This window comes from Castanea sativa, chromosome 9 (assembly GCF_040712315.1).
Source record: "Castanea sativa cultivar Marrone di Chiusa Pesio chromosome 9, ASM4071231v1".
In the NCBI taxonomy this organism is placed as follows: Eukaryota; Viridiplantae; Streptophyta; class Magnoliopsida; order Fagales; family Fagaceae; genus Castanea; species Castanea sativa.
In genome coordinates this window covers 2,971,460-3,039,797 of record NC_134021.1, presented here as the reverse complement: position 1 = coordinate 3,039,797, position 68,338 = coordinate 2,971,460, and the positions used below count along the sequence as shown (strand labels likewise).

Below are 68,338 nucleotides of genomic sequence, written 5' to 3'. Positions count from 1 at the left end.
GTAAGGTTGTAGTATAAGGCTACAATCAATTTTGTAGCTAAACTTTGTCCATAATTTTATATCTAATTAACTCAAATAATATTTCAATTATTGATTATTAATTAATAGTATAAATTTGTGAATGGTTATTGATGGGGATAAACTCCAATAATCGTCCATGAAGGTCGTCCAGGGCAAGACCAAGCAATCGAAGGCTGTAAGAACCTCGTCCATGAAGCTCGTCCATGTAGGAGGATGTTTGGGTGAGGTTTTGCGTGGTCAAGTTTCACAAGAACCCCACCATGTCGTCCAAGGTCGTCATGAACCTCGTCCTTGGAAAGGGTCATCCATAAAGGAAGGACCTCCCTTAGATGCGAGGTACGCTCGGCTGGAAGTCCTCAGGACGAGGACCCCTGGACGAACCCTAGACACTTAGGAAAATTCCTGAGCATAGTACAACTCCTTATTACATGCATAACTTCCAATAACAGTTAGGGGAGAAATATGTAACTCCCAAGCAGTTGTGGAAGTTATCTTTGAACTCTCACACCTCCTCAAATCTAGGAGAGGTTACAAATTGGATAATTGTTCTTAGGACACTATATAAACATTCATTCAGACAAAACAAAGGTATGTTTTTTACTTCTCCCAAAAAGTTGGAACTCCAAAAATATAGAGAGAAAACTAACTTTGCCATAAGAGGGTTCTTGGCCGGCGACCCCGATCACCTTTGATCGCTTTTTTTTTTTTTTTAGGTTATCGAGAGAGCAAGTAGTCCTTTCAAGCCCGAAGCATCCAGCCTACTGATTTTCTTCGCATCATCAGTTATAATCTTAGTCATAGTGATTATTATATATGGAAGATGAATAACTTAATGGCGTAAATGCACTTTTGGTCCCTACATTTTGGCTTTTTTCATTTTAGTCCTTACATTTTCATTTTACCATTTTTAGTCCCTAAACCAATTAACGCGTGATATTTAAGTTCTAACCGTCACCCAACTAACTGAAAAGGCTGACGCGGCAAACAGAATTTACTATTGGTACACTAAAGGCTGACATGGCCAATAAAATAATATTTAAAAATGCAACATCAGCATAAAATAGTAATTAAAAAAGACACATTAGCTTCCACGCAACCTTTTATTTTTTTAAATTAATTGATCAATTTAAACAAAATGAAAAAAAAAAACAATATTAGAACCCAAAATTAGGCATAAATGCATCTAATTTTTTTTTAAAAAAAATTAATCAATCAAATTCAACAAATTAAAAAAGAAAACAGCAGAATTAAAATTCAATACATAAATTTAGATTTGGGCTCATCTTCAACAAGAACACAATGAATACAAACCCAGTTTTAAATATAAGAATCACACACCCAAATTTTCTAGGATTTTCTTGCTCTTTCTTGTCAACCAAAAACAAAAACACAAACCTGGCAATTGATCTTTCTTGTCAACCAAACACAAGAAAATAAACACAAACCCAAACTCCAACAAGAATTTAGTTTTGAAGATAAGCTTCCAAATCCATTCGATCAAATAACAATCACTTGATGGAATACAATTTCTTCTCAGCGATGTCTTTGGACCTTGTAGTGGCAGTGGCAGATTGGACCCACCACCACTTCCACTGGTAAAAACCCATTACTCTCTTTTGCTCTATCACTCATTTCACTCCTCACTTTCTTCACATTCCACCTCTCACGGCTCCTCTTCTCTACTTCTCTCTGACTCATCTCCTCGCCCTATCCCCATTCCCCTGCTTGCCCTTTTAAGCTCTTTCTCGGCCTTGTCCGATTCTTTCTCGTTTCGTACTCTTCGACTTTGATATCGCCGGATTTTTGGACCCAGCCTAAGGTTTCTCTGAGCTTTGTGTTGTTTGTGGTGACTTGTGCTGTGTCTAGGTTTATGGGGTTAGTGTCTGTATTATGGTTCTAATTTTTTTTTTCATTTTGTTTAAATTGATAAATTAATTTTAAAAAATCAAAGGTTGTGTGGATGCTAATGTGACTTTTTTAATTACTATTTTATACTGACGTGGCATTTTTAAATATTATTTTATTAGCCATGTCAACTTTTAGTGTACCAACAGTAAACTCTGTTTGCCATGTCAGCTTTTTTAGTTAATTGGGTGACGATAAGGTCTTAAATGTCATGCATTAATTGGTTTAGGGACTAAAAGTGGTAAAATGAAAATGTAGGGACCAAAAGTGTATTTACGCCTAACTTAATTAAGTAGCTCGCAAACAAGCTTAAATTTGTACAACAAGAAAATAAACCAAACTTGAAAATATATCATAGTTTCGTGATGAGATTAAACTCGGCTCATGTTTAAAATAAAATTAAATGAACAATTTTGAATTTTTAATATTTTGTTTGGTCATTTATAGCCTACCAATCATATTATAATTTTTAGGCCAAAATGCAAAATTCAACCTCTAAATTTCACCACGTTTCATTTCATTCTTCTAAGTTTACATTCGATTATTTCAATCCTCTAAGTTTACATTTGGCCTGATTTTAAAATTTAATTAATTATTTTAATTTTAAAAAAGGTTAATTAAAACTAAAAACCAGAAAGCATACCTGTCTTATAGCCTCTCATTTCTCCCCCACTCCTTCCAATATCACAACTTTTTGCTTCTCAATCTCCCCTTCAAGTTCCTTTGCTCTTGATCTCAGCTCCTCCACCAATTTATGTGCCCCATCCATTCCAATCATAAGCTACACTTGTTCTACTAGGGTTATTTTTTGGTTTTTTTTAATTAACATTTTTTTTAATTGAAAAATAAATAATCAAATAAAAAATAAATTTTAAAATTGTTAGGACATATGTGTTTCACAGGTTAAGAACATATATCACTATTTTATGTAATTGACTAATCATTTGACAAAATGCACTTTACTTGTATTTTGGTAGATCTAGGATGCGTTTAATGCTTCAAGAAACCTTGTTTCAAGACCAAGTGTTAAAACCATGCAAGTCTGTCCAAGATTCAAGTGTGAAAAGTGTTGTTCATTAAAGTTCGACAGCTAGCATCTATCGAGCCTTGAAGAGTTGTTCTAGCCTGTGGCTCGATAGCAACTCGACAAATAGGGTATCTGTCGAGGTTTTGAAACTCAGTTTTTCTGGACTTTTTTCATCCAATCTGTGAGTATGTGTTTGAATTTTCTTTTCTCACAACCCTAAACATATATAAAGATTATTGTAAGGGTCGTAACAGGTTACACAGCAGAGAGCACAATTGCACCAGAGCATAATTCATAAAGTGTGACCGGAAACCAAGTTTGCCATAGTTCTTGAGAAGCTGCTGTGTTTTTACACCATAGGGTTTTATGACCAGGCAACTTTGTGATCTTCATGTGTTGAAGAATAGAAGAACTTTGCAGCCAACCTCCTTCTCTAGTTGGTGATTGAAGTCACGTACTAGGATCCACGCAATTGGTTAGTCACGTACTAGGTGCTGTGCATTCAAATGAGAGATTGTCACTATAGAACAAGTCCAATTGGATATTGGGGTAAGGGTTCAATTATAGTTTGATATAAGGTACCGGAATTCCTTATAATTAAAGTGCAGAATATAAAAAACACAAAGATATGATGACCCAGGAAAACCAAACTGGTAAAAAATCTGGGGAGGATTTAACCTAACTATCCTCAAGGTAAATCTGAATCCACTATGAAAGAATCGAAGTTTGTACAATAGCGACTTAGACCACTAACATCCTATTGCTACCGACCAGTAGAAAACTTACTGACACGACCATGTGCAAGCTCCGAGACCACAGACTCCTTCTTTCTTGGATTCTCCAGCAAGTACAAGCACTTCCGCTTGTGTATCTTTAAACTCTTATGGCAGCAACTGAATGATTATCAAGCTATTGAAGCAATCTTCTTCTTGATAATCATAAGCTTGTGTGAAGGCAAGCACCTCTCAGATCTCACAAGAGATTCACACAAACAGCAATATAAGCAGCCTCCAAAACGTGACTAGGGTTTACCTTTTATACCTAAGGCAAAACATAAAACCCTACACGTCATATGGGCTTAGAGCTAAGTTGAAAATTCTGCAGAAAAAAACAATATGCACGACTTTCAATCGGTCAAGTCTAATTCTCGATCGATCGAGTTAGGCATAAATGCACAGTAACTTCTGCAATTAACTCGATTCCAACTTTACATGAATGACATATATTGAGCAAGTCTAAAACACGACTAAACACCTGTTTTGATCATAGTTTGCCAACAATACATATTAGAGTTCTAATACATTAGTTCTTAAGTACTTAGAACCTAACACTTTGTACAAAAGAGGAAGCAACTATTAGTATATATAGTTTTGGGTAAACTACGTATTCAGTCTCTGTCCTTTATATCATATTTTAATTGAGATCCTAATCTTTCAATTGTGTCAATTTGGTCTCTAACCTTTTAGTGTCGTGTTAATTTAGTCTTTAAATGATTTTTTATTTTGGTCGTTTGTCACATTAGCAATTTCAATCCAAGAGATAGCAGTGACTGAATTGACACGGCACTGAAAGGTTAAGAACTAAATTGAAATATAGTATAAATTATAGAAACCAAATACGTAGTTTACCCTATAGTTTTTAATAAATACATATTATAACAATTCTTTTTTGGTAAAAAGAAAATGTATAGGGGGAACGGGCAATCCCTCGCACCCAGGGCAACTAGAAAATGATAAACACCTACACATTCACTACTGAGGGGACACTTAAATTCAAGACCAAAGTCTTGTTAACCCAAATCCCTTACCACTAGGCCACCTACCACGTTGGCCATAGCATAACATTTGTAATCTAGCTTGTATTTCCACTTCCTCTGTTTCTGACTTACCAAAATAAAAACCTCCTCTGTATTCGTGTGTTTTGTGCTGAATGATAGTAACGCCTCCTTATAAGTAAAAGATTTTATTTATTTATTTTTGTTGTCAATAGTAAAAGAATATTTATATGGAACAAATCTAAATAGTCATTACTAAACTGCATGGTGATTCTTTTGTGGTTGCCTGTCAGTTTATGTAAGTTATACTGTAGGGTGATTCTTTTTACGGGATTTTATTTTATATATGATTTTAGTTTAGTTTTATGGCCTCGAAGAAATTATTATACCTTTAAAAAAGTGATAGCTTTAAAACTTTGTATTTCAAATAATTAAATAAAACATTGTATTTCAAATTTTTAGATGGAAAAGAAAAACTTGAGGCGCAAACGGACTTAAATGTGGGCAAAATATGGTTCACACTTCACAGCTCTTTTAGCTTTAGGAATCTCTTACCAAATACTGTACCCTTATTTTAATTTTTTTATGAAGTTATTAACTTATTTATTTATGTACAAATTTTTATTTATTATTGTACTTTTACTCATTAGAATGAGATTTCATCTCAACACACTTTTTGAGATTTTGAGAAGAATTGCTCTTTGGAAAGCATACTACGGTGCAAGTTGTGAGATATATCTTATAAATGGAATTCTTATTCATGAGTCAACACACACACACACACACACAAAAGGTCTTAAAAGCACCTTTATATAAAGAAAACTCATCCTTTGAACACTCCAATAGTAGTTTAGTTAATTGATGTAAGTGACCATTTTTGTCCTCAAGAAGGTGATAAAGAAACTCTTAGTTCTAATTCTAAAGTACCATATTTTAATAAAATCAGTGGTTTGATGTATCTTGTGAATTGCATAAGATCTGACATTACCTTCTTGATCAAATTACTAGCAATGTATTGTTAATTATCAACGGTGGGATTTTCAAATATTAACTCAATAAAAATTATTAGGTGGTGTAATATACTTGAAGTTACATTCATTGAGTGTGAGAATATTTGTAGTGTTGGAAAAATTTAGTATCAAGAAGTTTCTATCATAATTGTGAATTTCCATGTATTTTAATTTCATTTCAATTGTAATTTCATCAAATCATTGAGGCTCAAGTCCAAAAGAAAGACTTCAAGTGCTACAAAAGGAATCTTAATTAATTGAGATACAATGTGTCACGAGAAATTTCGAGCAAGACAATTAGATTTGAAAATTAGTTACACAAAACAATTCACCTAAAATTCACCCGAAACTTGGTTGAGAGAGTTTGCCTAGGAATTTCAATTTTGATTTTCCCGATTTTTTTTAGCCAACCAACCCTTATTTGTGACTTGTATAAGAGTGAATAATAATCTCTAAATTGACTTGCAATTGAGAGGAGATTCCATCCAAACACCTTGATAATTCATGAGTGCATTTGATTGTTGCTAGAAACCATAAAGGCAAATCATCAAATCTTCAAGTAGCCTTGAAATATCTAAGAGATTGGGATTTGATGTTGGCAATTGACTTGCATAACCTAGATGTCAAGACCAGAGCGCTTGAATACAAATATCTTACTCATTTAGGAGATCTTGTAAGTTGTATTTTATCACAACTATTTTCGTAGTGGATTCAATTTTAGAACATGGTCTATAAGGGTTTTTTCTTTTCGTCAATATATTGCTTGATAGTGTGCATTTTTTGAGGGTGATTGCGGGTTTATGGTTGTGTTCATATATCCATGAAATCGGTTAATCAACTACTCGAACCATAGTTAAAGAATTTGATAAAATTAGTAATAAGTTGTGATGGGATCTGCATAAGCCTTCTTCAAGGTGTAAGCACACACACAAATGCATAATTTAAACAAGAGGGTTTTGATTCTCACACATTAATTTCCTATTTCACATATCTTTTTTCACATACACTTTTATGTGTTAAAATGTAGATGTTTGAGCATTTTAATATTAAATAATTAAAATGAATAAATGTTACAACATAAATGTAAAGATATGGGAGTAAATATGGAAGATAAAGAGTTAGTGAAAATGTTTAATCCCACATTGAAAATGAGCGAGACTATTTTATTCTTTTTAATTGTGGTGATGAATGGGCTAACATAAATTGTCTCAGATATTGGCTAGATACGTGTGTAGGGGGGAGGTGAAGGGTGGAGGTATCAAAAATGGAAATGAATCAGCCTCTTGGATCCTCCTACTTGACAGCCCATTCAGAGTAATTACCATATCTGTTGGTGAGTAAATTGCCTGAATTAAGACTCCATTTTTATTATGGAAAATGAAGAGCCATTAACCCACTTAATGGACTATCCGTTTGGACCTTTTCATTCTTCAGAAACTCCTTATCTCCATTAATTGTGTAACTCCAGCCCATCAGATTAATATCCGACCATTAACCTTGTAACACCCACTACATCATCATAATGAACCTAATTAATCAAATTAATTTGGGTAGTAATTTCGTGAGGCCCATTGAGCCTATAAATAGACTCATTCAGACCGAATCCAAATTACTGCAAAATACAAAAAATAAAATAAAAATAGAGAGGTTCTTGGCAAGGAAGAGTGTTCTTTCTGGTTTTGGGCTTGAACACTTTGTGCAAAAGTTGTTCTAGCCATATAACACTTGTTAGGTTGTTGTATCTTGGGAGAGACAAGTTAGAGACGGTCTGCACTGGTTACAAAGTTTAGCCAACCAAGAGCTTGAATCTCCTTAAAGAGAGCGAGTGCCGCGCCTCAATCCACATAGAGTTGTGTAATTTCTCTCTTCAAATTAATAAAATTCAGAAGTATTATTCAATTTCTCTTTGTGTTATTTCCATTATCATTGTGTTTGCACCAACAATAAATGTTTAAATTTAATGTTGAGAATAATAAAGTATCTACCAATTTAATTTATATGCTTTCTTCTATTAATTTTTGGCATGCCGCGCCTCAGTCCAAATAGCGTTGTGTAATTTCTCTCTTCAAATTAATAAAATTCAGAAGTATCATTTAATTTCTCTTTGTGTTATTTCCATTATCATTGTGTTTGCACCAACAATAAATGTAAATTTAATGTTGAGAACAATAAAGTATCTATCAATTTAGTTTATATGCTTTCTTCTATTAATTTTTGGCATGCTCGTTTGTGTCATATAAATAGTAGATATGTGGGAATCATGAGTAGTTTAGGATTAATTCCAAGATTGTCAAAAGATTTTGAAAAATGTGAAACTTGTAGTCAAGCTAAGATTACAAAAAGGCCTTATAAAAGTGTTATAAGAAATACCGAATTACATGAGTTAATTCACTGCGATTTATGTGAATTTGAGAGAATTTTAACTCATGGAAGAAATAGATATATTATCAATTTCATTGATAATTTCTCAAAAATATACAACTATTTATTTGTTAAAAAATAAAAGTGATGTTATTGTAAAATTTCAAGATTTTTTAAAAAAAGTTGAAAATCAATTCAGTAGAAAAATAAAAAGAATAAGAAGTGATAGAGGCCGTGAGTATGAATCAAGTACATTCAACTCATTTGTTCAATCTTTGAGAATTATCCATGAAACTACTACACCATATTCACCTGCTTTTAATGGTATGGCTAAAAGAAAAAATAGAACTTTAATTGAGTTAACAAATGTCATGTTAATTGAATCTGGTGCACCTTTACATTTTTGGGGTGAAACTATTTTAACTGCATGTCATGTTTTGAATAAGGTGCCACATAAAAAGTCACACACCACACGTTTTAAGATGTGGAAAGGACATAAGCAAAATTTGGGATATTTGAGAGTCTGGGTTGTCTTGCTTACGTAAGACTCACTGACCCTAAAATGCCTAAATTAAGTATAAGAGCTACTACCTGTGCTTTTCTTGGTTATGTGATTAATAGTGCAGCCTATAGATTTTTTGATCTTGAAAACAAAATAATTTTTGAATCTAGTGATGCAATTTTTCATGAAGAAAAATTTTCTTTTAAATTGAAAAATAGTAGGGGTAAAAAAAATATTTTGTCACAACCTAATTCTTCTACTTCACATCTACAAAATCAAGAAAATTTTGAAATGAAACCTAGAAGAAGTAAAAAAGCTAGAGTTGAAAAGGATTTTGGTCTTGATTATTATGCTTTTAACATTGAGGAAAATCCCCAAAATTTAAAAGAGACTTTAACATTACCTGATGCTATATTAGAAAGAGGCTGTAAATGATGAGATGGAATCTCTAAGTTCTAATAGAACTTGGAAATTAATAGGTCATAGGTTGTAAATGGGCCCTTAGAAAAAAGTTGAAACTGGATGGATCAATAGATAAGTTTAAAGCTTGACTTGTTGCAAAACAAAAGGCTTTAAACAAAAAGTTGATCTTGATTTCTTTGATACATTTTCTTTGGTAACAAGAATTATATCTATTAGATTGTTAATTGCTATTGCTTCAATTTTTGATTTGAAAATTCATCAAATGTATGTAAAAATCTGTTTTTCTAAATGGGGACCTAGAGGAAGAGATTTATATGAATCAACCTGAAGGCTTTGTAGAGTCTGGACAAGAAAGCAAGGTATGTAAGCTAACTAAATCCCTATATGGCTTAAAACAAGCACCTAAGTAATGGCATAAAAAGTTTGATTCTTGCATGATTGAGAATGGTTATAAATCAAATGAATTTGATAAATGTATTTATTCTAAATCATGGAATAATTTACATGTTATTATTAGTCTCTATGTGGATAATATGTTGATTTTTGGCTCAAATATGCATGTTATAAATGAGACAAAAAATATGCTTAAAAGCCATTTTGACATGAAAGATCTTGGTGATGCTAATTTTATTTTGGGCATGAAAATTACAAAAGCATGTGATGGAATATATCTTGATCAATCACATTATGTTGAGAAAATATTGAGAATATATAATTTCCATGATCACAAAAGTGTAGCTACTCCTTTTGATTCTAGTGTTCATTTATTTCCTGTGAATAATGATGATGAGATTTTTAATCAAAAGGATTATGCTAGTATCATTGGTAGTTTGCGTTATGTTGCTGATTGTACTAGACCTGACATTGCATATGTAGTAGGAGTGCTAAGTAGATTTACTAGCAAGCCTAATAAAGATCATTGACTAGCTATTGAGCGAGTCATAAGATATTTAATTGGTACAAAAAACTATGGCTTATTATATAAAAATTACCCTGCTGTGATTAAAGCTTTTAGTGATGCCGATTAAAATACTTTGTCAGGTGATTCTCTCTCTACCACTGGTTATATTTTTACCTTAGGTAGTGGTGCTATTTGTTGAAAATCTAAAAAGCAAACAATAATTGCTAATTCAACAATGAAAGCTGAATTAATAGCATTAGCTTCAGGTAGTGAAGAGATAAATTGGCTTGGAGATTTGTTATATGAAATTTCACTTTGGAAAAAACCAATTCCACCTATATTAATTCATTGTGATAGCACTGCCATAATTGGTAAAAAACCGTTACTACAACGGTAAATCCAGACCTATAAGAAGAAAGCACAATACCATGCGATCTTATTTGAGTAGTGGCATCATAACTGTGGATTATATTAAATTTAATTATAATCTTGTGATCCATTTACCAAGACCTTGGCAAAAGATAGAGTCTGGAATACATCGAGGGGGATGGGACTAAAGTTTATAGAATCATGAGCCATGTATGAGGATACCCAACCTAAGGACCAAAGATCTTGAGAATTGGGTTCAATGGAAAAAACAGATCATACGATGGTTGTAAGAAATACACAATTTTTTTTTAAGTATTTATTTTGTAAATAATTTTTCAATTGTTCATCCCTATGATGTAAGTGCATTTATCCTGTAATGTGAAGAAGTTGAGTAAAAAAGACTCTTAATGAAATTTGTAACTCGTATGAGTGGGGTGTCAGAATTACAGGAGCACCCTTGACAAAATTTCACCTATGTGAGTGTGGGGATGGGGCTGCTCCCTACAAGATTTGGACTTGATCTCAAGTACACTCATGAAATTGGGATTAGCACACGGCTGTAAAGTGCTAGCTATAAAAGCTTATGTCAACACTTGGGTTGTTATGTGTAAGCAGTGATACTTAATTTCCTTAAAGCAGTCCTAATTCAAGTCGGAAACCACTACGACTCTAGAGCTGAGATCGTTGTTTTACTAAGTGAAGGTTCAATGCAAAGCACACATTCATGATGCATAGCAACCCATCTTTGCCTGGTAATCTCTCCTTAACTAAAATTTAATATTAAAATAAGTGGAGGATTGTTTGAGCATTTTAATAAATAATTAAAATGAATAAATGTTACAACATAAATGTAAAGATATGGGAGTGAATATGAAAAATAAGGAGTTAGTGAAAGTATTTAATCTCACGTAAAAAATGAGAGAAACTATTTTATTCTTTTTAATTGCGGTGATTAATGAGCTAACATGAATTGTCTCAGATATTAGGCGAGATACGTGCGCAATGGAGAGCTGAAGGGTAAAGGTATCAAAAATGGAAATGAATAAGCCAATTCAGAAGTATTGTTTAGTTAAACGAATATGTTCCGTAAACATAAACAATATATTTTTTAAAGATTTTTCTGGACCGAATGACTAGTATTTATTTAAGCAATTCATACATGCTGATCAGACGCTGTCTATATCTTCAACTAGTACGTACATACGTAAGACATGATATACTAAGAAACATTACAATAAGGCAGAAAGCCATTTATTTCTTCAACAAAAGAATAAAATAAAATAAAATAAAATAAAAGACAGCCACTTATTTCACTAATGAACGTCCAATGGAACTGTGCTGGTATGTTCAGTGCTTAGCCTGAGGAAGAAAATTAGATTAAAGAGTGGTTAGCAGAAAACACACTTGCAGAAAGTAAGTATAAAAAAGCTTCAACGAAATCAAATTCATAATTCCATGACTAAATGATTAGTACCAAAAAGCGGGCACTGAATAATTCAACGATCACTTTGGGGTCCGTCTTTGTTGGCTTATAAGCATCAATCTTGTTCACCTCCTGTACAAGGGTTAAAAAGAACAATTACCATTCAAGAACCAAGAGCTCTGATACATTAGGAACTCATGCCTCCATCAGAGCCATGTTTAAATTCAAAAGAATATATAAATATATAGCATTTGCATGTGTGCTACACCGTAAAGATTAATGACTAAAATGAATTAGCTAGTAACAAAATGGGGGAGATAATTAATGTACAACTTGTAAATCTTACTAGAACTCGCAATTGCCACGAAACATCATATGTGTTTTAATTTACCTCAATCCACTTAGTAAGTTTAGGCCTTCCTGCAGTGATGTCATAATTCCACACTCCTGAAAGGAAGGCTTGGAATTTTTCAACAAACGGGATGTAAGCTATGTCCACCTGAAGATCACAAAGTTTCACCCAAAAATCAGAGGAATTGTAGAAAATATCCTTTAATAATCATATTACTGGTTTCCACTTCCCATATTTATATATAACTATACATAATCATTGTCTAGAGCATAGGTAAAATAAAATTTGAATCTTTAATATGTTTAAAGAGAATGTACCAAGGTCAATTTATACACGAAAGGCACACAACACAGCACCAACGAAAGATCAAAATCATAGTTGAGAATTCGACTTACCAAACTGAGCTCATGGCCAAGGAAGAAAGGCCCATCATTAAATTTATGAAGAGCATTCTCTAGGTGGTCAAAAGCAGGGCCTGATGCAAGTTTAAGGTTTTAGTGAGCCTGGCTTCTATACAAAATGGTGTAAAGACTCAAGAGGCAGCAAGTTTTAAGTCTTACCAGCTTCTTTGACAGTGTCTCCTTTGAATGATGTGAACACTATCTTGTTGAAGGTATCACTGTAGGTTATCAGTTCTTCAGCAAACTCCTTTTTAGCAGGATCCTACAGTCATGTCATAACTTTAGAGTCAAATTTCAAGAGAGGTACAGAGCTTTTATGAAGGGCCCAATGAATTATGCAAATCTTACTTTGGGTTGAAGAGAAGGTCCTTCAAAGTTGCTGTCTACATATTGAATCAAATCAAGGCTCTCCCCAATGATTTTGCCATTGTGTTCCAATGCGGGTACCTGATAATATATATAAAAAAAATGATAATCAATCAAGAAATTCAAGCTGCTCAATGAAGTAGCATAAGATAGGCATTTAAAAGCATCACCTTGTTTTCATGGTAGACTTTCTCTTTGTACCAAGCAGGCCTGTTCTGAAGGTCAATTGGAACTAATTTAATCTTGTCATGTAATCCCTGTAACTCAAATATACATCAACTTAGTAAGTAACAAAAAAATCCCAAGAAAGGAGAAGGACAGATGATCCCAGAAGGGCTAAAGGGTCTGTCTCTTAATTGAAATTATAAGCTAGAAAATCAGTATTGAACAACTTAAGTTGAAGTCTATAAACAAATTAATTAAGAAATGAGAACAAGGAGGACAAAAAGTGATGAAAATAACCTTATAGTTCCTGAGGATCCACACACGCTGTGCAAACGGGCATATATAAGAGACGTACAACCTTCAAAAAATGGTCCAAGTTCATTTTGGCATACAAGGTAAAGGTATAAAAATAAAATCCTAAACAAAGGACATAATAAAACTAAAGAAGGTGATTTCGGACAAAAACAAAAACACTAATGATAGTGAATATCCGACAAATAAAATATTATAAAAATAAAAATAATAAATAAAAAGCATTGGTGTGTACTATATGTGTCACGTCAGCTGAAATCATGATTTTAATTGTTAAATTGTGAAATCACGATTTCACTTTTTCATAATTATGACTAAAATAATGTTTGAAAACAAGATTATTAAAGTTGTGTACAGATTTGTGCAAAGATGTGTATAACAAATAAGAAAATATTTAGGTAGTCTCGGAGTATGGATAAATGGTACTCTCTCTTCTCACATTCATGGTAGACCCTAACATGAGTTTAACAAGTGAATCTCATCATGAATAAGAGAGAATAGATCATCATTCTTCGTGCTGTGAGAGTGCCTAAGAATTATTCAAACAAATTGTGCACAGATTATTAAAGTTGTGTACAGATTTGTGCAAAGATGTGTATAACAAATAAGAAAATATTTAGGTAGTCTCGGAGTATGGATAAATGGTACTCTCTCTTTTTACATTCATGGTAGATCCTAACATGAATTTAACAAGTGAACCTCATCATGAATAAGAGAGAATGAAGCATCATTCTTCGTGTTGTGAGTGTCTAAGAATTATTCAAACAAATGTTAACAGCAACAAAAAAGGGAAAGAAGAGTGAACCTTGTGGTTCCATCAAAGAGAGGAGGTTGTTCAGAAGTGGCATCCAAAGGTGTGGGAAGATGCTCGTTCACGATCCTGCACAACCCACATAACAACGTAAGTAAAAACAATCTCACTATTTACCACAAAATTCAGAGAACCCCAAGTGAACAACAACAAAACAGTAGAAAAAATGGAAAATTCTTGGTGATTTCGAAGTCCAAGACACTTACGCAGCTGCCATTGATGATGTTTTTGTTGTTGTTGTTGTTGTTCGGAGAGTTCTGAGGTTTAGTTTATAGTCTTTCTAATCTGATGCTGAATGTGATTTATGGTTCACCGATCTACCATATTTATAGGAGTTTTCTCACGTGATTCTTTGAAGTCGCGAGCAGTGACGAACTCCAAATGTGACTGCCACGTGGGAACGAAGACAGAGTTAATCATATAGATGCTGGAATTGTGGGCAGGTTCATGGTAAGGTTCAAATTTGATTCTTCTCTTTGGTCTTTACCCATTTGATCTGATTACTTTTTAACGGTTTGACTTTTTATGTACGTTGTTTGTAAGACTAAAACTATATTATATACTAGTCTCATCCCACATATTCTGCATTCTTTTTTTAATTTGAGTTTCTATTATTTAAGGAACTTGCCCAATTTGGATCGAAAATTTATTGGTTCAAAAATACCTCCAACACTTCTAAGTTTAAATAGATGCAAAACTAATGGATAGTCAGGTAAAAATACCTGTCTAACTTACATCTATACTATTATTTAAGGGACTTCTCTAATTTGAACAGAATATTTTGTTGGTTCAAAAATACCTCCAACACTCCTAAATTTAAGTAGAGACAAAACTAAAGGATGGTAAAGTAAAAATACATGTCCAACTTGCACTAAAACATTACCTACAAAATATAAACACTCTCTATTCAAGTATTTTAAATGCTCCAACTACCTAAACTTAGGTTTAAAAAAAATTCACTTTTTTTTTTCTTTAATAAGTCTTAACTGTTTCACATCAACAAAAAATTATTAACATTTAAAAAAATTAGAAGAGGCTAGTCTATTGTTAGTGAGACTAGTCTATTGCTAGTCTAAATTTTAAGAAACTAAAATTTAGGATTTGAAATGGAATAAACTGCTGAATTTGGTGTGTGATAGTTTTTATAAATTTAAAAAAAAAAAGTATTAAACGTGCATGAAATATATTTAAATAGGGAGCTAATTTTTAAGGAAAAAGTTTCCCTAGTAGTTTTTTTTTTAATTTTTTTTGAATTTTTTTTTAACTTTATTGAATTGCAATTTTAATCCCTTTTTTTTTTAAGAATAAAGATTATCTAATTAGATTAAGGGTATATTTGACATTTTTTGAAACCATAACTTTTTTTTTTTTTACTGCAACTATAACTAATTTTCTAAATCTTCTTAATATATAGAGATTATTTATAAGTAACCTATGTTCTTTTTTTTTTTAAATCATGTTAGGAAATTTACATATGCATAATTTCTTGATTTCTTCAATCGATAATATAATGAGTTTGAGGAAAATAACTCCAAACCAATTTAGAATTATTTTTTCCCATAAATTTCTTCTCCTTTCAATTATTATTATTTAAAATAAATAAATATTTACAATAATGTTCAAAGATTTGATTTTTTTTCATCTTCTTCGTGTATGTTTGTTATAATTTAAAATGTCACTTTTATATTTACCATGGTTTTGAAATTCAGAACGTTCAAAGAACTAAAAAATTGAGACGTTTAAGGTTTTTTTTTAGATCAAGCAAGGGTTCAAACGAGGATAAATCATGACCTGTTATTTTTTTTGCTAGATTTGATACTTAAATTGTGTGTGTGTGTATTAAATTTTTCATTCCTTAGCAACAAAATATGTGTGCCCAATGATTTGGGATTCGGACATGGCTAAGACACCAATTGGTTTTTTGGTGTAAGTAAGGATACAATCTCAAATTTCTTATTTGTAGATAATAGACTTTACCAATTGAGTTAACCGAAACCCACAACACTTAACTTATTTACAATTGTTGGTTGAAAGCTTTTGTTGTTTTGTTTGGCTTTATTTTATAATATCTACTTTATTATCCAAATTAGTATGTAAGTTATCTGAAAAATTAATTTTAAACTAAATGTTAATTATAGAATTATTTTTCTGTTTCTTACACACACCGTAAATATCCTCATAATTTAAAGGTTAGTCACCCACTAATTTGTTAATTTTGATGCTAATTTAGATGGTATGATACATATTAACATATCCTTAGAAAATATAAGATAAATAGTTATAATTAACTCTATATTTTGACTATTTTATTGCTACAATATCCATATTTTTATACATACATAATACATTACAATATTCTATTATATTGTTAATCTTTTATGCATGTCTCATTCACAAGATTGGTAATCTAATATTTGTAAGTTCATAAACAAAAATAATTTTATATCTAATTACTATAAATAATATAATTTCAACTATTAGCTATTTATTGTTAGTATAGATTTGTGTATGGGTAAAAAATTTTAGTCATAGTGTGTATTATATAAGGAAGATTAATATATTAATTAAGTAGCTTGTGAATGAGCTTGAGAATAAAATAAACTAAACTTGAAAATGTACTATAGTTTAGTATGAGCTTAAACTTGACTCATGTTCAAAATAAAATTTAATGATCAATTTTTAATATTTAATATTTTGCTCTACTCTGATCATTTATAGCTTACCCATTGCATTATAATATTTTTTTATTATTTTATTTTAAATGGAGTTTATGTTATTTGTTTATGTGCAACTTTTCACAACTTTAATTTTCTTATTATATAATCATACTTTTTTTTTCAGTAAAAATAACGCTACAAACACCCCAGAAAAAAAAAAAAAAAAAAACTTTTACCATAAATTTCACAACTTTAGCAGATGCAAAAGGCTACTTTATTTTCTTCTATTAATTTTTTTGAGGGTTTATCTTTCTCTTTTGTTAGAAGAAAGGGTAGCCCCAATGCACATAGACGCCATGGTGCATTACATTAAACTAGTTTAATGGAATGCACCATTAATGTAATGCACCATGACGTCTATGTGCATTGGGGCTACCTGATGACTAATGTCAGTTAGTCATATAAGACTATTTTCCACCTTGACCGCTTGACGTGATGTAGCGAGCAGTGACGAACTTGACCGGTAAAAATATAAATTACGAGTTAGTTGAGTCTTTGTTGAGGATTTTTTTTTTTTTCTCTAATTATTCAAAGCAATATTAGATACACAAAATTTTATTTTTATTTTTTTTAAGCAATATTAGAAAATCTTCTTCCACACTTTTCCATTCTCTTCCCCCACTTCACTGCACTTATCTATATAAAACCGAAACCTCTTAAACTTCCACAATTTTCCACGTCACCACCATTTTTTTTTTCTTTTTATTTTAGGTTTTATATCTTATATATTTATTATTTTCTTCAACGTGTAATTATCTTATCAAATGTTACAATAGTTTAGTTTAAGTAAAACTTTATTAGATATATGTTTTAATATTTAATTTATATATCTATGTTGATAAAAGAAAAGGCTTAATTAATGTTATTTTTATCTTCAACGTTGAGGTTGAGGCTGATTTGTGCTTGAACTCTGCATTGTAATTGTATAAAACATCAATACTTATCCGCCACTTTCATCCCTATATAAAACCTAACTCCTCTTCTCCAAGTTAGTAAGAAGAATACCCTAGCCATCAGGGATGGAGCCAGAATTCAGACTTAGGAGGGGCAAAAAATACGTTAAAAAAATTTCTTGACTTGTAACTAAATGAGATTATCTTATAAAATTAATGTTTCCATTACTTCGTTCTGTTATATATTTAATTGATTTTCAAATGTTTCTTCAATTTCAAACCTTACAGCTCTACTGATTGAGAAATTTTTTATTTTTTTTTTAAATGTAAACAAAGAGAAGATAAGAAAAGCTCATACCTAAAACGTTTTCCAATTTTTTTTTTTTTTTTTTAAAAAAAAACCCTCAAAGGTTTCAACTTTCAAGTTAAACCAATTTAATTAGTTAAATATTAGAAGTATTTCCTTAAAATTTAATAGCCACACTCGTAGCCCACTAACTTAGCAAGTCAAATAGTTGTATTCCCTTAAAAATTAATAGCCACACATAGTACTCTTAGTAACAAACTCAATATTTTTGAGTGAGCGGGAGTAGTCTAAGTACAAATCCTTCATCTCTCTCAAATAAACATTCTAAACAAAGTAGAGTGAGTGACTTTCCAGATAATATTTTTGAGTTGCCTCCTCATTTCTCAAGAACAACACAGAACGGATGTCAAAGAGGTTTTTATTTTTATTTTTAATTTTTATATATATCTTATAGTTCAAGGATTTGTTACTTGTTTTTGAGGAATTTGTTAGTTTGTCTGTGGAGAGGCTTTTTTTTTTTTTTTGGGTAAAACAAAGAAAAGACTTAGTGCCAGGTAATGTGCAGAAAGGACTAGGTTGCCATCTTTGCTAGCTGCTGAACTTCTTGAAATATAGGTGCTGGGGCTACTTTGATATATAGGCTTTGAAATATTCTCTTTTGTATTCGGATGTCTTCTAGGAGGATCTCCGCTTCCTTGTTGTTTGTATTTGTAGTTTCTACCTCCTTTGCTAATTTTACTGAGCTCACAAGTAAGATGGCTTTTCTATATCCTTCCTTCCACGTGGTGTAGAGAGCTTCTCGAATAGTTAAAAGATTGCTGGTCTTCTTGTTCCTCACGTACCATGAGAAACATCCTTTCTTGACGGACTGTCCTAAGCGATCTTTAATCACAAAGGCTCCTCCATCCCGATTTACTTTACCACAATGGTTTATGTTTCCTATGATGATTAGAGTCTGCCATTCCATACAATTTGAAAAGGATTTGTAATGTCTTTCTTCAAGAGGTGTGAAGTGACGTTGCTCTTGAGCTATCGTTGCTTGCATCCATTCATACTTTAATCTTTGGACTGAATGCACAGCTTGATGGATGTTTGGCTCTTGGTTTTCAAAAATGGCTCTGTTTCTAGTCTTCCATATTGTCCAAAGAATCGCCCCTTGTTCAATCAGGATCTCTAATTCCTCATAATTTTTTATATCACAGTTTACAATTTGAGATTCCAACCGGCTGACCAAATCTGTTGTGTTAGTTAAGTGAGTTCTAAGCCCTTGCGCAGCTCCGAACCATACAACTCTAGCAAACTGTCATGACATAAACAGGTGGTCTAGAGTTTCCTGGTGATCATCACAGACCACAAAAGATTCATCCATGATGATCTGTTTCTTGAATAGTTCAGTTCTTGTTGGAAGCCCTCGATGGAGAATTTTCCACATGAATGTAGACACCCTAGAAGGAATCCCTAGTTTCCATAAATTAAGCCAGCACTTTTTGCTTGGATGATCATTACGATTAGCATTTTCTTGGTTTATGACCGCTAACATTTTGTAGCCTTGCTTCACTTGATACTCACCTCTGCCAGAGAAGGGCCAAATTACCTAATCATTGTGTCCAAATTTGGAGAAGGTCGTGCTTAGGATGGCTTCAGCTTCAGGCCTATTGTAAACAATGTTTATTAGTTCTCTATTCCAATTCCCTGATGTTGGATCCATAAGATCTTTGATTGTACCATGTTGAATTTTTGGTTGATTTAGGCTGTCTTCATGTCTTGGCTTGTACCAGAGTGGGTCTCGAAGTCTAATGTTGTCCCCACTCCTCACTTTCCACTTTGCTTGGCCTAGAGAGGAATTCTTTGCTTGCCATATATTTTTCCATATCTTGCTGGAATTTCTAGGGCCTTGCTCAATATCCCATATATGGTTGGTCTTAGGATAATACTTGCTTTTTAAAAATTTGGATCGTAGCGATTGTGGATTTTGTCCTACCCCTCCAGAATTGTTTTGCTACTAATGCTTTATTGAAAGTCTCTGTTTTTCTGATGCCAAGGCCTCCATTGCTTCTTGTTTGACAAATTTTTTCCCAAGCAACTGTATGAATCTTTCTCCTTTCAATGTTGTCACCCCACCAAAAATCCCTCATTAATTTATCAATTCAGTTGCATGTTTCTTTTGGAAGGAGATGTATGGACATTGTATATATGGGCATAGCTTGCATGACTGATTTGATTAAAGTGAGTTTACCTGCTTGAGATAGTAATTTGCCTTTCCAACTCTGCAGTTTGCTTTGAATCCGGTCGATGATTTGATTTCCTAGGTCTTTCATTTTGGTACATGGGTCAATGGGAATCCCCAGATATTTTCCAATCTTATTTTTTATCTAAATCTTGACCTTATTTTGCAGGTCTTCCTTTTCTTCAGATTTGCAATTTGGATTAACAGTCATGGTATATTTATCATCATTTATTTTTTGTCTAGACATTTGACAAAAGCTTTCAAAACTTCTTTTAATCGGTCTGGAGTTTGTTTGTTTAGTTTCAAGAATAAGAGGATATCATCAGCGAAAAACAAATGTGATATAGACATTTCTCCTTTTCTTAGAGCAATTCCCTGTATATATCCTTTTTCCTCTATATCCAAAAGCATGCAAGAAAGGATATTTGCACAAAGAATAAATAGATAAGTGGATAGCAGATCACCTTGTCTGATGCCTCTTGTAGGCTTGAAGTTTTCCGTTGGTGCTCCATTGATTAGGATACTGTAAGTTACTGTGCTTACACATTGCACGATTGAATTTATCCATAGTTGGCTGAATCCCATCTTTTGGAGCACAGCTTCCAAGAAATTCCAACTCAGGCGATCGTAAGCTTTATTTAAGTCGACTTTTATAGCTGCAAATCGAGCTCGACCTTTTTTCTTGGCTTTTATTGTATGAAGTAATTCATGAGCTATGATGAGATTGTCTGAAATAAGTCGCCCTTTGATGAAAGCATTTTGTTATGGAGTGATGAGATCTTCCATGATGGGCTTTAATCTATTTGCTAGGACTTTGGAAGCTACTTTGTAGGCAACGTTGCACAAACTAATTGGTCTAAAGTCCCCAACCATTTCTGGACCTTGGCACTTTGGGATCAGGGTAATGAAAGTGTTATTTATTTCCTTAACTAAAGTGGAGAGGCCATTAACTAAAGTGGTGGACTTTATTTTTCTTTTTTCTTTTTTTTTAAATAATTTTGATTGGGTTGTAGGGCCAATTTGTAAATTGTTTGGCAGAGGGGGGCCAAGAGTAATTATCTTGGACCTAAATGTTTAAAAAATTCAGAATATATATCCTATTATGATTTTTTTTTTTTTTAAATTTAGGGGGGGGCCACGGCCCCCCTAGTCAATGAACAACTCTGTCCCTACTAGCCATGCAGCCGCAGCCACAGCCACATGTCGTGAGAATTCTCAATCCACAGCCATGGCCATGGCCAACACTTCAGCCATATCTTGGTGGAATATCATTGCGGGCCGCATTGTGAATTACTGCCTTAAACAGAAAAGACAGCAGCAACGTCAGATGCTCTGCTTCCACATATTCATTATGGTATTTTTTTTTTTTTTTTTTAAAAGATGCTTAACCTTGAGCCATCATCACCTTTCTCTAAAATTTTGTCTTTGGAAAGTTTTGTTCTTTTTTGTCTATTGAAATTTCTTTCACGTACTTTTTTCTTTTTCTTATATTTCTCTTTTGAATAGTCATATTTTTTTTTGAATTGTTTCAATAACTTATTCTTTAAATATATATATATATATATATATCTTTTTTGGCATTTTTGAAGTTTTAATATCTGAATTTGTGTTAGTTTTTGCATGTTTAGCAAATTTCAATGGCTATACCATGTATTATTCTTTTGAAGGTAATCAATTTTTCTTTTATATTTCTCTATTGTGTAATCATATGTATTTTGTTTTGTTTCAAAAATTTATAGGAAACAAATTTTATGATTCTTTTGATGGTAATATATCTTTCTCTTATATTTCTCTATTGTGTAGTCATATATATATATATATATATTTTTTGTTTTGTTTCAATAATTTCTAAGCAGTGAATTATCTGATTCTTTAACATTTTTTGTAAGTCATTGCACGTTCAATCAATAGCTTCTTCATCAAACTGTAACACAAATTAAAGTCATATAAGAACAAATCATGCAATGATGTAGTTTCTTAATCAATTTAAGATTTTATAAAATTATTTTAGTCTACCTCACATATAGGTAGGTTCTTATGCATAGCACGAATTATCGACTAGTTATAAATAAAGCCCTTCTCAAGAAAGGCAAAGAGCTGTTATTGAGAAGAATACTTGGCCCCAAAAAAAAATTTGGCCATGAACAACTGATCAAACTCTCTCCCTCCATCACACTCATGATTGCGATTTTAAATCTAAGAACATCATGAATGAACTTGTATTGGTGTACAATTTTACTATGACTAGATTAATCATTTTTGCTTGTACTATTTATTATCCGAACTTTATCTTTTTGAATTTGATTTCTTTGATAGGCCTAAAAGTGTCATCAATCACAACAGACATGAGACCCACATGTCAGTGAGAGAGATGTTGTATAGGACGGGCTCACATGAAAACTTTTCAAGTTATAGAAAGTCTGTTGTGATTAATGACACTTTTAAAACATGTCAATGAGAGAGCTGTTGTATAGAACAGAAGCAGGAGATACTTTCTCCTATAACTCAAACTTACAAATGTGGCCAATTCCTTCTCTCTCTCTCTCTCTCTCTCTCTCTCTCTCTCTCTCTCTCTCTCTCTCTCTCTCTCTCTCTCTCTCTCTCTCTCTCTCTCTCCCTAAAATTCGGCAATCAGCCTCAAAATCAACCAGCCACCCTATCTAAGAAATGTCAAGACTTCTTTTAAGTAGTATAGTATGGTGGTAGCGCGTAGATCTCCATATTATTAAGCCAGAAATTAAAATTTGCTTCTTAATTTGGGTCATTGTTTGCCATTATTCTAATAATTTAAACCTCAAAATCAACCAGCCACCCTATCTAAGAAATGTCAAGACTTCTTTTAAGTAGTATAGTATGGTGGTAGCGCGTAGATCTCCATATTATTAAGCCAGAAATTAAAATTTGCTTCTTAATTTGGGTCATTGTTTGCCATTATTCTAATAATTTAAACTGAAGGAGTGAAGGTAACAATGTAATTTCTTGGTGGACTACTTAAAATAAATAAATAATTATAATACAAAATTTTCACATGCTACTTGATCAATTAGTTACGAGCAGGATAGTTAGATTTAAAAATTAGTTACATAAAACAATTTGCCTAAAATTCACCCAAAACTTGGTTGAGGGAGTTTGCCCATGAATTTCAGTTTTTTTTTTTTTTTCCCAATTATTCTTGTACCCAACCAATCCACAATTGAGAGTTGTATAAGAACAAAAAAATAATCTCTAATAATCTAATCTCAGAGAACAAAGGAGGTCTAGACTACCCATTACCATAGAGAGAACTTCTTGTAGCCACCATACTTTCATCCTCTCCAAATTGACTTACATATGAGAGGAGATCTTATCTAAACACCTTGATTGTTCCTAAGTGCATTGGATTGTTTCTGGAAATCAAATAGGTAATCATCAAATCTTCAACTGGCCTTGAAATATCCAAGAGATCAGATTTGCAGTAGTTGGCAATTGACTTGTATAACCAAGAAGCTAGGAATGGGAGGAGCTCAAATACAAATACCTTACTCGTATTGGAGGTTTTGTAAGTAGTATTTGTATCACAAATATATTCATAGTGGATTGAATTTTTGAGTGTGGTCTAAAAGAGTTTTTCCCGTTACAGGTTTTGTCTTCGTCAATATATCTCTTGTTAGCATGCATGTGTTGTGGGTGATTGTTGGTTCATTTTTCCCAAACATAAACAATAATTTTTTAGGACTATACCGAACCAAATTGACTTCTATTTATTTAAGCAATATCTTCAACTAGCAGGGCGGTTCTACATTGGATTCAAGGTGGTCATAGTGATAAGTCAAAAATGTATTGACTCCTTGTGATAAATTAATTTATTAATTACCCAAGTTTATTAATTAATCAAATTAACATGCAATGTACATAGCAGCACAAACAAATCACCAACTAAAGTATAATGCCATGGAAAATAAAGTTGACACAGTAATTTGTTTACAAATGGGGAAAACCTTCGAGGCAAAAACTCCCACCGGGTGATTTTAAGGTCACCACTCCTGAGAATTCACTATTATCACAACAAGTGGTTACAAGTAAAAGAATCGTACTTTATACCAACCAACAGTTGAACCCTTACCCCAATACCTAATCAGACTTGTTCTGTAGTGACAATCTCTCCTTGTATTGCACGGCTCCCAGTACGTGACTAACCAATAGATGCGTGGATTCTAGTACGCGACTTGATCACTAATTTGAGAAGGATGTTGGTTGCAAAGTTCTTCAGTTCATCACACAATGAAGATCACGAAGTTGCTTAGTCACAAAATCCTACGGTATACAAACACAACAGCTTCTTCAAGATAAACTAGGGCAAACTAGGTTTCCAGTCACAATTTGCATGAACAACACTATGCTTCACACTTGTGCAATTGTGCTCTTTTTGACGACCCTTAAAATAATCTTTATATATTTTTAGGGTTGTGAGAAAAGAAAGCCCAAATACATACTCACGGATTGGATGAAAATCAGAACTAAAAATTTGTTTTTCATAAACCTCGACAGATACCCTATCTGTCGAGCAGCTGTCAAGCTTTGTGCTTAGACAGCTTTTAAACCTCGATAGACACTAGCCATTGAGCTAGCTGTCGAACTTTAATGAACAACAATTCTTCACTTGATTTTTGGACAGACTTGCATGACTTTAACACTTGAACCTGAAACCTTGTTTCTTGATCTACCCAAATATAAGTAAAGTGCGTTTTGTCAAAGGATTAGCCAATTACATAAAATATTGACATATGTTCCTAACATGAATCGCATATTTCCTAACACATAGGACCACCTCGACCTGGAAAAAATTATTTTTATTATATCTAAATTTTGAAATTTTTATTTTTTATCATTAAAAAAATTTGTGACCACCCTAAATTTTTTTAGGCCCAACATAATTACATTTTGGACAAAGTTTGGAAACAAATTTAATCATAGACTAAGGCTACAACTCCATTCAATATATTTTTTTATTGGTTATGAATTTTGACAAATCCACCATTGGATTTCATTTTCTTCTTAATCCTCTATACTTGCAAAATTTTAAGAAAATCAAATATGAATATCTACGTCATCAATCAAATTTTTAAATTCATGTTTTTGTAGTCTAAAATTATATATAAAAAATGAGTTTATAGATTGAATAATAAATAACATCCAATTGACATAAAATTTAACATATGTTTTAAGAACATAAAGAACATGCAATTCAACAATTAGATTTTCAAAATATGTAGCTATGTTAATTTATTTAGTGAGAGTTATAGCCTTAGACTACAACTAAGTTTGTAACTAAGCTTTGATCCTTTTAACAATATATTAGGTCCTAACAAACAAAAAAAAGAACATTACAAAAAATGCTAGCTATAGCTGCGTTTTTTTTTTCAGCCGTGTTTAGGGAAAACGCGGCTATAGAGTGACTTTCAGCTGCATTCTTCAAAAACACAGCTATAGGACTCACCTATAGCCGTGTTTAATACCCGCGGCTATAGGTGAGATTTGTAGCTGCGTTTATATGGGTAGGGCTTAGGCCGCGTTTTAAAAACTCGGCTATAGCCCCACCAGAATTTTGTTTTATTTTTTAAAAGAAAAGATGTCCTATAGCCGCATTTAGAAAATGCGGCCATAGGCACATCTAAAGTCGCCTCTCAGAGAAAGGCGGCTAGAGTGTTGTATGTTGCCACGTGTTCCAATCACAACTATAGCCTGAACCTTTTTTTTTTTTTAAAGGGCCTATAGCCACGTTTTGTCAAACGCGGCTACAGGTTGGGCATAAATTGAAAAAAAAAAAAAAAAAAAAAAACCCAAATTCCACACAATTGAAAAAAATCCAAAAAAAAAAAAAAAAAAAAAACGGACTTGAAAAATTCAACGGACACTTTGGGATCCGTCTTTGTTGACTTATAAGCATCAATCTTGTTTACCTCTCCTGCACAAGGATTAAAAAGAAGAATTACCATTCAAGAACCAAGAACTCTGATACATTAGGCACTCATGCCTCCTTAAGAGCAATGTTTAATGCGAAGAGAATATAAAAATATATACCATTTGCATGTTCATTGTAAAAATTTAGCTATTTACTAAAGGACAAAGTTTGGCTACAACTACAACTCCTACTAAAAAAATTAATATGACTATATATTCTAAATTTTAATAGTGAATTGCATGTTTTTTATGTTCTTTAACGTTAAATTTCTCAAAATTCACATCCAATAAAAAAAATTTTAATTTACCTTGATCCACCTAGCAAGTTTAGGCCTAAGTGCAGTGATGTCAAAATTCCACACTGCTGAAAGGAAGGCTTTGGAATTTTCAACAAACCGGATGTAAATTATGTCCACCTAAAGATCACATAGTTTCACTCATAAATCAAAGGAGGAATTGTAGAAAATATCATTTAATAATCATGCATATTACATGTGGGGAGAATGGGCTTTTGCCCTTATTTTAAAACATATCTTGCACAATGTTCCTGTTTTGAAACTATTAAGTGCCGTGTCCCTGTTTTGAAAACAATTTTTAGAAAATCGAGTTTCCCATAGAACTCAATTTTATGATTATCAAGTTCTAGGTAAGTTTTTGCTACACTGGAGCAACACCCATGGCTTTTCACAATTTAAAAAATTCAGCTGAAACTCGATTTTACTGAAATCAAGTTCCAGGGAAAAACTTACCTAAAACTCGATAATCGTAAAATCGAGTTACATTGAAACTAAATTTTTAGAAAATTGAGTTACATTGGAACTCGATTTTTAGAAAATCGAGTTTCAAAACAAGGACAATTTGCTGGATATTTAAAAAAATAAGGGCAAAAGCCCATTTTCACCTAACTATTTTGGGCTATGTGAAGCCTAGTTGAATTTGATTCGGATTATGATCCAACCCGATATATAAGTGCTACAGTCTTTAATAGGATTTTTTCTGAGACTTAGTCCATGGAGCGGATGTTGGGAAAAAAAAAAATTGGCGCATTTTAGCCCATTATGAATCCGGTGCACATGATAGAAATATTGTTGTTTTCAAATTAGGGTTCATTATGTTGTTTTGACTTTTGAGAGAGAAAAAAAGGGTACTGCCGCATCTTGTAATTTTTCCTATGAATAGTGAAATCAATGCAACTCTGTGAACGTAAGCAAATCGTCAAACCACGTAAATATTGTCTTGTGTGATTGTTTTTTTGGGCAGATATTTTTTTTCTTTATTCTACATCTCACATATCTGGGAATTCGTATATATTCCCTATAAACTATATAATCATTGTCCAGACTCCAGAGAATAGGAAAAATAAAATTTGAATCTTTAATATGTTTAAGAAGAATGTACCACGGTCAATAAATACACAAACACAGCACCAACGAAAGATAAAAATGACATAGTTGAGAAGTCAACTTACCAAATTGAACTCACGGCCAAGTAAGAAAGGCCCATCATTAAATTTATGAAGAGCATTCTCTAGGTAGTCAAAAGCAGGACCTGATGCAAGTTTAAGGTTTTAGTGAGCCTGGCTTCAATACAAAATGGTGTCAAAACTCAAGAGGCAGCAAGTTTTAAGTCCTACTAGCTTCATTGACTGTGTCTCCCTTGAATGCTGTGAACACTGTCTTGACGAAGCTATCACTGTATGTTGTCAATTCTTAAGCAAACTCTTTTTTAGCTGGATCCTACAGTCATATCATAACTTTAGTCAAATTCCAAGAGAGGAAGAGAGCTTTTCTGAAGGGCACTAGGAATTATGCAAATCTTACATTGAGGTGAAAGGTAGGCCATTCAAAGTTAATTGCTGTCTACATATTTAATCAAATCAAGGCTCCCCCCCCCCCCCCCCACAATGACTTTGCCATTGTGTTCCAATGAGGGTACCTGATAATATGAAAAAAAATTGATGATCAATCAAGAAATTCAAACAGCTCAAGACATATTCGTTTAAGAATATCACCTTGTTTACATGGTATACTTTCTCTTTGTACCAGGCTAGCCTGTTCTGAATGTTAATTGGAACTAATTTAATCTTGTCTTGTAATCCCTTTAACTCAAAATATTCATCAACTTAAATATAAAATCATAAAAAAAAAAAAAAATTTTAAAAACCAGGAAAATGAAAAGGACAGAAGATCCAAAAAGGGCTAAATGGTCTGTCTTTTAATTGAAACTAGCCATAGGCCCACACGATACATGCGAATATATAAATATTATGTAATGCGGTATAATATATAAAAAGTAACAATTACTTCAAGTTTTATCTATTTCTAAATAATATATATTTCTACAAGTATTTTCTATCTTTTTTATCACTACAAGTAACATATTCTTCTATCTTCTGTTGTAGTTTGTTATACTTGCCTAATATACAAATAAACTTTATTCGTTTCAAATTTATTATTCAAATTTCTCATCTCTTAAGGAATAAGGAGATTATCGTAATAATAAAAACTCATCACAAAATTACAATTTTAACTTATCCAAAATTAAAATGACACCAAAGGAATAAAAGACAGACTTTATAATAATTTATTACTCAAACAATTAATTTGTTGGCATATTCAAATTCATAGTCATGTAAATTATGTTTTGATAGAATCTCAAATTCCTATTTTCAAAAAAAAACTAAGTATTAACCCAAAACTAAAAAAGGGAGAGAGAAGACTTTGTGATGGGAAATTTTAAATAAATAAATAAAAACACACACACACACACAATACCAAAAAACTTTATATAAAAAAAAATCTATCAACCTTAATTAGAGTTATAAGAAAAATAAAAAATCCAAATAAAGTAGAGAGAGAGTAATCACAGTTTTTTGTAGGAAAATTATGGATTGAATAAGAGAAATAATATCAAATTTATAAAAAATAAAATGGGGAGAAGAATAGTCAAAATATAAGAAAGAGAAAAAGATTAAGAAAGTGTAATAGTAAAGTAGAGAGTAGTGGGGAGATAAAGAGGCAAAGAAGCAGATGAAAGATTGGAGGAAGTGTAACAGTAAATGTGGACTAATAGGAAGAAGAAGAGTTTTTTTTTTTTTTTTTTTTTTTTTTTTTTTGAGAATTGAGAGAATAAACTATGTAATTAGCTAATCCTTTGACAAAACACACTTTACTTATAATTGAGTAGATCTAAGTTGAGTTTAATGTATCAAGAAGTATGTTGTTCAAACATATCAAGTGGTATCATTAAAATCATGAAGGTTGGTTCAAAAAACAAGTGAAGAAAAGTTGTTTCATTAAGTCTCGACACAAGCTTGACAGATGTTGCTATCGAAGATTGATGGAGAAGCTCGACACAAGCTCGATCTATCGAGATCTACGATTTCAAAAATTTTAGATCTAAAATTCGGTCTATGATGACTTGAAAGATTAGGGTTTCTCTTTTTACAACGCTAGACATATATAAGACTTATTTTAAAAGTCATCATATACGAAAATAGAGACTTAAAACTTATACACTTTGTAAGAAGCTACTGCATTTTGTGCGCCTTAGGGTTTTGTAACCAAGTGCATCATGATCTTCATCATTATGAAGTAAAAAACTTTGCAACCAAGAATAATCATTCAAGTTGCTGGAGTTAGTAACGTACTGAGATCCGTTCAAATGAGCAAATTACAGATTGCAGATTTGTGCAACAAAGAAAAGAAGGCTACTACAATATCAAGTTCAATTGGGTATTAAAGTGAAGGTTTAGCTATAAGTTGGTATACTGGGATAGGCCAGGGTAGTGGTAAGATTCTTCATACTTGTAACCGCTTGATTATTGATTAGTGGATTCTTGAGAGTGGTAACCTTAAATTCACCCGGTGGGGTTTTTACCTTGCGAAAGGTTTTTCCCATTTGTCAATAAATCACCGTGTCAATTTAATTTCCAATGTATTTAGTTTATTTGGTGATTTGTTGGTGTCTCCACGATTTGCACGTAATTTGACCTAATTAATCAACTTGGGTAATTGAATTAATTAACCGGGGTCAATCAATCTTAACACAACAAAAGGTTTAAAAAGATAAAATAAGAGGTAAACAAATAAATGGATAATGTGACTGATGATGTGGCTCAACAAAAATATAGCAACTGTAAGGTCACAATTTAAGCCCAAACCCAATAGTGAGAAGAGAATAGACCCAAAAGCCCAATACAATGAAATTTGTAGAGAGTGGGCTTGAAAACTAGGTTCTAGGGATATTGAATAACAAAAATAATGAGCTCGACTCAAACACTACACACAAGGAAAAGTTTATATGACATATTTCGTCCTCGGACATAAGCCGAGGATGAATTTGGTTATCTCCCTCGATTTCTTCCAAAGATAGATTACAATTATAGATTTTGATGTATACCGTGTCTATTTTTCTCCTCCCTCCTCCTAAAGGTCCCTTCTTCCTTTTATATCATCCTTCTTCTGCTTCTCCTCATCCTCCACGTAAGGGTTCAATTGCTTTTTTAGATACTTGTCCCATCCACCTCCCCTGAAGTCTTTAGAGGCAGGTATCAGGCTAAACTCTAATGCTCAGGTATCACTTCTCCATTAATGCGGCCAGAGAAGCAGTTGCAGAGCATTCAATGCAGGGCGGTGGTAACAGCATTATCTTAGATATTTCACCGTCCTTCTTCTTATCTTCCACATTTACCATGATTACCCTTACCTATAGGGTCTTCTAGAATATTGCATATGGATGTTAACCAGTCCTTCTCCTACCTCGGCTATGTATAGCCGATGACATAATCTTCCTCGAACTATCTTCTTGGATATACTTGTTCGGGTATCACCTTTTTACCTATTAGTATTGCTTTATGAGTTGACATTCTTACATCGTCAGACCATTCAGTGTCCTCGGATTGGGCCTTTAGCCCTACAAATACTCTTGGGCCAACCCCACACATATTCCTGAGCTCATTGACCCTACAGCAACAATAAATGCTACGCTTCAACTTTTAGATATAATATAGATTGGAAGCTAAAAAAGCAATATTGAACAACTTAAGTTGAAGACTAGAAGCAAATTAAGAAATGAAACAAAGAGGATAAAAAGTGATGAAAATAACCTTATAGTTCCTAAGTAGGGTTGTACACGGTGAAGTGCGGCCAATTTTTGGGGGCTATTTTGCACCACACCTATAGGGGCAGTTTCCCTACATGTCTAACCGCACCTTAACTGTGGAGGGAGGGAACCGGCCTGCACAAGGTGCTATGCACCATGCCGGTTCGGTGCAGTTCGTTCAGTTATTCTTCAATATTCTCAGGAACCAAACACAATAAAGTTAACATCCCAAACCACATCTTAATCATTAAAATACCCCAAATATTCCCAAAATAAAAATCAAACAAACAAAAAATTCACTATCTTTCTGTCAACTATCCCATTTCAAATCACAAAAACTCATATAAAAACAACAAAAAACAAAACACAACTCATAACAGATTTAAAATTTAAAAAAAAGAAAAGAAAAAAAAGAACAAAATGCAGTTACAAATTCGGTTGAAAGCATAGTAGGAATTAAGCATCAAAACCTTCTTTAAAATCTTTGAGAGATCTACATGGTGGCCTTGGAGAATAATGGCTTCAAGGGGTGAAGGCGGAGGCAGAGGTGGAGGAAGAGGCAAAGCCAGAGGCAGAGAGGGAGAGGGAGAGAGGGGACAAGTTCTCACGCAAGACCTAAGAGAAAGGAAGGGGGAGAAGCCGATGTGAGAAAAAGTGTGAGATCTAAAAATTTTAACCTAAACTTATAGTCTTAAACGAATTAAAACGACATTGTTTCAATTTTTTTTTTTAAATATCTAATACTTAAAACGATATAGTTTTGGACCTTATATTAATTTTAATATTGGGTTCAAAATGGTGTCATTTAATATCAATTTTTTAAACTCATAAAGTTGCTATATACGAATCGTTTTAACACATATTATTATTAACTTAGACCTAGCTTCTTCTTCCTTCAAGTTTCACGCCTTCACCCGCCTCACTCTCCAACTAGTATGCTAATTCGCCGGTATTGGGTGGTGGCTGAACAGGCCTATTCCTGAGGATCTTCACACTCTGTGAATGTGGGCATGTATAAGTGATGTACAACCTTCAAAAAAAAATAGTCCAAGTTCATTTAGGCCCAAAAAATAATAAGAAGAAAAGAACATATCATTGTTAATTCAAAACCTGTACATGTGCTCAGTGTGACATTGGCACATCAGCTGATTTTAGTTAAATTGTAAAATATTGTTTTGAATACACGAGGACTGTGTGCGACTGCGACAGACATTAACAACAACAACAACAAAAATTTAGGGACTGAAGACTGAAGAGTGGACCCTGTGGTTCCATCAAAGAGAGGAGGTGGTTCAGAAGTGGCATCCAAAGGTGTGGGAAGATGCTCATTCACGATCCTGCACAACGCATAACAATGTTTGTAAACAATCTTATTCATACCACAAAATTCAGAGAACGCCAAATGAAAAACAACCAAAAAAGGACAGTTGAAAAAATGGAGAATTCTTGGTGATTTCAAATTCCAATCACTTACAAAGCTGCCATTGATGATGTGTTTTTTGTTGTTCAGAGATTTCCGAGGAGGCTTCACTTTTATAGCAGTTCGTCTTTCTAATCTGATGCTGCCGTTTTCTATGTTCACCGAGCTACCCTTTCTATAGGAGTATAGGTTTATAAGACTAAAATTATATGAATTATTTAAACTAACTTGTAACCTATGCATATACATGAATGTACTTAAAATATATACATTAAAATGCATAATATAATTTTTACCTATATAATTTAAATATTATAGATAGTCATTCTTATATATTTTTTTTAACTCTTTAAAAAGTTTTGTAAGAATATTATTAGGTAGAAAATGTAAATTGTCCATATTTTTAAAAAAAAAATTATGTTCTTTAATTCTAAACTTTTTTATTTTTATATGGTACTTTACTTTCGAGAAATCAAGTACTAAGTAATTTTTTTTTTCCACTTTTTTTTCTTTTGTAAATTTTATATTATTAAGTAGATTATAAATATTTAAGATAATAATTAGTATTTAGAGTGTAGATTATGGACTGTGCAGTGATTTATCTTTATCTTTTTCATTTTCTTTTTCTTTTTGTATGGTACTTTACTTTCAAGAAATCAAGTACTAAGTAAATTTTTTTTTTCTTTTGTAAATTCTTTTCATTTATTCATTTCTAGCAACTATATTTTTCAAATTCTCAACCACTATATTTTTTAAATCTCCCAAGATTATCATTTTTGGTAACATTTTAATTTGAAATTTATCAAATCTATATAATTTGGAATGAAATTATTCGTTCCTTTTTCCCTACAAAACTCATTAATTTTTTTTCCTAGATTATTTTTTAGGTTATGATTATTATTCATTAGCTTATCATTGTCCCTTTCTAATTTTTCTTTTAAAAACCTCTCAAATTTTAATTTAAGGGATTATTATTATTTTGATTGTTAAGTTTGGATTAAACAAAATTTTTTTTTTTTTTAAATGATAATGATGAGATTGAGTTTAAGTTGGACTTATTAGAAAGATAGAGTTTCACTTCTTATTAAGTTTGGACTAAAAAAAATATTTTATTTTAATAAAATAATAATTTTATTTAAATATTGTGCTGACATAGAAAATTGTAAGAGTTTCAGAGGCATCGGTTATATATATAACATAATTAACATTAACATAATTCATTTAAAATTATGTGATTAAAACTACATATGATTGATTTTTTTCATTAGCTACCTAGTAAGCTTTCTTGTGCCACATGATTTCCACTATACAAAAAAGGAAGCAACTATTAGTATATATAGTTTTGGGCAAACTACGTATTTGGTTTCTGTCCATTATATCATATTTTAATTTAGTCCCTAACTGATTTTTTATTTTTGTCGTTTGTCACGTTAGCAATTTCAATCCAAGAGATAACTACAGTGACTAAATTGACACGGCACTGAAACGTTAAGTACTAAATTGAAATATGGTGTAAATTATAGGAACTAAATACATAGTTTACCCTATAGTTTTTAATAAATACATATTATAACAATTCTTTTTTAGTAAAAAGAAAATGCATAGGGGAAAGGGCAATCCATCGCACCCAAGGCAACTAGAAGAAGATAAACACCTACACATTCACTAGTGAGGGGACACTTAAATTCAAGACCAAAGTCTTGTTAACCCAAATCCCTTACCACTAGGCCACCCACCACGTTGGCCATAGCATAACATTTGTAATCTAGCTGGTATTTCCACTTCCTCTGTGTCTGACTTACCAAAATAAAAACCTCCTCTGTATTCGTGTGTTTTGTATTGAATGATAGTAACGCCTCCTTATAAGTAAAAGAGTTTATTTATTTATTTTTGCTGTCAATAGTAAAAGAATACTTATATGGAACAAATCTAAATAGTCATTACTAAACTGCATGGTGATTCTTTTGTGGTTGCCTGTCAGTTTATGTAAGTTATACTGCAGGGTGATTCTTTTTACGGGATTTTATTTTATATATGATTTTAGCTTAGTTTTATGGCCTCGAAGAAATTATTATACCTTTAAAAAAGTGATAGCTTTAAAACTTTTTATTTCAAATAAATAAATAAAACATTGTATTTCAAATTTTTAGATGGAAAAGAAAAACTTGAGGCGCAAACGGACTTAAATGTGGGCAAAATATGGTTCACACTTCACAGCTCTTTTAGCTTTAGGAATTTCTTACCAAATACTGTTCCCTTATTTTTTTTTATGAAGTTATTAACTTATTTATTTATGTACAAATTTTTAAATTAATTTTTATTTATTATTGTACTTTTACTCGTTAGAATGAGATTTCATCTCAACACACTTTTTGAGATTTTGAGAAGAATTGCCCTTTGGAAAGCATACTACGGTGCAAGTTGTGAGATATATCTTAAGAATCAACACACACACACAAAAGGTCTTAAAAGCACCTTTATATAAAGAAAACTCATCCTTTGAACACTCCAATAGTAGTTTAGTTAATTGATGTAAGTGACCATTTTTGTCCTCAAGAAGGTGATAAAGAAACGCTTAGTTCTAATTCTAAAGTACCATATTTTAATAAAATCAGTGGTTTGATGTATCTTGTGAATTGCATAAGATCTGACATTACCTTCTTGATCAAATTACTAGCAATGTATTGTTAAGCATCAATGGTGGGATTTTCAAATATTAACTCAATAAAAATTATTAGGTGGTGTAATATACTTGAAGTTACATTCATTGAGTGTGTGAGAATATTTTTAGTGTTGGAAAAATTTAGTATCAAAAAGTTTCTTATCATAATTGTGAGTTTCCATGTATTTTAATTTCATTTCAATTGTAATTTCATCAAATCATTGAGGTTCGAGTCCAAAAGAAAAACTTCAAGTGCTACGAAAGGAATCTTAATTAAGTGAGATACAATGTGTCAGGAGAAATTTCAAGCAAGACAGTCAAATTTGAAAATTAGTTACATAAAACAATTCACCTAAAATTCACTCGAAACTTGGTTGAGTGAGTTTGCCTAGGAATTTCAATTTTGATTTTCCCAATTATTTTTTTAGCCAACAAACCCTTATTTGTGACTTGTATGATAGCGAAAAATAATCTCTAAATTGACTTGCAAATGAGAGGAGATTCCATCCAAACACCTTGATAATTCATGAGTGCATTTGATTGTTGCTAGAAACCATAGAGGCAAATCTTCAAGTAGCCTTGAAAAATATTAGAGATTGGGATTTGATGTTGGCAATTGACTGGCATAACCTAGATGTCAAGAGCGGAGAGCTCAAATACAAATATCTTACTCATTCGAGAGATCTTGTAAATAGTATTTTGTCATAACTATTTTCATAGTGGATTCGATTTTAGAACATGATCTATAAGGGTTTTCTCTTTTCGTCAATATATTGCTTGTTAGTGTGCATTTATTGTGGGTGATTGCGGGTTTATGGTTGTGTTCATATTATCCATGAAATTGATTAATCAACTACACGAACCATGGTTAAAGAATTTGATAAAATTAGTAATAAGTTGTGCTAGGGATCTGCATAAGCCTTTTTCAAGGTGTAAGCACACACACAAATGCATATATTTAAACAAGAGGGTTTTGATTCTCACACATTTACTATTTCACGTATCTTTTTTCACATACACTTTTATGTGTAAAAATGTAGACATTTTTGTATCAATTATGGATATATATGTGTAAAATAGTAGATGTAAACAAATATGTTTCCTAAACATAAAAAATATTTTTTTAAGGGCTGTTTAGAACCAAATGACTTATGTTAAGGACATATTTTATGCAATTGACAAATATTTTGACAAAATGTACTTTACTTGTAATTTGGGTAGATCTAGGATGGATTTAGCACTTCAAGAAATATGTTATTCAAGTCAAGTGTTAAAGCCATAAAGATCTAACCAAGAAACAAATGAAGAAAAGTTGTTCATTAAATCTCACCAACAATCTCGAAAGAAAGACTTTTATCGAGGTTTATAGTCGAACCTCGACAGAAGCTGATTCTATCGAGACTTACGAAATCAGAATTTTCAGATCTGATTTTCGGGTCAAGCTTATGTATTTGTGTAGGATTTATTTTCTTACAACCCTAGACATGTGTAAGGTTTATTTTAAAGGTTGTCACACAAGAGAACACATGTAGAAAGTGACCTAGTGTCTTATTCTCTCGGCAAGAAGTTACTACGTCTTTTGCACCTTAGGGTTTTGTAATCAAGTACTTCTTGATCTTCATTGTTGATGAAGTGAAAAACTTTGCAGCTAACATCTTCTTCAAGTTGCTGGAGTTAGTCACATACTGGGATTCATGTAAAAGGATTGCATTCATATATTGAAGAGTTTAGAGGTTCTGAAGCGGTACAAAGTTTCTACTGTAAGTTCGTCTACGGAGATTGTAGAGTCTAATGACAAAAGTTTTGTACTAGATTTGAAACTTCTCTTTACTATAGTGAATAGTTTTTCGGGAAGGTTTCCTCCCAAGTTTTTTACTATGAAACTAGTTTGTTTCATTGGTTTTCTTAGGTCATCATATCTTGTCTCATTTACTTTTCCGTTGTGCATGACTTTGACATGATATTGATGTTTATTTGTTTGAACAAGGTTTTTTTCATAATAAATCTAATTAACAACTTGGATTTAAAACTTATTAATTCTATCAACCGGGGTCTAAATTTCCCAACAACTTATATTTATTTAAGCAATCCATACATGCTGATCAGACGCTGTCTATATCTTCAACTATTACGTACACATGTAAGACATGATATACTAAGAAACATTACAACAAAAGAAAAAAATAAAAAAATAAAAGACAGCCACTTATTTAACTAAGTAACGTCCAATGGAACTGTGCTGGTATGTTCAGAGCTTAGCCTGAGGAAGAAAATTAGATTAAAGAGTGGTTAGCAAAAAATACACTTGCAGAAAGTAAGAGTAAAAAAGCTTCAACGAAATCAAATTCATAATTCCATGACTAAATGGTTAGTACCAAAAAGCGGGCACTGTATAATTCAACGATCACTTTGGGATCCGTCTTTGTTGGCTTATAAGCATCAATCTTGTTCACCTCCTGTACAAGGGTTTAACAAGAACAATTACCATTCAAGAACCAAGAACTCTGATACATTAAGAAGTTCCTAATAGGAACTCATGCCTCCTTCAGAGCCATGTTTAAAGTCAAGAGAATATAAATATATATAGCATTTACATGTAAGCTCCACCGTAAAGATTAATGACTAAAATGAATTAGCTAGTAGCTAAATCGGGGAGATAATAAATTTACAAGTTGCAAATCTTAGACTACTAGAACTCGCAATTGCCACTAAACATCATATGTGTTTTAATTTACCTCGATCCACTTAGTAAGTTTAGGTCTTCTTGCAGTGATGTCATAATTCCACACTCCTGAAATGAAGGCTTGGAATTTTTCAACAAACGGGATATAAGCTATGTCCACCTGAAGATCACATAGTTTCACTCATAAATCAAAGGAGGAATTGTAGAAAATATCTTTTAATAACCATATAACTGCTTTCCACTTCCCATATTTATATATAACTGTATATAATCATTGTCTAGAGCATAGGTAAAATAAAATTTGAATCTTTAATATGTTTAAAGAGAATGTACCAAGGTCAATATATACACAAAAGGCACACAACGACACAGCACCAACGAAAGATCAAAATCAAAGTTGAGAATTCAACTTACCAAACTGAGCTCATGGCCAAGGAAGAAAGGCCCATCATTAAATTTATGAAGAGCATTCTCTAGGTGGTCAAAAGCAGGGCCTGATGCAAGTTTAAGGTTTTAGTGAGCCTGGCTTCTATACAAAATGGTGTAAAGACTCAAGAGGCTGCAAGATTTAAGTCTTACCAGCTTCTTTGATAGTGTCTCCTTTTAAAAATGTGAACACTATCTTGTTGAAGGTATTACTGTAGGTTATCAGTTCTTCAGCAAACTCTTTTTTAGCAGGATCCTATAGTCATGTCATAACTTTAGAGTCAAATTTCAAGAGAGGTACAGAGCTTTTATGAAGGGCACAATGAATTATGCAAATCTTACTTTGGGTTGAAGAGAAGGTCCTTCAAAGTTGTTGTCTACATATTTAATCAAATCAAGGCTCTCCCCAATGACTTTGCCATTGTGTTCCAATGAGGGTACCTGATAATATTAAAAAAATTGATAATCAATCAAGAAATTCAAGCAGCTCAATGAAGTAGCATTAGATAGGCATTTAAAAGCATCACCTTGTTTTCATGGTAGACTTTCTCTTTGTACCAAGCAGGCCTGTTCTGAAGGTCAATTGGAACTAATTTAATCTTGTCATGTAATCCCTGCAACTCAAATATACATCAACTTAGATAGTAAGTAAAAAAAAATTCCCAAGAAAGGAGGACAGATGATCCCAGAAGGGCTAAAGGGTCTGTCTTTTAATTGAAATTATAAGCTAGAAAATCAGTATTGAACTACTTAAGTTGAAGTCTATAAACAAATTAATTAAGAAATGAGAACAAAGAGGACAAAAAGTGATGAAAATAACCTTATAGTTCCTGAGGATCCACACACGCTGTGCAAATGGGCATGTATAAGAGACGTACAACCTTCAAAAATGGTCCAAGTTCAATTTGGCATACAAGGTAGAGGTACAAAAATAAAATCCTAAACAAAGGGCATAATATAAAACCAAAGAAAGTGATACCGGACAAAAACAAACTCGCTAAAGCTAGTGAATATCCGACAAATAATATATATATATATATATATATATATAAATAAAAAAAATAAAAAAAACCCTGGTGTGCACTGTGCATATCACGTCAGCTGAAATTGATTTCAAATTGTTAAATCATGAAATCAAGATTTCACTTTTTCATAATTAAGACTTAAATAATGTTTGAAGATGAGATTTTTTAAGGTATAGATTTGTGCAAATATTAGATATTTTTAGAGAAGGAATAATTGTTACTCCCTCTTTTCACGTTCACATTTTCTGTAAATAAACTCATCATATACATAGGATAAAACACCATTCTTCATGCAAGTATCTAAGAATTACTCTAACAAACATTAACAACAACAAAAAAGGGATAGAAGAGTGAACCTTGTGGTTCCATCAAAGAGAGGAGGTTGTTCAGAAGTGGCATCCAAAGGTTTGGGAATTAAGATGCTCGTTCACGATCCTGCACAACCCACATAACAACACTAGTAAAAACAATCTTACTCTTTACCACAAAATTCAGAGAACCCCAAATGAACAACAACAACAACAACAACAACAACAAAACAGTTGAGAAAATGAAAAACTCTTGGTGATTTAAAATTCCAACACACTTACGCAGATGCCATTGATGATGGTTTTTTTTTTTTTTTTTTGTTCGGAGAGTTCTGAGGTTTCAGTTTATAGTGTTTCTAATCTGATGCTGAATGTGCTTTATGGTTCACCGATCTACCATATTTATAGGAGTTTTCTCACCGTGATTCTTTGAAGTCGCGAGCAGTGACGAACTCCAAATGTGACTGCCACGTAGGAACGAAGACAGAGTTAATCATGTTGATGCTGGAATTGTGGGCAGGCTCATGATAATTGATAAGGTTCTGGACTCTTCTCTTTCGTCTTTACCCATTTGATTTGATTCCTTTTTAAAGGTTTGACTTTTCTATGTTCGTTGTTTATAAGACTAAAACCATACTATATACTGGTATCGTTATCACACGCAATCCACACATGCAAGATGTGTGTGGTCCAATGACTGAACATTTTTTTTTTTTCTTTTTTGAGAAATGACCGAACATTTTATTGGTTCAAAAATACTTCCAAGTCTAATATTCTTAAGTTTAAGTAAAGACAAAATTAAAAGATAGTCAAGTAAAAATATATGTCTAACTTGCATCTATAGTACTATTTAAGGGGTTTCTCTTTTTAAACCGAACATTTTATTGGTTCAAAAATACCCCCCACACTCCTAAATTTAAGTAGAGAAAAAACTAAAGGATAGTCAGGTAAAAATAAATATCTAACTTGCATTAAAACATTTCCTACAAAATAAAAACACTCTCTATTCAAGTATTTGAAATGCTCCAACTACCTAAACTCACGTTTTTTTTTTTTTTTAAATCACTTTTCTTTTTACCTTTAACAAGTCTTAACAGTTTCACATCGACAAAAAATTATTACCCTTAAAAAAAAATAGAAGAGGGTAGTCTATTGTTAGTGAAGCTAGTCTATTGCTAGTCTAAATTTTAAGAAACTAAAATTTAGGATTTGAAATGGAGTAAACTACTAAATTTAGTGTGTGCTAAGAAAAAAAAATGTACCAAACATGCGTAAGATATATCTAAATAGAGAGTGATGGAGTATGATAAAATATAACTACAGCATCATCCATGGAGGTCGTCCAAGACAAGACCAGGAAAGCAAATGTTGTAAGAACCTCATCCATGTAGGAGGATGCTTGGACGAAGTTCACATGGTCAAGTTTTACAAAACTTCACCGTCTCGTCCAAGAGAGCCATCAACCTCGTCCTGAATAAGGTCGTTCATAGGAGAACGACCTTCCTGGGAAGCGAGGTACGCTCGACAGGAGGACCCCTAGACGAGCCTTTGGCACTTACAAAAATTCCTAAGTGTGTACTACTACTCCTTATTACACGCATAACTTCCAGTGACCGTTATTTGAGAAAAACATAACTCCTAAGCAATTGTGAAAGTTATCCCTGAACCCTCACACCTCCTCAAATCCAGGAGAGGTTACGAGTTTGATTACTGTCTTTAAAACACTATATAAATGCTCATTCAAACCAAACAAAGGTAAGTTTTACATTTCCAAAAAAGTTGAAACTCCAAAATTATAGAGAAAATTAACTTTGCCATCGGAGGGTTCTTGGCAGGCAACCCCGGTAACCTTTGATCGTTTTTCTTTCTTTTTCAAACCATCAAGACAGCAAGTAGTCCTTTCAAGTCCGAAACATCCAGACTACTGATTTTCTTCGCATCATCAAAGAGTATGCTAATTTTTAAGAAAAAATTTTCCCAGGTAGTTTTTTTTTGTGTTTGAATTTTGTTGAATTACAATTTTAATCCCATTCTTTATTTTTTAAGAATAAAAATTATCTAATTAGATTAGGAGTATTTTTAACATTTTTTGAAGTCATAACTAATTTTTTGAATCTTCTTAATATATAGAGATTATATAAATAAGTAACCTATCTTCTTCTTCTTTTTTTTAAAAAAAAAAACATGTTAGGAAATTTACATATGAATAATTTCTTCAATCAATAATATAATGAGTTGGAGTAAAATAACTCCAAACCAATTTAGAATTAATTTTTTTTCCCTATAAATTTCTTCTCCTTTCAATTATTATTTTTTTAAATAAATAAATATTTACAAGAATGTTCAAATATTTGATTTTTTTTTTTCATCTTCTTTGTGCATGTTTGTTATAATTTAAAATGTCACTTTTATATTTACTTTGATTCTGAAATTCGGACCGTTCAAAGAATTAAAAAATTGAGAGGTTTAAAGTTTTTTTTAGATCAAGCAAGGGTTCAAACGAGATTAAATTATGACATGTCATTTAATATTTTTTATAGAGTTGATACTTAAATTGTGTGTGTGTGTGTGTGTGTATATATATATATTAAAATTTTCATTCCTTAGCAACAAAATATGTGTGGCCCAATGGCTTGGGATTTGGACATGACCAACCATGACGTGTCGTTCAATTGTTTTTATAAATTTCATTCTTAAATTATATATATATATATATATATATATATATATATATTAAATTTTTCATTCCTTAGAAATAAAATATGTGTGGCCCAATGATTTGGGATTTGGAAGTGGCCAAAACACCAATTGGTTTTTTTGTGTAAGCAAGGATATAACCCTAAATTTCTTATTTGAAAATAAGAGATTTTACTAATTGAATTAACTGGAACCCACAACTCTTGGCTTATTTAAAGTTGTTGGTTAAAAACTTTTGTTGTTTTATTTGGCTTTCTTTTATAATATCTACTTTATTATCCAAATTAGTATGTAAGTTGAAAAAAAATTAATTTTAAACTAAATGTTAATTATAGAATTTTTTATGTTTCTTACACACACTGTAAATATCCTCATAATTTAAAGGGTTAGTCACCCACTAATTTGTTAATTTTGATACTAATTTAGATGGTATGATACATATTTGCAAATGCTTAGAAAATATAAGATATATAGTTATAATTAACTCTATATTTTGACAATTTTATTGCTAAAATATCCATAGTTTTATACATACATAATACATTACAATATTCTATCATCTTGTAAATGTTTTATGCATGTCTCATTCACAAGATTGGTAATCTAATATTTTTAAGTTCATAAACAAAAATATTTTATATCTAATTACTATAAGTAATATAATTTCAACTATTGGCTATTTATTTTTAGCATAGATTTATGAAGGGGTAAAAAATTTTAGTCATAGTATTTATTATATAAGAAAGATTACTATTTTAATTAAGTAGCTTGCAAACAAGCTTGAGATTGCTTGAGAATAAAATAAACTAAACTTGAAAATGTACTATAGTTTAGTGATGAGCAAAAACTTGACTCATGTTCAAAATAAAATTAAATGATCAATTTTAAATTTTAAATATTTTTCTCTACTCTGGTCATTTATAGCCTACCCATTGCATTAAAATCTTTTTTTATTATTTTATTTTAAATGGAGTTTATTTTATTTGCTTATGTGCAACTTTTCACAACTTCAATTTTCTTAAAATATAATTGGACTTTATTTGTTTTCAATAAAGATAATGCTACCAAAAAAAAAAATTGTTACCATAAATTTCACAACTTTAGCAAATGCGAAAAGCTACTTTATTGTCTTCTATTAATTTTTTTGATGGTGTATCTTTCTCTTTTGTTAGAAGAGAGAGTAATTAAAGCGGCTCAAACCTTGGAAAGAAATGGACTAGCTTCGATCTTCCCCCTCCTTGTAGAAGAGAGAATAATTGTACTTTTATTTGTTTTCAGTAAAGATAATGCTACCAAAAAAAAAAAAGAAGAAACTGTTACCATAAATTTCACAACTTTAGCAAATGCAAAAAGCTACTTTATTTTCTTCTATTAATTTTTTTGATGGTGTATCTTTCTCATTTGTTAGAAGAGAGAGTAATTAAAGCTGCTCAAACTTGGAAAGAGATGGACTGGGACTTTGATCTTCCCCCTCCTTGTAGCTTGTGTTTGGTTGTTTTCTTTTAATTGTGCAATAATACTTTTTATTCAGCCAAAAAGAAAAAAGGTAAAATGCAACATTGACTCTCTAAGTTTCTTCAAATTTTATTTCAGTTCTCTAATTTTGCTTTTGTTCATTTCAGTCCTCTAACTTTCAAGTTTATTTAATTAAGGCTTTTCTATCAACTTTTGTTATATGTTGTGGTTAATTTTTTAATTTTATAAATTTTTCTTCAAATTTTTTAAATTAAAAAAATTTAATTAATGATTGAAAAATATTTTTCAGATTTTTTTTTTCAAAAAATTTTTACAAAAGTTAACGGAAATACCTTAATTAAATAAATCTGAAAATTTAGAGGACTAAAATGAACGAAAATAAAGTTAAATGACTGAAATGAAATCTGAAGAAAGTTAAAGGATCAGTTTTGCATTTTAGCAAAAAATAAAAAATAACTACTTTATTTTCTATGGTGTTGCCAACTCGCCGTTGCTTTAAACTTTCAACGATGGGTCTCAATCTGTAACATTGCTGTATGGATAATAAGGAGGATTTTTCTAGTAATGTTATTGTTTTACACAGTTGAAAATTTTATCCTCGTTAAATGTAATGCACCATGGCGTCTATGTGCAATGGGCTACCTGATGAATAATAGTCAATTAGTCATATAAGACTGTTTTCCACCTTGACGTGATGTCGCGAGCAGTGACGAACTTGAACAGTAAAAATAAAAATTATGAGTTAGTTGAATCTAGTCAATTAGTCATGAGTCAACACACACACACACACAAAAGGACTTAAAGCACCTTTATATAAAGAAAATTCATCTTTTGACCACTCCAATAGTAGTTCAGTTAATTGATATAAGTGACCATTTTTTTCCTCAAGAAGATGATAAATAAACTCTTAGTTCTAATTCTAAAGTACCATATTTTAATAAAATCAGTGGTTTGATGTATCTTGTGAATTGCACAAGATCTGACATTACCTTTTTGATCAACTTACTAGCAATTTATTGTTAAGTATCAACGGTAGGATTTTCAAATATTAACTCAATAAATATTATTAGGTGGTGTAATATACTTGAAGTTACATTCATTGAGTGTGTGAGAATATTTGTAGTGTTGGAAAAATTTAGTATCAAAAAGTTTCTATTGTAATTGTGAATTTCCATGTATGTTAATTTCATTTCAATTGAAATTTCATCAAATCATTGAGGTTTGAGTTCAAAAGAAAGACTTCAAGTGCTATAGAAGGAATCTTAATTAAGTAAGATACAATGTGTCAGGAGAAATTTCGAGCAAGACAATCAAATTTGAAAATTAGTTACACAAAACAATTCACCTAAAATTCACCCGAAACTTGGTTGAGCAAGTTTGCCTAGGAATTTCAATTTTGATTTTCCCAATTATTTTTTTAGCCAACCAACCCTTATTTGTGACTTGTATAAGAGCGAAAAATAATCTCTAAATTGACTTGCAATTGAGAGGAGATTCCATCCAAACACCTTGATAATTCATGAGTGCATTTGATTGTAGAAACCAAAGAGGCAAATCATCAAATCTTTAAGTAGCCTTGAAAAATCTAAGAGATTGGGATTTGATGTTGGCAATTGACTTGCATAACCTAGATGTCAAGAGCAGAGAGCTCGAATACAAATATCTTACTCATTCAGGATGTATGTAGTATTTTATCACAACTATTTTCGTAGTGGATTCGATTTTAGAACATGGTCTATAAGAGTTTTTTCTTTCGGTCAATATATTGCTTGTTAGTGTGCATTTTTTGTGGGTGATTATGGGTTTATGGTTGTGTTCATATTATCCATGAAATCAATTAATCAACTACTCGAACCATTGTTAAAGAATTTGATAAAATTAGTAATAAGTTGTGCTAGGGATCCGCATAAGCCTTCTTCAAGGTGTAAGCACACACACAAATGCATATATTTAAACAAGAGGGTTTTGATTCTCACACATTAATTTACTATTTACATTTTTTTTTCACTTACACTTTTATGTGTTAAAATGTAGACATATGGGAATCAATTATGGATATATGTGTGTAAAATAGTAGATGTAAATGAATATGTTTCCTAAACATAAACAATATTTTTTTAAGGACTGTTCTAAACCGAATGATTTATATTTATTTAAGCAATCCATACATGTTGATCAAATGCTGTCTATATCTTCAACTAGTACATACACACGTAAGGCATGATATACTAAGAAACATTACAATAAGGCAGAAAGCCACTTATTTCTTCAACAAAAGAAAAATAAAAAATAAAAGACAGCCACTTATTTAACTAATTAACGTCCAATGAAACTGTGCTGGTATGTTCAGTGCTTAGCCTGAGGAAGAAAATTAGATTAAAGAGTGGTTAGCAAAAAACACACTTGCAGAAAGTAAGAGTAAAAAAGCTTCAACGAAATCAAATTCATAATTCCATGACTAAATGGTTAGTACCAAAAAGCGGGCACTGTATAATTCAACGATCACTTTGGGATCCGTCTTTGTTGACTTATAAGCATCAATCTTGTTCACCTCCTGTACAAAGGTTAACAAGAACAATTACCATTCAAGAACCAAGAACTCTGATACATAAGGAACTCATGCCTCCTTCAGAGCCATGTTTAAAGTCGAGAATATAAAAATATATAGCATGTGCATGTATGCTCCCCCGTCAAGATTGATGACTAAAATGAATTAGCTAGTTACTAAATGGGGGAGCTCATAAATTTACAAGTTGTAAATCTTAGACTACTAGAACTTGCAATTGCCACTAAACATCATATGTGTTTTAATTTACCTCGATCCACTTAGTAAGTTTAGGCCTTCCTGCAGTGATGTCATAATTCCACACTCCTGAAAGGAAGGCTTGGAATTTTTCAACAAACGCGATGTAAGCTATGTCCACCTGAAGATCACATATTTTCGCTCAAAAATCAAAGGAGGAATTGTAGAAAATATCCTTTAATAATCATATAACTGGTTTCCACTTCCCATATTTATATATAACTATACATAATCATTGTCTAGAGCACAGGTAAAATAAATTTTGAATCTTTAATATGTTTTAAGAGAATGTACCAAGGTCAATATATACACAAAAGGCACACAACACAGCACCAAAGAAAGATCAAAATCATAGTTGAGAATTCAACTTACCAAACTGAACTCATGGCCAAGGAAGAAAGGCCCATCATTAAATTTATGAAGAGCATTCTCTAGGTGGTCAAAAGCAGGGCCTGATGCAAGTTTAAGGTTTTGTGAGGCTAGCTTCTATACAAAATGGTGAAAAGACTCAAGAGGCAGCAAGTTTTTAAGTCTTACCGGCTTCTTTGACAGTTTCTCCTTTAAATGATGTGAACACTATCTTGTTGAAGGTATCACTGTAGGTTATCAGTTCTTCGGCAAACTCTTTTTTAGCAGGATCCTACAATCATGTCATAACTTTAGAGTCAAATTCCAAGAGAGGTAGAGAGCTTTTATGAAGGGCACAATGAATTATGCAAATCTTACATTGGGTTGAAGAGAAGGTCCTTCAAAGTTGATGTCTACATATTTAATCAAATCAAGGCTCTCCCCAATAACTTTGCCATTGTGTTCCAATGAGGGTACCTGATAATATTAAAAAAATTGATAATCGATCAAGAAATTCAAGAAGCTCAATGAAGTATGCATTAGATAGGCATTTAAAAGTATCACCTTGTTTACATGGTAGACTTTCTCTTTGTACCAAGCAGGCCTGTTTTGAAGGTTAATTGGAACTAATTTAATCTTGTCATGTAATCCCTGCAACTCAAATTAATATTCATCAACTTTAGTAGTAAGAAAAAAAATCCCAAGGAAGGAACAGGACAGATGACCCAGAAGGGCTAAAGGGTCTGTCTTTTAATTGAAATTAGAAGCTAGAAAAGCAGTATCGAACAACTTAAGTTGAAGAAAAATAACCTTATAGTTCCTGATGATCCACACACGCTGTGCAAATGCACATGTATAATTGGTGTACAACCTTCAAAAAAAGGGTTCCAAGTTCATTTTACCATACAAGGTATAAAAACAAAATCCTAAACAGAAGACACAGTAAAGACTAAAGAAAATGAATATCGGACAAAAACAAAAACAGAATGTAGGCCCCCCAAAAAAATAAAAGGAAGATAGTTGAATATTCGGACATAGTGTTGTGTGTTCAGATTTGTGCAAAGATGTGTATACCAAACATTAACAAAATTTAAAATATAAAAATAAAAATAGGTAGAGAAGAGTGAACCTTGTGGTTCCATCGAAGAGAGGAGGTTGTTCAGAAGTGGCATCCAAAGGTGTGGGAAGATGCTCGTTCACGGTCCTGCACAACTCACATAACAACATTAGTAAAAACAATTTTACTTGTTAGAGATAGGATAGCCCAATGTAATAGTTCCTAACACAATGTTTAACTTACTATATATACATATATTATGGTTCATTGTAATAAAATATTTATATTACATTCTTCCGTGGAAGTAAGTCATGTCATGTGTTTTTGTGTTTTATAACAAAATTCAGAATTCTTGGTGATTTCAAATTTCAAGACACTTACGCAGCTGCCATTGATGATGTTTTTCTTCTTGTTGTTGTTGTTCGGAGAGTTCCAAGGCTTCAGTTTATAGTGTTTCTAATCTGCTGCTGAATGCCATTTATATAGGAGTTTTCTCACTGTGGTTCGCGAGCAGTGACGTACTCGAAATGTGACCGTCACGTGTGACGAACACAGAGATAATTATCTAGATGCTGAACTGTGGACTCTCTCTTTGGTCCTTAGTCTTTACCCATTAGATTTGGTTACTTTTCAAGGGTTTGAATTTTTCACGTACGCTGTTTATAAGACTATAAAACTATATATATAACTTATTATTTAAATAAGTATTATGAATAATTTCTTCAATCACAATATAATGAGGTGCAAGAAAATAGTTTCAAAGTGGTTTGGAAATAAACTTTTTTCCTACAAATTTCATCCTTTTTTATTCTTTTTTTTAAGAAAATAAATATATGCAAGAATGTTCAAAGATTTAATTTGTTCATCTTGTTCATGTATGTTTGGTTAAATTTAAACTGTCACTTTATTTTTACTAAAGCTCTTTCTCAAACTTCTTTTAGTCCCTTTTTGTCTGAGGTTATTTTAATGGTGGAATGAGAATTTAAAATTTAGATATCTTTGTTGGAAATACCAAAATATGCTAATTGGTTGTGATGCAAAGCTCTTGGCTCGTCTAAGGTTATTGGTTAAAAGCTTTTTTTGTTGATATTGATCAAAACCATTATTTGACTTTTTTTTTTTTTAATATCTACTTTATAATCCAAATTAGTACGTAAGTTATCTGAAAAGTCATTTTAAACTAAATGTTAATAATAGATTTATTTTTGAAAATTTTTTACACACATTGTAATTAATATATGATCAAAATTTAAAAGGTTAGTCACCCACTAATTTTTTTAATCTTGATAATAATTTAGACAATATGATACATATTGCAAATGCTTAGAAATTAATTATAAGATAAATAGTTATAATTAAATTTATATTTTGATTATTTTATTGCTACAATATCCACAGTCTTATACTACATAATACATTACAATATTCTATCATCCTGTAAATCTTTTATGCTAATCCTATTATTTCATAATTTTTATCTTATTACTAATAATATAAATAAGTAAAAATTATATATCTAATTTTTTAGCAACACAATATTGGTGAAACTTATTTTGTAAGTTCATAAATGAAAATAATTTTATGACAAAGTTTAGCTAAAAAATTGGTTGTAGCCTTAGGCTACAACATTACTTAATAAAATAAGCATTACTACATATTTTAAAAATCTAACCGTTAAATTGCATGTTCTTTACGCTCTTATTGCACATGTCAAAATTTGTGTCAATCGGATATTATTTACTATATGATCTAGAAATTTATATTTTATGTATAATTTTAAACTACAAAAACTTGCAATTTAAAAAATTTATTGATGACATAGCTATTGATTTTTAATTTTCTAGAAATTTTACAAGCATAGAGTATATAAGAAGAAGATGTAATCCAATGGTAAATTTGTCCAAATTCACCTCCAATAAGAAGATATTGAGTAAGGTTGTAGTATAAGGCTACAATCAATTTTGTAGCTAAACTTTGTCCATAATTTTATATCTAATTAACTCAAATAATATTTCAACTATTGATTATTAATTAATAGTATAAATTTGTGAATGGTTATTGATGGGGATAAACTCCAATAATCGTCCATGGAGGTCGTCCAGGGCAAGACCAAGCAATCGAAGGCTGTAAGAACCTCGTCCATGAAGCTCGTCCATGCAGGAGGATGTTTGGATGAGGTTTTGCGTGGTCAAGTTTCACAAGAATCCCGCCATGTCGTCCAAGGTCGTCATGAACCTCATCTATGGAAAGGGTTGTCCATAAAGGAAGGACCTCCCTTAGATGCAAGGTACGCTCGGTTGGAAGTCCTCAGGACGAGGACCCCTGGACGAACCCTAGACACTTAGGAAAATTCTTGAGCGCGTAGTACAACTCTTTATTACACGCATAACTTCCAATAACAGTTAGGGGAGAAATATGTAACTCCCAAGTAGTTGTGGAAGTTATCTCTGAACCCTCACACCTCCTCAAATCCAGGGGAGGTTACAAGTTTGATAACTGTTCTTAGGACACTATATAAACATTCATTCAGACAAAACAAAGGTATGTTTTTTACTTCTCCCAAAAAGTTGAAACTCCAAAAATATAGAGAGAAAACTAACTTTGCCATCGGAGGGTTTTTGGCCGGCGACCCCGGTCACCTTTGATCGCTCTTCTTTCTTTTTCAGGCCATCGAGAGAGCAAGTAGTCCTTTCAAGCCCAAAGCATCTAGCCTACTGATTTTCTTCGCATCATCAGTTATAATCTTAGTCATAGTGATTATTATATATGGAAGATGAATAACTTAATGGCGTAAATGCACTTTTGGTCCCTACATTTTGGCTTTTTCCATTTTAGTCCTTACATTTTCATTTTACCACTTTTAGTTCCTAAACCAATTAACGCGTGACATTTAAGTCCTAACCGTCACCCAACTAACAGAAAAAGCTGACATGGCAAACAGAATTTACTGTTGGTACACTAAAGGCTGACATGGCCAATAAAATAATATTTAAAAATGCTACGTCAGCATAAAATATTAATTAAAAAAGACACATCAGCATCCACACAACCTTTTATTTTTTTTAAATTAATTTATCAATTTAAACAAAATGAAAAAACAATATTAGAACCCAAAATTAGGCGTAAATGCATCTAATTTTTTTTTTTTTAAATTAATCAATCAAATTCAACAAATTAAAAAAGAAAACAGCAGAATTAAAATTCAATACCTAAATTTAGATTTGGGCTCATCTTCAACAAGAACACAATGAACACAAACCCAATTTTAAATATAAGAATCACACACCCAAATTTTCTAGGATTTTCTTGCTCTTTCTTGTCAACCAAAAACAAAAACACAAACCTGGCAATTGATCTTTCTTGTCAACCAAACACAAGAAAATAAACACAAACCCAAACTCCAACAAGAATTCAGTTTCGGAGATAAGCTTCCAGATCCATTCGATCAAATAACAATCACATGATGGAATACAATTTCTTCTCAACGATGTCTTTGGACCTTGTAGTGGCGGTGGCAGATCGGACCCACCACCACTTCCACTGGTAATAACCCATTACTCTCTTTTGCTCTATCACTCATTTCACTCCTCACTTTCTTCACATTCCACCTCTCACGGCTCCTCTTCTCTGCTTCTCTCTCACTTGTCTCCTCGCCCTATCCCCATTCCCCTGCTTACCCTTTTGAGCTCTTTCTCGGCCTCGTCCGATTCTTTCTCGTTTCGTACTCTTTGGCTTCGATATCGCCGAATTTTTGGACCCAGGCTAAGGTTTCTCTGAGCTTTGTGTTGTTTGTGGTGGCTTGTGCTGTGTCTGGGTTTATGGGGTTAGTGTCTGTATTATGGTTCTAATTTTGTTTTTTTTACATTTTGTTTAAATTGATAAATTAATTTAAAAAAATCAAAGGTTGTGTGGATGCTGACGTGTCTTTTTTAATTACTATTTTATACTGACGTGGCATTTTTAAATATTATTTTATTAACCATGTTAGCCTTTAGTGTACCAACAGTAAACTCTGTTTACCATGTCAGCTTTTTTAGTTAGTTGGGTGATGATAAGGTCTTAAATGTCACGCATTAATTGGTTTAGGGATTAAAAGTGGTAAAATGAAAATGTAAGGACCAAAATGGGAAAAAAAAAAAAAAAAAACCAAAATGTAGGGACCAAAAGTGCATTTACGCCTAACTTAATTAAGTAGCTTGCAAACAAGCTCAAATTTGTACAACAAGAAAATAAACCAAACTTGAAAATATTTTTAAATATTATTTTATTAGCCATGTCAGCCTTTAGTGTACCAACAGTAAACTCTGTTTACCATGTCAGCTTTTTTAGTTAGTTGGGTGACGATAAGATCTTAAATATCACGCATTAATTGGTTTAGGGGCTAAAAGTGGTAAAATGAAAATGTAAGGACCAAAATAGAAAAAAAAAAAAAAAAAAAAAAAAAAAAAAAACCAAAATGTAGGGACCAAAAGTGCATTTACGCCTAACTTAATTAAGTAGCTTGCAAACAAGCTCAAATTTGTACAACAAGAAAATAAACCAAACTTGAAAATATACCATAGTTTCATGATGAGATTAAACTCGGCTCATGTTCAAAATAAAATTAAATGAACAATTTTGAATTTTTAATATTTTGTTTGGTCATTTATAGCCTACCAATCGTATTATAATTTTTAGGCCAAAATGCAAAATTCAACCTCTAAATTTCACCACGTTTCATTTCTTTCTTCTAAGTTTACATTCGATTATTTCAATCCTCTAAGTTTACATTTGGCTTGATTTTAAAATTTAATTAATTATTTTAATTTAAAAAAAGGTTAATTAAAACCAAAAACCAGAAAGCATAGCTGTCTTATAGCCTCTCATTTCTCCCCCGCTCCTTCCAATATCACAACTTTTTGCTTCTCAATCTCCCCTTCAAGTTCCTTTGCTCTTGATTGCAACTCCTCCACCAATTTATGTGCCCCATCCATTCCAGTCATAAGCTACACTTGTTCTACTAAGGTTATTTTTGGTTTTTTTTAATTAACTTTTTTTTTTAATTGAAAAATAAATAATTAAATAAAAAATAATTTTTAAAATTGTTAGGACATATGTGTTTCACATGTTAGGAACATATGTCACTATTTTATGTAATTGACTAATCCTTTGACAAAACGCACTTTACTTGTATTTGAGTAGATCTAGGATACGTTTAATGCTTCAAGAAACCTTGTTTCAAGACCAAGTGTTAAAGCCATGCAAGTCTGTCCAAGATTCAAGTGTGAAAAGTGTTATTCATTAAAGTTCGACAACTAGCATCTATCGAGCCTTGAAGAGCTGTTCTAGCCCGTGGCTCGATAGCAGCTCGACAGATAGGGTATCTGTCGAGGTTTATGAAACTCAGTTTTTCTGGACTTTTTCATCCAATCTGTGTGTATGTGTTTAGATTTTCTTTTCTCACAACCCTAAACATATATAAGGATTATTTTAAGGACCGTAACAGGTTCACAGCAGAAAGCACAATTGCACAAGAGCATAATTCATAAAGTGTGACCGGAAACCAAGTTTGCCATAGTTCTTGAGAAGCTACTGTGTTTGTACACCATATGGTTTTGCGGCCAGGCAACTTCGTGATCTTCATATGTTGAAGAACAGAAGAACTTTGCAGCCAACCTCCTTCTCTAGTTGGTGATTAAAGTCGCGTACTAGGATCCATGCAATTGGTTAGTCACGTACTGGGAGCTGTGCATTCAAAGGAAAGATTGTCACCACAGAACAAGTCTAATTGGGTATTGGGGTAAGGGTTCAACTGTAGGTTGATATAAGGTACTGGAATTCCTTATAATTAAAGTGCGGAATATAAAAAACACAAAGATATGATGACCCAGGAAAACCAAACTAGTAAAAAATCTGGGGAGGATTTAATTTAGCTATCCTCAAGGTAAACCTGAATCCACTATGAAAGAATCAAAGTTTGTACAAAGCGACTTAGACCACTAACATCCTATTGCTACCGACCAGTAGAAAACTTACTGACACGACCATGTGCAAGCTGCGAGACCACGGACTCCTTCTTTCTTGGATTCTCCAGCAAGTACAAGCACTTCCGCTTGTGTATCTTTAAACTCTTATGGCAACAACTGAATGATCATCAAGCTATTGAAGCAATCTCCTTCTTGATAATCCTAAGCTTGTGTGAAGGCAAGCACTTCTCAGATCTCACAAGAGATTCACACAAACAACAATATGAGCAACCTCCAAAACATAAAACTCTACAAGTCATATGGGCTTAGGGCTGAGTTGGAAATTCTGCAGAAAAAAATAATATGCACGACTTTCGATCGGTCGAGTCAGGACCGGGGGCCATCGATCAAGTCAGGCATAAATGCACAGTAACTTCTGCAGTTAACTCGATTCCAACTTTACATGAATGACATATATTGAGCAAGTCTAAAACACGACTAAACACCTGTTTTAATCATGGTTTGCCAACAATACACATTAGAGTTCTAATACATTAGTTCTTAAGTACTTAGAACCTAACACTTTGTACAAAAGAGGAAGCAACTATTAGTATATATAGTTTTGGGTAAACTACATATTCGGTCTCTATCCTTTATATCATATTTTAATTAAGATCCTAACCTTTCAATTGTGTCAATTTGGTCTCTAATCTTTTAGTGTCGTGTTAATTTAGTCTCCAGTAGATTTTTTATTTTGGTCATTTGTCACATTAGCAATTTCAATCCAAGAGATAGCAGTGACTAAATTGACACAGCACTGAAAGGTTAAGGACTAAATTGAAATATAGTATAAATTATAGAAACCAAATACGTAGTTTACCCTATAGTTTTTAATAAATACATATTATAGCAATTCTTTTTTGGTAAAAAGAAAATGCATAGGGGGAAAGGGCAATCCCTCGCACCCAGGGCAACTAGAAAAAGATAAACACCTACACATTCACTAGTGAGGGGACACTTAACTTCAAGACCAAAGTCTTGTTAACCCAAATCCCTTACCACTAGGCCACCTACCACGTTGGCCATAGCATAACATTTGTAATCTAGCTTGTATTTCCACTTCCTCTGTTTCTGACTTACCAAAATAAAAACCTCCTCTGTATTCGTGTGTTTTGTGCTGAATGATAGTAACACCTCCTTATAAGTAAAAGATTTTATTTATTTATTTTTGCTGTCAATAGTAAAAGAATATTTATATGGAACAAATCTAAATAGTCATTACTAAACTGCATGGTGATTCTTTTGTGGTTGCCTGTCAGTTTATGTAAGTTATACTGCAGGGTGATTCTTTTTACGGGATTTTATTTTATATATGATTTTAGCTTAGTTTTATGGCCTCGAAGAAATTATTATACCTTTAAAAAAGTGATAGCTTTAAAACTTTGTATTTCAAATAAATAAATAAAACATTTTATTTCAAATTTTTAGATGGAAAAGAAAAACTTGAGGCGCAAACGGACTTAAATGTGGGCAAAATATGGTTCACACTTCACATCTCTTTTAGCTTTAGGAATCTCTTACCAAATACTGTTCCCTTATTTTATTTTTTTTATGAAGTTATTAACTTATTTATTTATGTACAAATTTTTAAATTAATTTTTATTTATTATTATACTTTTACTCGTTAGAATGAGATTTCATCTCAACACACTTTTTGAGATTTTGAGAAGAATTGCTCTTTGGAAAGCATACTACGGTGCAAGTTGTGAGATATATCTTATAAATGGAATTCTTATTCATGAGTCAACACACACACACACAAAAGGTCTTAAAAGCACCTTTATATAAAGAAAACTCATCCTTTGAACACTCCAATAGTAGTTTAGTTAATTGATGTAAGTGACCATTTTTGTCCTCAAGAAGGTGATAAAGAAACTCTTAGTTCTAATTCTAAAGTACCATATTTTAATAAAATCAGTGGTTTGATGTATCTTGTGAATTGCATAAGATCTGACATTACCTTCTTGATCAAATTACTAGCAATGTATTGTTAAGTATCAACAGTGGGATTTTCAAATATTAACTCAATAAAAATTATTAGGTGGTGTAATATACTTGAAGTTACATTCATTGAGTGTGAGAATATTTGTAGTGTTGGAAAAATTTAGTATCAAAAAGTTTCTATCATAATTGTGAATTTCCATGTATTTTAATTTCATTTCAATTGTAATTTCATCAAATCATTGAGGTTCAAGTCCAAAAGAAAGACTTCAAGTGCTACAAAAGGAATCTTAATTAATTGAGACACAATGTGTCACGAGAAATTTTGAGCAAGACAGTTAGATTTGAAAATTAGTTACACAAAACAATTCACCTAAAATTCACCTGAAACTTGGTTGAGCGAGTTTGCCTAGGAATTTCAATTTTGATTTTCCCAAATTTTTTTAGCCAACCAACCCTTATTTGTGACTTGTATAAGAGCAAATAATAATCTCTAAATTGACTTGCAATTGAGAGGAGATTTCATCCAAACACCTTGATAATTCATGAGTGCATTTGATTGTTGCTAGAAACCATAAAGGCAAATCATCAAATCTTCAAGTAGCCTTGAAATATCTAAGAGATTGGGATTTGATGTGGCAATTGACTTGCATAACCTAGATGTCAAGAGCGGAGCGCTTGAATACAAATATCTTACTCATTCAAGAGATCTTGTAAGTAGTATTTTATCACAACTATTTTCGTAGTAAATTCGATTTTAGAACATGGTCTATAAGGGTTTTTTCTTTTCATCAATATATTGCTTGATACTGTGCATTTTTTGTGGGTGATTGTGGGTTTATGGTTGTGTTCATATATCCATGAAATCGGTTAATCAACTACTCGAACCATAGTTAAAGAATTTGATAAAATTAGTAATAAGTTGTGCTAGGGATCTGCATAAGCCTTCTTCAAGGTGTAAGCACACACACAAATGCATAATTTAAACAAGAGGGTTTTGATTCTCACACATTAATTTCCTGTTTCACATATCTTTTTTCACATACACTTTTATGTGTTAAAATGTAGATGTTTGAGCATTTTAATATTAAATAATTAAAATGAATAAATGTTACAATATAAATGTAAAGATATGGGAGTGAATATGGAAGATGAGGAGTTAGTGAAAATGTTTAATCCCACATTGAAAATGAGAGAGACTATTTTATTCTTTTTAATTGTGGTAATGAATGGGCTAACATGAATTGTCTCAGATATTGGCTAGATACGTGTGCAGGGGGGAGGTGAAGGGTGGAGGTATCAAAAATGGAAATGAATCAGCCTCTTGGTCCTCCTACTTGACAGCCCATTCAGAGTAATTACTATATCCATTGGTGAGTAAATTGCCCGAATTAAGACTCCATTTTTATTATGGAAAATGAAGAGCCATTAACCCACTTAATGAACTATCCGTTTGGACCTTTTCATTCTTCAAAAACTCCTTATCTCCATTAATTGTGTAACTCCAGCCCATCAGATTAATATCCAACCATTAACCTTGTAACACCCACTACATCATCATAATGGACCTAATAAATCAAATTAATTTGGGTAGTAATTTTGTGAGGCCCATTGAGCCTATAAATAGACTCATTCAAACCGAATCCAAGTTACTGCAGAATACAAAAAAAAAAAAAAAAAAAATAGAGAGGTTCTTGGCAAGGAAGGGTGTTCTTTCTGGTGAAGTTTTGGGCTTGAACACTTTGTGCAAAAGTTGTTCTAGCCATACAACACTTGTTGGGTTGTTGTATCTTGGGGGAGACAAGTTAAAGACGGTCTGCACCGGTTACAAAGTTTAGCCAACTAAGGGCTTGAATCTCCTTAAAGAGAGCAAGTGCCACGCCTTAGTCCAAATAGCGTTGTGTAATTTCTCTCTTCAAATTAATAAAATTCAGAAGTATTATTCAATTTCTCTTTGTGTTATTCCCATTATCATTGTGTTTGCACCAACAATAAATGTTTAAATTTAATGTTGAGAATAATAAAGTATCTACCAATTTAGTTTATATGCTTTCTTCTATTAATTTTTGGCATGCCGCGCCTCAGTCCAAATAGCGTTATTTAATTTCTCTCTTCAAATTAATAAAATTCAGAAGTATTATTCAATTTCTCTTTGTGTTATTTCCATTATCATTGTGTTTGCATCAACAATAAATGTTTAAATTTAATGTTGAGAATAATAAAGTATCTACCAATTTAGTTTATATGCTTTCTTCTATTAATTTTTGGCATGCTCGTTTGTGTCATATAAATAGTAGATATGTGGGAATCATGAGTAGTTTAGGATTGATTCCAAGATTGTCAAAATATTTTGACAAATGTGAAACTTGTAGTCAAGCTAAGATTACAAAAAGGCCTTATAAAAGTGTTGTAAGAAATACCGAATTACATGAGTTAATTTACTCTGATTTATGTGAATTTAACGGAATTTTAACTCATGGAGGAAATAGATATATTATCAATTTTATTGATGATTTCTCAAAAATATACAACTATTTATTTGTTGAAAAATAAAAGTGACGCTATTGAAAAATTTCAAGATTTTTTAAAATAAGTTGAAAATCAATTCGGTAAAAAAATAAAAAGAATAAGAAGTGATAGAGGCCGTGAGTATGAATCAAGTGCATTCAACTCATTTGTTCAGTCTTTGAGAATTATCCATGAAACTACTGCACCATATTCACCTGCTTTTAATGGTGTGGCTGAAAGAAAAAATAGAACTTTAATTGAGTTAACAAATGTCATGTTAATTGAATCTAGTGCACCTTTACATTTTTTGGGCGAAGCTATTTTAACTGCATGTCATGTTTTGAATAGGGTGCCACATAAAAAGTTACACCACACCTTTTAAGATGTGGAAAGGACATAAGCAAAATTTGGGATATCTGAGAATTTGGGGTTGTCTTGCTTATGTAAGGCTTACTGGCCCTAAAATGCCTAAATTAGGTATAAGAGCTACTACATGTGCTTTTCTTGGTTATGCGATTAATAGTGCAGCCTATAGATTTTTTGATCTTAAAAACAAACTAATTTTTGAATTTGGTGATGCAATTTTTCATGAAGAAAAATTTCCTTTTAAATTGAAAAATAGTAGGGGTAAAAAAAATATTTTGTCACAACCTAGTTCTTCTACTTCACATCTACAAAATCAAGAAAATTTTGAAATGGAACCTAGAAGAAGTAAAAAAGCTAGAGTTGAAAATGATTTTGGTCCTGATTATTATGCTTTTAACATTGAGGAAAATCCCCAAAATTTAAAAGAGACTTTAACATTACCTGATGCTATATTGGAAAGAGGCTGTAAATCATGAGATGGAATCTCTAATTTCTAATAGAACTTGGAAATTAATAGATCTTTCACCGAGTTGTAAGACCATAGGTTGTAAATGGGTCCTTAGAAAAAAGTTGAAACTGGATGGATCAATAGATAAGTTTAAAGCTAGACTTGTTGCAAAACAAAAGGCTTTAAACAAAAAGTTGATCTTAATTTCTTTGATTCATTTTCTCTGGTAACAAGAATTACATCTATTAGATTGTTAATTGCTATTGCTGCAATTTTTTATTTGAAAATTCATCAAATGTATGTAAAAATTTGCTTTTCTAAATGGGGACCTAGAGGAAGAGATTTATATGAATCAACCTGAAGGCTTTGTAGAGTCTGGACAAAAAAGCAAAATATGTAAGCTAACTAAATCCATATATGGCTTAAAACAAGCACCTAAGTAATGGCATGAAAAGTTTGATTCTTGCATGATTGAGAATGGTTATAAATCAAATGAATTTGATAAATGTATTTATTCTAAATCATGGAATAATTTACATGTTATTATTAGCCTCTATGTAGATAATATGTTGATTTTTGGCTCAAATATGCATGTTATAAATGAGACAAAAAATATGCTTAAAAGCCATTTTGACATGAAAGATCTTGGTGATGCTAATTTTATTTTGGGCATGAAAATTACAAAAGCATGTGATGGAATATATCTTGATCAATCACATTATGTTGAGAAAATATTGAGAATATATAATTTCCATGATCACAAAAGTGTAGCTACTCCTTTTGATTCTAGTGTTCATTTATTTCCTGTGAATAATGATGATAAGATTTTTAATCAAAAGGATTATGCTAGTATCATTGGTAGTTTGCGTTATGTTACAGATTGCACTAGACCTGACATTGCATATGCAGTAGAAGTGCTAAGCAGATTTACTAGCAAGTCTAATAAAGATCATTGGCTAGCTATTGAGCGAGTTATGAGATATTTAATTGGTACAAAAACTATGGCTTATTTTATAAAAAGTACCCTGCTGTGATTAAAGCTTTTAGTGATGCCAATTAGAATACTTTGTCAGGTGATTCTCTCTCTACCACTGGTTATATTTTTACCTTAGGTGGTGGTGCTATTTGTTGGAAATCTAAAAAGCAAACAATAATTGTTAATTCAACAATGGAAGCTGAATTAATAGTATTAGCTTCAGCTAGTTTAGAGACAAATTGGCTTAGAGATTTGTTATATAAAATTTCACTTTGGAAAAAGCCAATTCCACCTATATTAATTTATTGTGATAGCACTGTCACAATTGGTAGAGTTAAAAACCGTTACTACAATGGTAAATTCAGACCTATAAGAAAAAAGCACAGTACCATGCGATCTTATTTGAGTAGTGGTATCATAACTGTGGATTATATTAAATCTAATTATAATCTTGTGATCCATTTACCAAGGCCTTGGCAAAAGATAGAGTCTGGAATACATCGAGGGGGATGGGACTAAAGTCCATAGAATCATGAGCTATGTATGAGGATACCCAACTTAAGGACCAAAGATCTTGAGAATTGGATTCAATGGAAAAAACGAATCATACGATGGTCGTAAGAAATGCACAATTTTTTTTTAAGTATTTATTTTGTAAATAATTTTTCAATTGTTCATCCCTATGATGTAAGTGCATTTATCCTGTAATGTGGAGAAGTTGAGTAAAAAAAACTCTTAATGAAATTTGTAGCTCGTATGAGTGGGGTGTCAGAATTACAAGAGCACCCTTGACAAAATTTCACCTTTGTGAGTGTGGGGGTGGGGCTGCTCCCTATAAGATTTGGACTTGATCTCAAGTACACTCATGAAACCAGGATCAGCACATGGCCGTAAAGTGCTAGCTATAAAAGCTCATGTCAACACTTGGGTTGTTATATGTAAGCAGTGATGCTTAATTTCCTTAAAGCAGTCCTAGTTCAAGTCAGAAACCACTACGACTCTGGAGCTGAGATCGTTGTTTTACTAAGTGAAGGTTCAATGCAGAGCACACCTTCATGATGCATGGTAACCCATCTTTGCCTGGTAATCTCTCCTTAAATAAAATTTAATATTAAAATAAGTGGGGGATTGTTTGAGCATTTTAATATTAAATAATTAAAATGAATAAATGTAAAAATATGGGAGTGAATATGAAAAATAAGGAGTTAGTGAAAGTGTTCAATCCCACGTTGAAAAGGAGAGAGACTATTTTATTCTTTTTAATTACGGTGATTAATGAGCTAACATGAATTATCACAGATATTGGGCTAGATACGTGCGCGAGGGAGAGCTGAAGGGTAAAAGTATCAAAAATGGAAATGAATCAGCCAATTCAGAAGTATTATTTAGTTAAACGAATATGTTTCCTAAACATAAACAATATTTTTTTTAAGGATTGTTCTGGACCGAATGACTAATATTTATTTAAGCAATTCATACATGCTGATCAGACGCCGTCTATATCTTCAACTAGTACGTACATACGTAAGACATGATATACTAAGAAACATTATAATAAGGCAGAAAGCCATTTAATTCTTCAACAAAAGAAAAAAAAATAAAAAAAATAAAACACAGCCACTTATTTCACTAATGAACGTCCAATGGAACTGTGCTGGTATGTTCAGTGCTTAGCCTGAGGAAGAAAATTAGATTAAAGAGTGGTTAGCAGAAAATACACTTGCAGAAAGTAAGTATAAAAAAGCTTCAACGAAATCAAAGTCATAATTCCATGACTAAATGATTAGTACCAAAAAGCGGGCACTGAATAATTCAACGATCACTTTGGGGTCCGTCTTTGTTGGCTTATAAGCATCAATCTTGTTCACCTCCTGTACAAGGGTTAACAAGAACAATTACCATTCAAGAACCAAGAGCTCTGATACATTAGGAACTCATGCCTCCATCAGAGCCATGTTTAAAGTCAAAAGAATATAAAAATATATAGCATTTGCATGTGTGCTCCACCGTAAAGATTAATGACTAAAATGAATTAGCTAGTAACTAAATGGGGGAGATAATTAATTTACAACTTGTAAATCTTACTAGAACTCGCAATTGCCACGAAACATCATATGTGTTTTAATTTACCTCAATCCACTTAGTAAGTTTAGGCCTTCCTGCGGTGATGTCATAATTCCACACTCCTGAAAGGAAGGCTTGGAATTTTTCAACAAACGGGATGTAAGCTATGTCCACCTGAAGATCACAAAGTTTCACTCAAAAATCAGAGGAATTGTAGAAAATATCCTTTAATAATCATATTACAGGTTTCCACTTCCCATATTTATATATAACTATACATAATCATTGCCTAGAGCATAGGTAAAATAAAATTTGAATCTTTAATATGTTTAAAGAGAATGTACCAAGGTCAATATATACACGAAAGGCACACAACACAGCACCAACGAAAGATCAAAATCATAGTTGAGAATTCGACTTACCAAACTGAGCTCATGGCCAAGGAAGAAAGGCCCATCATTAAATTTATGAAGAGCATTCTCTAGGTGGTCAAAAGCAGGGCCTGATGCAAGTTTAAGGTTTTAGTGAGCCTGGCTTCTATACAAAATGGTGTAAAGACTCAAGAGGCAGCAAGTTTTAAGTCTTACCAGCTTCTTTGACAGTGTCTCCTTTGAATGATGTGAACACTATCTTGTTGAAGGTATCACTGTAGGTTATCAGTTCTTCAGCAAACTCTTTTTTAGCAGGATCCTACAGTCATGTCATAACTTTAGAGTCAAATTTCAAGAGAGGTACAGAGCTTTTATGAAGGGCCCAATGAATTATGCAAATCTTACTTTGGGTTGAAGAGAAGGTCCTTCAAAGTTGCTGTCTACATATTTAATCAAATCAAGGCTCTCCCCAATGATTTTGCCATTGTGTTCCAATGCGGGTACCTGATAATATATTAAAAAAAAAATGATAATCAATCAAGAAATTCAAGCTGCTCAATGAAGTAGCATAAGATAGGCATTTAAAAGCATCACCTTGTTTTCATGGTAGACTTTCTCTTTGTACCAAGCAGGCCTGTTCTGAAGGTCAATTGGAACTAATTTAATCTTGTCATGTAATCCCTGCAACTCAAATATACATCAACTTAGATAGTAAGTAACAAAAAAACCCCAAGAAAGGAGAAGGACAGATGATCCCAGAAGGGCTAAAGGGTCTGTCTCTTAATTGAAATTATAAGCTAGAAAATCAGTATTGAACAACTTAAGTTGAAGTCTATAAACAAATTAATTAAGAAATGAGAACAAGGAGGACAAAAAGTGATGAAAATAACCTTATAGTTCCTGAGGATCCACACACGCTGTGCAAACGGGCATATATAAGAGACGTACAACCTTCAAAAAATGGTCCAAGTTCATTTTGGCATACAAGGTAAAGGTATAAAAATAAAATCCTAAACAAAGGACATAATAAAACTAAAGAAAGTGATTTCGAACAAAAACAAAAACACTAATGATAGTGAATATCTGACAAATAAAATATTATAAAAATAAAAATAATAAATAAAAAGCATTGGTGTGTACTGTATGTGTCACGTCAGCTGAAATCATGATTTTAATTATTAAATTGTGAAATCACTTCGCTTTTTCATAATTATGACTAAAATAATGTTTGAAAACAAGATTATTAAAGTTGTGTACAGATTTGTGCAAAGATGTGTATAACAAATAAGAAAATATTTAGGTAGTCTCGGAGTATGGATAAATGGTACTCTCTCTTCTCACATTCATGGTAGACCCTAACATGAGTTTAACAAGTGAACCTCATCATGAATAAGAGAGAATGGAGCATCATTCTTCGTGCTGTGAGAGTGCCTAAGAATTATTCAAACAAATTGTGCACAGATTATTAAAGTTGTGTACAGATTTGTGCAAAGATGTGTATAACAAATAAGAAAATATTTAGGTAGTCTCAGAGTATGGATAAATGATACTCTCTCGTTTTACATTCATGGTAGACCCTAATATGAATTTAACAAGTGAACCTCATCATGAATAAGAGAGAATGAAGCATCATTCTTCGTGTTGTGAGTGTCTAAGAATTATTCAAACAAATGTTAACAACAACAAAAAAGGGAAAGAAGAGTGAACCTTGTGGTTCCATCAAAGAGAGGAGGTTGTTCAGAAGTGGCATCCAAAGGTGTGGGAAGATGCTCGTTCACGATCCTGCACAACCCACATAACAACGTAAGTAAAAACAATCTCACTATTTACCAAAAAATTCAGAGAACCCCAAGTGAACAACAACAAAACAGTAGAAAAAATGGAAAATTCTTGGTGATTTCGAAGTCCAAGACACTTACGCAGCTGCCATTGATGATGTTTTTGTTGTTGTTGTTGTTGTTCGGAGAGTTCTGAGGTTTAGTTTATAATCTTTCTAATCTGATGCTGAATGTGATTTATGGTTCACCGATCTACCATATTTATAGGAGTTTTCTCACGTGATTCTTTGAAGTCGCGAGCAGTGACGAACTCCAAATGTGACTGCCACGTGGGAACGAAGACAGAGTTAATCATATAGATGCTGGAATTGTGGGCAGGTTCATGGTAAGGTTCAAATTTGATTCTTCTCTTTGGTCTTTACCCATTTGATCTGATTACTTTTTAACGGTTTGACTTTTTATGTAAGTTGTTTGTTAAGACTAAAACTATATTATATACTAGTCTCATCACACATATTCTGCACTCTTTTTTTAATTTGAGTTTCTATTATTTAAGGAACTTGCCCTATTTGGATCGAAAATTTTATTGGTTCAAAAATACCTCCAACACTCCTAAGTTTAAATAGATGCAAAACTAATGGATAGTCAGATAAAAATACATGTCTAACTTACATTTATACTATTATTTAAGGGACTTCTCTGGTTTGAATTAAATATTTTGTTGGTTCAAAAATACCTCCAACACTCCTAAATTTAAGTAAAGACAAAACTAAAGGATGGTAAAGTAAAAATACATGTCCAACTTGCACTAAAACATTGCCTACAAAATATAAACACTCTCTATTCAAGTATTTTAAATGCTCCAACTACCTAAACTTAGGTTTAAAAAAAATTCTTTTTTTTTTCTTTAATAAGTCTTAACCGTTTCACATCAACAAAAAATTATTAACATTTAAAAAAATTAGAAGAGGCTAGTCTATTGTTAGTGAGGCTAGTCTATTGCTAGTCTAAATTTTAAGAAACTAAAATTTAGGATTTGAAATGGAATAAACTGCTGAATTTGGTGTGTGATAGTTTTTATAAAAAAAAAAAAAAATGTTTTAAACGTACATGAAATATATTTAAATAGAGAGCTAATTTTTAAGGAAAAAGTTTCCCTAGTAGTTTTTTTTTTTTTTTTTTTTTTGAATTTTGTTGAATTGCAATTTTAATCCCTTTTTTTTAAGAATAAAGATTATCTAATTAGATTAAGGGTATATTTGACATTTTTTGAAACCATAACTTTTTTTTTTATTGCAACTATAACTAACTTTCTAAATCTTCTTAATATATAGAGATTATTTATAAGTAATCTATGTTCTTTTTTTTTTTTTTAAATCATGTTAGGAAATTTACATATGCATAATTTCTTGATTTCTTCAATCGATAATATAATGAGTTTGAGGAAGATAACTCCAAACCAATTTAGAATTATTTTTTCCCATAAATTTCTTCTCCTTTCAATTATTATTATTTAAAATAAATAAATATTTACAATAATGCTCAAAGATTTGATTTTTTTTTTTCATCTTCTTCGTGTATGTTTGTTATAATTTAAAATGTCACTTTTATATTTACCATGGTTTTGAAATTCAGAACGTTCAAAGAACTATAAAATTGAGACGTTTAAGGTTTTTTTTTAGATCAAGCAAGGGTTCAAACAAGGTTAAATCATGACCTGTTATTTTTTTTGCTAGATTTGATACTTAAATTGTGTGTGTGTGTGTGTGTATTAAATTTTTCATTCCTTAGCAACAAGTGTGTGTGTGCCCAATGATTTGGGATTCGGACATGACTAAGACACCAATTGGTTTTTTGGTGTAAGTAAGGATACAATCTCAAATTTCTTATTTGTAGATAATAGACTTTACCAATTGAGTTAACCGAAACCTACAACTCTTAACTTATTTACAATTGTTGGTTAAAAGCTTTTGTTGTTTTGTTTGGCTTTATTTTATAATATCTACTTTATTATCCAAATTAGTATGTAAATTATCTGAAAAATTAATTTTAAACTAAATGTTAATTATAGAATTATTTTTCTGTTTCTTACACACACCGTAAATATCCTCATAATTTAAAGGTTAGTCACCCACTAATTTGTTAATTTTGATGCTAATTTGTTAATTTTGATGCTAATTTAGATGGTGTGATACATATTAACATATCCTTAGAAAATATAAGATAAATAGTTATAATTAACCCTATATTTTGACTATTTTATTGCTACAATATCCATATTTTTATACATACATAATACATTACAATATTCTATTATATTGTTAATCTTTTATGCATGTCTCATTCACAAGATTGGTAATCTAATATTTGTAAGTTCATAAACAAAAATAATTTTATATCTAATTACTATAAATAATATAATTTCAACTATTAGCTATTTATTGTTAGTATAGATTTGTGTATGGGTAAAAAAATTTAGTCATAGTGTGTATTATATAAGGAAGATTAATATATTAATTAAGTAGCTTGTGAATGAGCTTGAGATTGCTTGAGAATAAAATAAACTAAACTTGAAAATGTACTATAGTTTAGTATGAGCTTAAACTTGACTCATGTTCAAAATAAAATTTAATGATCAATTTTTAATATTTAATATTTTTGCTCTACTCTGATCATTTATAGCTTACCCATTGCATTATAATCTTTTTTTATTATTTTATTTTAAATGGAGTTTATGTTATTTGTTTATGTGCAACTTTTCACAACTTTAATTTTCTTATTATATAATCATACTTTGTTTCAGTAAAAATAACGCTACAAACACACACACACACACAAAAAAAACTTTTACCATAAATTTCACAACTTTAGCAAATGCAAAAGGCTACTTTATTTTCTTCTATTAATTTTTTTGATGGTGTATCTTTCTCTTTTGTTAGAAGAAAGGGTAGCCCCAATGCACATAGACGCCATGGTGCATTACATTAAACTAGTTTAATGGAATGCACCATTAATGTAATGCACCATGACGTCTATGTGCATTGGGGCTACCTGTCAGTTAGTCATATAAGACTATTAGTCAGTTAGTCATATAAGACTATTTTCCACCTTGACCGCTTGACGTGATGTAGCGAGCAGTGACGAACTTGACCGGTAAAAATATAAATTACGAGTTAATTGAGTCTTTGTTGAGGATTTTTTTTTTTTCTCTAATTATTTAAAGCAATATTAGATACACAAAATTTTTTTTTTTTTTTTTTAAGCAATATTAGAAAATCTTCTTCCACACTTTTCCATTCTCTTCCCCCACTTCACTGCACTTATCTATATAAAACCAAAACTTCTGAAACTCTCACAATTTTCCACCTCACCACCATTTTCTTTTTCTTTTTATTTTAGGTTTTATATCTTATATATTTATTATTTTCTTCAACGTGTAATTATCTTATCAAATGTTACAATAGTTTAGTTTAAGTAAAACTCTATTAGATATATGTTTTAATATTTAATTTATATATCTATGTTGATAAAAGAAAAGGCTTAATTAATGTTATCTTTATCTTCAACGTTGAGGTTGAGGTTGATTTGTGCTTGAACTCTGCATTGTAATTGTATAAAACATCAATACTTATCCGCCACTTTCATCCCTATATAAAACCTAACTCC

General features: G+C 31.9%; 4 protein-coding genes and 2 pseudogenes across 4 annotated transcripts; all 6 read right to left on the bottom strand.

The window, feature by feature from the left end:
• Nucleotides 1-11,441: 11,441 nt before the first annotated feature.
• Nucleotides 11,442-14,484, bottom strand: LOC142608614 (glutathione S-transferase L3-like). The gene is made up of 10 exons (XM_075780310.1): nucleotides 14,330-14,484; nucleotides 14,118-14,192; nucleotides 13,298-13,358; nucleotides 13,006-13,092; nucleotides 12,818-12,916; nucleotides 12,629-12,731; nucleotides 12,464-12,543; nucleotides 12,108-12,215; nucleotides 11,768-11,848; nucleotides 11,442-11,652 (listed from the first exon to the last, which is right to left on the bottom strand). Exons 1-10 carry the CDS (start codon nucleotides 14,338-14,340, stop codon nucleotides 11,641-11,643), a joined length of 717 nt encoding a protein of 238 aa, XP_075636425.1. The 5' UTR covers nucleotides 14,341-14,484; the 3' UTR covers nucleotides 11,442-11,640.
• A 4,127-nt stretch (nucleotides 14,485-18,611) lies between these two features.
• Nucleotides 18,612-20,368, bottom strand: LOC142610482 (uncharacterized). Its single transcript, XM_075782293.1, has 3 exons — nucleotides 20,277-20,368; nucleotides 19,392-19,611; nucleotides 18,612-19,340 (listed from the first exon to the last, which is right to left on the bottom strand). Exons 1-3 carry the CDS (start codon nucleotides 20,366-20,368, stop codon nucleotides 18,612-18,614), a joined length of 1,041 nt encoding a protein of 346 aa, XP_075638408.1.
• Nucleotides 20,369-22,167: 1,799 nt separating this feature from the next.
• LOC142610481 (glutathione S-transferase L3-like) lies at nucleotides 22,168-32,795 on the bottom strand (annotated as a pseudogene).
• Nucleotides 32,796-37,429: 4,634 nt separating this feature from the next.
• Nucleotides 37,430-40,172, bottom strand: LOC142608615 (glutathione S-transferase L3-like; annotated as a pseudogene).
• Nucleotides 40,173-46,134: 5,962 nt separating this feature from the next.
• LOC142610865 (glutathione S-transferase L3-like) lies at nucleotides 46,135-48,666 on the bottom strand. The gene is made up of 10 exons (XM_075782829.1): nucleotides 48,597-48,666; nucleotides 48,288-48,362; nucleotides 47,969-48,029; nucleotides 47,723-47,809; nucleotides 47,537-47,635; nucleotides 47,348-47,450; nucleotides 47,183-47,262; nucleotides 46,824-46,931; nucleotides 46,481-46,561; nucleotides 46,135-46,365 (listed from the first exon to the last, which is right to left on the bottom strand). Exons 1-10 carry the CDS (start codon nucleotides 48,605-48,607, stop codon nucleotides 46,354-46,356), a joined length of 717 nt encoding a protein of 238 aa, XP_075638944.1. The 5' UTR covers nucleotides 48,608-48,666; the 3' UTR covers nucleotides 46,135-46,353.
• A 13,156-nt stretch (nucleotides 48,667-61,822) lies between these two features.
• LOC142610812 (glutathione S-transferase L3-like) lies at nucleotides 61,823-64,904 on the bottom strand. The gene is made up of 10 exons (XM_075782755.1): nucleotides 64,814-64,904; nucleotides 64,602-64,676; nucleotides 63,785-63,845; nucleotides 63,489-63,575; nucleotides 63,300-63,398; nucleotides 63,111-63,213; nucleotides 62,946-63,025; nucleotides 62,590-62,697; nucleotides 62,250-62,330; nucleotides 61,823-62,134 (listed from the first exon to the last, which is right to left on the bottom strand). The coding sequence occupies exons 1-10, from the start codon at nucleotides 64,822-64,824 to the stop codon at nucleotides 62,123-62,125; spliced, it is 717 nt and encodes a 238-aa protein (XP_075638870.1). The 5' UTR covers nucleotides 64,825-64,904; the 3' UTR covers nucleotides 61,823-62,122.
• Between the last annotated feature and the right edge of the window lie 3,434 nt (nucleotides 64,905-68,338).

Bases quoted from the DNA above. Each gene is read 5' to 3' on its own strand.
- LOC142608614 (XM_075780310.1), bottom strand. The intron at 13,093-13,297 runs GTTATTTTCATC...TTTGAGTTACAG, and splicing joins GGATCCTCAGGAACTATAAG to GGATTACATGACAAGATTAA. The intron at 12,732-12,817 runs GTAAGATTTGCA...ACATGACTGTAG, and splicing joins GACCTTCTCTTCAACCCAAA to GATCCTGCTAAAAAGGAGTT.
- LOC142610482 (XM_075782293.1), bottom strand. From the start codon at position 20,368: ATGTACCAAAATGAAAGACCTAGGAAATCAAATCATCGACCGGATTCA. The intron at 19,612-20,276 runs GTAAACTCACTT...CTTCTCTGGCAG, and splicing joins CAAATTACTATCTCAAGCAG to AGGTGAGTATCAAGTGAAGC. The intron at 19,341-19,391 runs GTCTGTGATGAT...ATGTCATGACAG, and splicing joins TCATGGATGAATCTTTTGTG to TTTGCTAGAGTTGTATGGTT.
- LOC142610865 (XM_075782829.1), bottom strand. The intron at 47,451-47,536 runs GTAAGATTTGCA...ACATGATTGTAG, and splicing joins GACCTTCTCTTCAACCCAAT to GATCCTGCTAAAAAAGAGTT. The intron at 46,562-46,823 runs GTAAATTAAAAC...ACCTTTGTACAG, and splicing joins AACTTACTAAGTGGATCGAG to GAGGTGAACAAGATTGATGC.
- LOC142610812 (XM_075782755.1), bottom strand. The intron at 63,576-63,784 runs GTTATTTTCATC...TTTGAGTTGCAG, and splicing joins GGATCCTCAGGAACTATAAG to GGATTACATGACAAGATTAA. The intron at 62,331-62,589 runs GTAAATTAAAAC...ACCCTTGTACAG, and splicing joins AACTTACTAAGTGGATTGAG to GAGGTGAACAAGATTGATGC.